Source organism: Malus domestica, chromosome 15 (genome assembly GCF_042453785.1).
Source record: "Malus domestica chromosome 15, GDT2T_hap1".
Taxonomy (NCBI): Eukaryota; Viridiplantae; Streptophyta; class Magnoliopsida; order Rosales; family Rosaceae; genus Malus; species Malus domestica.
In genome coordinates, this window is record NC_091675.1 from 52,841,107 (window position 1) to 52,903,941 (window position 62,835).

Here is a 62,835-nt window from a genome sequence, read left to right on the forward strand (position 1 = left end):
TCTTTGATGAATTGAGTTTTTAATCCGGTACTGCACCAAATACCCGATTAAATAGTCAATACGCTCAACTAAATAGTCAGTACTATTCGATGACAAATTATCTTATCCGACTGAAATAGTCAGTACAGTCCGATCTACCAAACGAGGCCTTATATTGGATATGATAAATAGTTACCGGATAGTACTGACTAAATTAGTCAGGTGTTTGGTGCAGTATCGGACTAATGACCATATTATTTATACTGTGTTTGGTACTGAACCAGATAAGAAAAGGGAAGAAAAAAAAATTGACAAATCTTTATTCGTTTGTTGAACTTTTCGAGCTGGGTTTATGGAACTCCTCAATCTAGGGGTAGATTCAAGCATGCAAAACTCGAATGTTTTTGTTGGGACTCTCCTAAGTTGAATATATTGAGATAATGCTTTGAAAGAATATATGCAAAGTTGCAGATACACACACACACACACACACAAAAAACCTTAGACAATCCCTCCAGCTTAAGGGCATTCATATGCAGATTATACAGTTTCCTTCAAATATATATGAATTAATCAACCTTCTTCTCTCTTATGAATGCTTATTCTACTTATCATTGATATATATAAGTTCAGGCATTCTCCTCATTATGTCCTCAAATGTGGATTGGTTGATTTTCAATTCAACTGATGCAAAAAGTACTATATATGCTTTGAGTTTATCAACGTAAAGATGTAAATAATACTACATACATCAAACAGGTACGATGTATGCACTACGAATCATACATTTATTAAGTAGATGATTTGTCCTAAAAGAATCACAACCTCAAACAACTAAAGTTTAGAGAACAAACTCTTGAGTATCAGAGTACTTGACTCATCTCACTCTCTACATAAAACATTAAAAAAACCAAATGCCAATTATTAAAATGGAAAACTGAAGTACCTGGCAAAGTTTTTCTTCTTATACAAACATTCAAGATGGTAAACAATATTTTGAACACCCACTCTAAATATGACAAATATTGGCAACCCTCAACCTTGTAACCTGAATCAAGCTGGTTTCAAATAAACCAATGGAAAACCAAAATATCAATGTTTAGGAGTAACCTTATTTGAAATACCATTAAAAAAAAGAGTATACTTTTAGGCAAATATTGTTCAAAAACCGAAATATAATTCATGATACCTGCCAAAAGGAAAATACCTCTCGATTACATTTCTTTCCTTCATAGACTTTCTCCTTGGTAAAGTCCTGAGATAAAACCAAAAAGGAAAATCAGTCCCAACTGATGCAATTTATCAATAAAAAATCATCGGAAAAACAAAACCCTACAGACACAAAGTGGATTTATTGAAGATCTTGAAATCCTACAGACACAAAGGTGAGAGAAAATCCTTCAGATAGTTGCTTTGTTTCAACATGACCATTACCTTATATGGCTGGAGACGATTGGTGGTAAGCTCACACAAAATTTGCAGATTAAACCACAACTACAAATGAAAAACAACGATATGGGATCACATTGATCATAAATTATTATCTGCAACTCAAAAAATTAACAGAGAGAAATTATTATCTGCAACTTAAAAGTAAAAAGAGAGATAGAAACTTGCTAGAAAAACGAAAACCCTCACCGAAGGGAAGACGATTGGTGGCAAAGGGGAGGTCCGATTCGCAATAGATGCAAAATTACAGATATATACACACACATAAAACCTTTGACAATCCCTCTAGCTTAAGGGACATTCATATGCAGATTATACAGTTTCCTTCAATTCATCTTAAAATGAACTAATATTAAACATGCAATACCTTAACATATCTCCTAAGAGTGAGAGAAGTTGTTTCCAGGTAACGGAGAAGGCCAATTCGTCGGCGATCGGCAGGAATTGGGTCGCTGGAAAATATGTCTGAAACCCTAACTATTGGTTACACGAAAACAATGACAAAATTGGTGAAAGCTTGACTAAGAAGAGTGAGAGGGATCAGTTGGTAGTGGTTCGGAGGAGTGTAGTGGTTGTTTTACAGTAGTCGTGGTTGGGAGGCGTGGTGAGTCGCGTGCGAAAAGAAAGAGGAAGGCAGGAGGAAGAAACGAAGAAACAAATATTGAGTAAATTGTGGCAATGGTCCCTCAATTTTAATCAAATTGGAGCAATGGTCCCTCAACTAAAAATCCATTACCATTGATCCCTCCACTTATCAAAATGTATAGTTATAGTCATTTTCATCAATTTCATCAAAATTTTGTCAAAATAGGTTATATTGGAATAACCATTTATATAATTAAGGTCCTTCAACTTATCAAAGTGTGTAATTATGGTCATTTTCGTCAATTACGTCAAAAATTTTGTCAAAACGAGTTATGTTGGAATGACCATTGCTACAATTGGGTTAAAGTTAAGGGACCATTTCTCCAGTTGAATTAAAGTTGAGGGACCAATGGTAATGCATTTTTAGGGACCAATGGTAATGCATTTTTAGTTGAAGGACCATAGCTGCACATTTTGATGAGTTGAGGGACCAATGGTAATGAATTTTTAGTTAAGGGACCATTGCTCCAATTGAGTTAAAGTTAAGAGACCATAGCTACAATTTACTCACAAATATTTGGTATATATAATGTAACATCCCACATCGCCCATGGGAGTGGATCATGTAAGCCTTATATGTATATTCTCATCTCTACCTAGCACGAGGCCTTTTGGGAGCTCATTGGCTTCGGGTTCCATCAGAACTCCGAAATTAAGCGAGTTCGAGCGAGAGCATTCCCAGGATGGGTGACCCACTAGGAAGTTCTCATATGAATTCCCAGAAACAAAACCATGAGGGCGTGGTCGGGGCCTAAAGCGGACAATATCGTGCTAAGGTGGAGTCGAGCCCGAGATGTGGTGGATGCCCGGGTCGAGATGTGACAATTTAAATGTAATACCTTGAAAATTTTAAATATATGAATATGTGAAAAGAATTGAGAATTTATATTAATTCATAAAATTTTAATTTTAAATTAAACGAGTTACGAGGTTTAAAGTTTGGACATTAATTATTTAAAATACGTAGACCTTTCGAGGTCAAAATTTATATTTTTGAATAGAGCTTGATCTTACGAATGCATAGGCGCAAACTGTTCGTGAAATGGAGTTATAACGAAGAAGTTATAAACGAATAAAGTCAAGGATGAAATGGTCATTTGACCATAATCTGGATCTCTCCAGATATGTCTGGTGAAGCCACGTGGAGAGCAGGGAGAGGGAGAAATGGGCACTGCCCAATCAGAAAAGTGGAAGGGAGGGAAAAGAGAGGGGGAGAGATGGAAGGGAGGGAACCGGGTTTCCTCAACCCGCGTGACCTAACCTGTTTTCCCCATTTCTTTGGTGATTTTCGTTGGTTTTCCGACGAATCATGTTCATTATATCTTGGAAAATCATCCTATAACCTTCCCTTTACCCAATCCACTCCAAAAATGGAGAGAAAAGGGTATGAAAACCGTGAAATTTGCACGATGGGTGCGAGGTGCGCCTGAGATCCTTGGCGGCGATCCGCCATTTTCTAAAGCCAACTCCGACCACCACCACTAGCAATGGACTCCTTGTGAACCCATGAACATGTCTCCAAGTCTTGGATGGGGCGGTGGAGCATCGGAGGACATAGATCAAGGTCACCCAAATTCTAGGGTTTCGAACGGGTTTTAGTGGAATTGAGGTGTTTTCCGGATGAATTGGACTTTGGCCCATGTATGAAAGTTGTTCCTCTCATTGAACTCTACCTGCCTGTAAAATTTGGGAATTTTTAAAAATGGTGAAATTTTCCGGCGAGTTGGGACGGCCGACCGCCACCCGCGGTGGTGCGTGCGGCGGCGCGTGGCCAATGGGCCAATGCTGCCTCTTTCATGAAAATTTTGATGTTTTGAATCCATAATTGATAGCCTTTTGATTCAATTCGATTGTGGAAGTTAAAATGGAATTAGGCCGATACCGGAATATTTTTGGGAATAAAAATGGAAGGGAATTGTGAACTATGAATGGCTTGATCCCTGTTTAGTGTACGTAAGCAGTCTAATGAGACGTTAGATGCAGCCATAAAATAAGTTAGATTAAATAACTCGAGAAATAATTTTTAGAATGGGAAGTGTTTTATAAAAGGAAATACTGACAAAGTGAGAATAAATTTGTACGTTTGGTGTTTAAATTTTTAATTATGAATCATGGTTGTAAACAAGACAAATAATTAAAGGATTACGATAGGTGGTAGTTAAATATTTGAGAGAAATCCTTGGTGGTGATTTTGTACTAAAGAAAGGAATTTAGTAAAAACATATTTGAGTTTTTACCTTATGGTTATTAAATTAAAGGTGGGTTTTGAGTTTAATGTAAGGATTAGTGAATTGAATATAGAATCAATAAATAATTAACGGTAGTCAACTAAACATGATTTTTAGGTTGGGCCTGTCACCAATAATATTCCCGAAAATAACAAATATTTCAGGGCAGGGCGTTACATATAAACAGTGGCAAACTTGAAATAACAGAAACTAAGGGAGGGTAAAACCGGAACAACATTGTGCTTATGAACAGTGTTTCAAGGCAAAATGGGTTTTAGTATATATTTAATTTGAATGGAGGAATTCCAAATCTATGGATTTTTTGATAAAATTAAAAGGTTAAATTGGTTGTTTCAACTATTACAATCATTATATGGGACTATTTGAACAAGTGAAGGAAGAAAACAAGTGAGTTTCAAATAATTCCTTGCATATTGTTATTTCAAATTCACCTAGAGGTCACAAATCAACTGATGTGATGCTACTATATATATATATATATATCCAATGTCAACAACGCATGTGATTTTTTTTATTCCTATGGCCAAAAGCATTCTTTCGACCACTTCGGCCAAAAGCATTCCTTCAGCCAATTCGGCCAAAAGAAAACGGATAGATACTCGTTGGCCCCCTTATTTTCTTATGCATCATCGGCTCAAACAGCCAGATGGATAAGAACATATAAAAACTGAAATCTAAAATACGGGAATAAAAATGGCCGATCCATGAGAAGGAGGAGGCCAACGATACTTTATCCCAAGTCAAGATCTTTTTATATCAAAGTTTTTAATCGGATTTTGCTCCAGGCCGAATAAAGAATCATCTCCAAATACTTTTGACTTGGCGAAATATTTTTATTTTTTGCCACCGAATGTGTTGAACAATTATTATGCCCCCCCCAGGCATAATTTCGGCTTTTAATTCAAATAACTTGGCCAAATGAGATTTCTCCATATCAGCTTTATCACCAATAATCATATCGATTGGCGTGGTTTTTTTGGCTAGGCCTATGTCTCGGCCTTGTTCATCATTGGAGCATTCATCTGACGAATCATTTTCTAAGTTGATTTGTGGTTCAGAAACTTGAAATTTTTCTTCTAGGCCTACCACAGTTTCAATCTCGACTTAAAAAACAGGTGGCCTAGGTTCTCCTTCTGCTGTTTCGGCAATTTCCTGAGGCTGAATTTTGATTGTGGCAGGAGCAAAAAATTGGCCCCCCCCCCCGGCCTTTGGACCTAACCATTTTTCAAATGGAATTGATCTGTAATAAAAAACGTAAGGGAAACTTTCTTCATCTAGCCAAGCATTAAATCGAGCCCTGTCTTCGTTTACCCATTGCTCTTGTAGGGTAACAGGAGCTTTTATTTTCAACATGTAGGTGAATGATTTTTTCCTGGTTCTCACGCCACAAAGAACTTTTACCGCTTCCCATGATTTTTTATCCTTCTCAAGGCATTTTCTATTCTCCTGAAGGCGTTTTGTACCCTCTTCACTATTTCTTTTCAATTGCGCAAGAAGCTCGTGCAATCAGCTAAATGGAGCCGGATTGGAATCTTGATCTATCATATGAACTTCCTCGTTTTAGCACTGGGTCCTACCAGGCGTGCCAAAATGTTGACCCTAAAAACTACCAAGCCTACGTGGCGCGCATGCCGAGTAACTAATAAGCTAACTATGTCCTTCGGTTATGTGCGGGGCGTGTCAACTCGACGGCTGAGCTCGGTCGGTAAGTAAAATATGTGGATGCGGTGTTGGGCACGTTGCTAACTTCTTGATCTTGCGACTACGGCCGAGGAAGGAACACATATCAGCTTTTGGGTTCTCGAGCCTGAAGACAAAGCTGCTAGTTCTGCGAAGTTCACGAATCGTCGGCGCCGAGCTCGGTCTCAGTTATATTAGTCGTGAAAATGTAACTACACCGAACCGGTACTAGATTATACAGACATAAATACTTGAAAGAGATAAATGTCTTGATGGTGAATGTAGTTCGGCCGTTGGCGTGCCGAACTCTAAAATGTACATGTGAGTATCCAATCATAAAACAACTCGGCGTTCAATGTGCCGAGCCTTGGTAAACTGTAACACCTCACCTCGCCAAAAAGGCTAATGAGATTACATCTGCCAATAAAGACCCGAAAGTCTTTCTCGACTGAGACTTGGATAGATAACCAGTCGACCTCGACGCAGTGCTGTTTATCTAAACTGAAGGTGTTTCGTGGTCAGCTGATTCTACGGCGATAGTGTTGTTTATCCAAACTAAAGGTATCACCGGTTGCCTTCACAGTGCTGTTTATCCAAACTGAAAATGTGTCGGCAGAAAAAGAAAATAAAAATCTCAAGGTTGTTTAGAGAGTTTGCGCATGGTAATTTGTGTGTTGAATTTGAGGGGGTCTTTCCGTTGTTTGTAGCCTTGTATTTATAGGGACGAGTATGCGCTGGTTGATAAGTTGGTAAAGACTACCATGTTATTAGAACTCTTCCATTAATTTGAGCCTCAGATAAGCCTTACTCCCCCCAAAACTCTGAACTTAGCCAAAAATACAACCAAATCCGATCCTTGTGTTTAGTCTTATCAGTTATCACATCGAATCCCCAAATAATCCGCATGCTTGTAGATGAACAAATAAATAGCCACCAATTATTATATATATATATAGTTAGCCCAGTCCACACGGCATGCAGACTATATGGCCTAATCCCATCATCAATTCTTATGGCCTTGTACTCAATCTGACAACACCATCATCATGCATTAAAAACCTAGTCTACCTAGGTTTCTCATCTCATCCTCACATCATCACCAAAAGCCATCACCTCCATTGTTGTGCATGCATTCAGATCAAATGAATTTCAAAATCATTTTAAGCCTCCAAGTGTTGTCAGACATCCCAAATCAATTCTAACTGTATTGCTTTATTTGAGATATGAATCGCATCCTATTTATCTGGTTTACAAAGATGTCAAGAAGATAATTATTACGATAAAATCCATAATATTGCCCTTTAGCAAAAATATCTCCATTTTTCCATCTGAAGGTTGAAAACCATGCCCACTCAACGACCTCAATTACTCAGGCCGATGGTGTAAAATCGGGTCCAAACAATTTCACATCATAAAGCATAACATTGTATCAAGGCATGCATGTGGACACAGATAAGTATTCCATTATATTTTGCAGGTGGTTTTGTACTGGTCATCGCATATATGTTCACAAGCAGTATATAAAGTCGACATTATGATGAGATCCCTGGTTGATCTCTGCGGCTCTGCCGACATCTTCTTCACAGCTTAGGGTATTGACAAGGATAAAATATAGTTGTTTTTCTTTATTTTTATACAAGCGCTAGTGTGGTGAAATTGAACTCAACAACAATGTTCACTTAGACTCCAAATCGAGTGATGCTACAACTATAGAGCAGATAAACGTAACACACTATGAAGATCCGGGGTGTGTCATCCAATGCATATGAAATATTTTTAACCAATTGAACTACAAATTTCTTCCAGTATTATTATTATATATTGTCAAAATTTTAGAAAGGCGAGCTTAATGGTTCAACACCAATATTGTTCCCAAGTTAACCATTTGTAGCCTAAGAGGTATAAGATTTTTTTCCTTAAGACCTCGGCGTATTTAGGATAAAACTATTGTATATAATTTGTAATATTTTGTCAAATCTCCAATGTGGGATTTCCGCGCTACCTCACATGGAACCATATCTCTTGTCGGCCACATGTGAAGAGAACTTCAACATTAGGAATGGAAAGACAAGCACGTGAATGTTGAATATAAGTCCCACATCGGAGAATTAACAATATATAAGTATATGAGTTCACTCCTAAAAATAGAGACGTCTTTGTGATAAAACTCAACAGCTAGTAATAGGTGATTAAGTTAGGATAATATTGGTGTGGTTAGGGGTGGCATGTGGCCCATTTCTCTAATTATTTGACAATGAATATTACGCACTCAAAACAAACCAATAATGGGATCCAAAAATAGTACAAACCCAATATTTGGGCCTAGAAAAATAGCTCTGATATCATATTAAAGTTTTAGAGAGATAAGTAGAATGACCCTACAACAATATTTACTCTAACTTAATCACATGTAGTCCAATAGATGTGAGATCTTATCCTAAAGGACTTTAATGTAAAATGGAACCATTTGTATATAAATCAGAATATGTTTTGTCAAAACTCCAATGCGTGATTTCCAACATATAGTCCGACTATTATACATCAAAGATTTCCACCATGTAACTAAGAAGAAAAATAATGCATCAGCTATTGATTGGAAGACGTACCACAAGTTAATACCATAATATACTAAAAATTTTAAGTACATATGCTAGAAAGTTAATGGATTCATTTAGGACAATATTATATAATTGATATTGTATTTCTAGATAGTAGGATTTTCTTATTGTACAAGAAATACTCATGTATATATTTTCTTCGTATCAATGAGAATTATTCATTCAAGCTTAAATAAATTTTCTATATGGTATATAGAGCAGGTTGCGAAATTCCAAGTTTATCTTCTTTTTTTTCTCTTTTGTCGTGTTCCCTTAACATGGAACCAAAGATGCAGATTTCAAATTGCAGCTATGGCTATCTATTCCGATCACAGCCACGACCTCATTTGGCAGCTCGGATTTGACTGACTATTTTTGTCGAATAGGATAAATAGTCACTAGATAGTACTGACTAAATTAGTCAGGTGTTTGGTGCAGTATCGAACTAATGACTGTATTATTTATACTCTGTTTGGTACTTAATCGGATAAGAAAAGGGAAGAAAAATAAATTGACAAATCTTTGCTTGTTTGTTGAACTTTTCTCATATTTATAACTATTCAAAACCACACAAATTTTCAAATTACAAAGAAAAGTAGTAAATTCCATACATCAAATTCAAAATATTTTCCAATAACATAAATTAGAAGGTTCACTAAACACAACTATAGTCGTTACGTTATATAGATTAATCCAACCATATATCCAAGTTCACAAAATATACAAATGCAAGTTGGTTTCAGTAAGAAACAAATTGTCCAAATAGCCAAAATATATGCATGCTGCTGCTTTGCTTTTAGTAAGAAGCAATTTGTCCAAGTCCCCAAAATATATACATGCTGCATCTTTTAACAAAAGATATGCATGACTTTTAACAAAATATATTGTTGTTGTTTTCCAAGTAACCAAAACATATATCACCTGCATATATGAATAGATAACTAAAGACCATGTGCAGGAAGACCTGTAAACGGGTCGGGTTTATCGGGTTTAGATCGAGTTCAATCCGACCCGTTAAGTTAACGGATCATCCGAAACCGACCCGTTAGCTTAACGGGGTCACCAGAACCCGACCCGTTAAGCTAACGGATCATCCGTTTCACCCGTTATCATCCGTTAACAATTATTATTATTATTATTTGCATAGAGTTTATTTTTTGTTGTTAAGACTTTATTGAAATTACTAAAACATCTTCAACTAACGGGTGCTAACGGGTCTAACGGGTTGACCTAAAGTGACCCGTTATTTAACGGGTTCACCCGCTAGCGACCCAACCTATTAAGCATCCATCCAAATACTAATATTAACGGGTCGGATCGGATCAGGTTAACGGGTCGGATCCAAAATGCCAAGTCAGTGCAGGTATCCATTTCACCCATTATATGACTCACAAAAGCTCATGTTTCAATAATGATAACTGTTTGGAGGAAAAAGACAAGGGATTTGTTCAAGGAAAAGGAGCAAATACCAGCACTGCATGAGGTAGGGGGTCCTTCTGCAAATCCTTGAGCTCCTTCAAGATGCGTTTAGATGCCATGACAACACCTACAAACACACACAACCTGCAAATCCTTGCGCTTCTTCAAGAATAAGAATAGAACGAGAGGGAATCCTACTCTAACTTTTTGTTCTGCAAATTTATTTGATGCCCAATCAAAAAATTCCATTCATACTAAGTAGGGTTGACTGTACGATGAGCCTTATCTCAAATACCCTAATACAAAATCAAATCTCAAAAATAAACAGATAAATTCCAACATATTCGTCATCCCTTGATTCTCACGTCGGTCGATTTTTATTTTGTTTCTACTCCATAGCACCAACAGAAGCAGAAATTCTGCTACCTCCCTACTGCCTTTTTCTCCGTTGCTGTGAGTGCCTTCTTCTCCTTCGCCGCTGCAGACTCCATAGCAGGAGGAGCAACTTCTTCGTCACGACCTGCAATCCGGTTCACTGTATCGGACCCCTCGGTGCCTTCAAATTTAGTCGCCATCGTATTTGGTTGATCGGGTTCAACGTTACTAAGAGAGAGAGAAGAGAAGGGATTGAGGAATTCGTGAGTGTTATTCTTCATTGCTTGTGTCTTTATTTATAGAGAAAGAAACTTGTTCTTCAAGGAATAAAACTTGTACGAGGAAACGTCTTTTTGATCTCATCAGATTTACACAACACTGCTAATGAAATTAGGGCAAGACAAGGAAAACCTACGCCAAATTAGATCCAATGCAATCAAATCCTTAACTAAATCAAATATCTAACAATACTTTTCTTTATATTTTTCATTACCACTAGCACAACTGATATTGTCCGAATTTAACGACCTATTACTAGGTATTATTTTTATCACAACAAGATCTCGATGATATTAGAGGTGAAAACTCTCATATTATAATTTATGTATTATTTTATAACACGTAAGGACCGATGTGGAATCCTAGATCGCTATGGCTTTGGAAATTTGTATTCATTAACTAATAATGCATGTATAACAACGGTATGTACGTCTTGAAAAGGAGCTTTAGATCATACTTTACAGGCACTCAGTAAATCAAAAGCTAGTACTAGAATAAATTGGTAGGTAATTGTTTAGTTAGGGCTAAGGTCAGCTGCCTAAACCCTAGCTCCTCTTTAGGATTTAGAGCAATTTATTTTCAAATAACTAAAATCGGTTTTAGCAATCACAGCATCGAGAGCGCTTGAAGTGCTTTATATGTTTCTTTCAGAAAACACTTCCAAGGATCGTAGAGTCCATGAATGAGTCAATTGTAGGTAGCTAGCATCACGCTCGGGGCTTCTGAAAATTTACATTCTCTTAGTAACTTGAATTTAAAACCAAAGAGCGATTCGTGAACCGTTTTCAGTTACCTTACTCTTTTCTCTTTCCATTTCTTGTACTCGTACGGTGTTTCAATACATTTTATGACGTGCTATACAATTGCTACAATGCTACATTTATCAAAGATAATGTGGTTCCACCCCTTAATTATCAAGGGCTGTACTATTCTATACGAAAACTAGTCGGTCTGACCTGTATGCGAAAAGACATGACAAGATTCTCAGTAATTGACACTAACCAAGAATGTTATGCATCTTCAAGGCCAGCAAATAGGGGTCTCTACGCCGGTCTACTGAGCTACGCCAGCTAAAGAAGTGTCATCTTTAACTATTTGGTCGACGGGATTTTCCATAGCCCATACCGCTGCATCTTTATATCCAAGCTCAAAGAGCCGGTCAAGAACATCATCCTCGGCTGGCTCAAGTGCCCAATTGAAAAGCTGAAATAGTTGGGAACAGATAGTCGTCATCTTATTCTTAAATGATGCGTTATCGTTCAAATGCAGAAGTACAAATTTACCTGTCGAGGGGTAGCCCTGTTATCAGGATTACAGTCCGGACTGATCCCGATTTCTCCAAAAAACCCTAATCGACTGGCTGGGAAAGCACAAACTCGTACCTGTAAAGATACCATTATCAGGAGCATACCAAAAAAGGTTTCATCTAGGAATTACAGCGATTATACAATACGGACACCCCGAATTATTATGAAAGGAAACAAACAATTATAAGGTCTCATCATTTAAGGATAGTACCGTCTCTGTTGCAGACGTTGGTGGCATGAATAATGTCAAGCCCCCATCAATGCAAAGCCGATTCCGGAACATCGTTGCTGGTCTTGGAGCAAGATATCTGTACTGCAGTACACTTTTAGTTCAAGCTTCATACATTAATCAACACAGCAGCAACTGGAAGACAAAAATGGTATACAATAATCACCCTGGAATAAAGGAAGAAGTAAAAACAGCATCAATGAGATCCTCCTTGGAGTCAAACTGATCCACCAATAAACCCCTCGGTCTCCATAGAAGCTGTGTTACTGCAACTGAGGCACAATATCAAAAATACCATAAATCTGGGGTTCTGTTGCAGTCACAAGAATAATACAAATTTATTTTAGACGAGCAAAAGAAAACAAATATGGTTAAACAGAAATAACCAAAGTGGTGAAACAAATCGTCCCTACATGTTACGCTATGAAACTCAGAAGTCATAAACATGATTGAGTTAGGATTATAGACAAACAAAGAATTCACACTATCTAAGCAGGAGATCCCAGGTATGGATTCCTAAAATTGCAACCTCTCAACGTTTGTTCAACTACACATGTTGGGCCCTATAAGAGGTTCACATGTGAGGACAGTGTTAGAATATAACAAACTTTGTCAGAATGAAATACAGTAATCCTAACAACTTGAGCTTTTAGGAATAGCGGTAAGTCAACAAACTTCGTCAGAATGAAATAAAGTAATTTTAGACATATTCACCGAGTGGGAAAATTAACTCAAAAACATGTCATATTTCATACCAAGCTCTGCCTTTAACAGGCCATTATGCCCAGGATACCTTTCTCAAACTCTTTAATCCCGAAATCACTACACAAACTCTGGGGCCACAAGTCAGCAATAGGTCTTTGGGAAGGGAAGGGTGGGGTGGTAAGACCGTGAAAGTGCAAGAAAAATAATTAGTTAACAAGGAGCTTTGTCTAGTTTCATGTTGAATATAATAATTAAATTTGGGTGCTCTTAGACACTACAAAAAAGTCATCGTGCACTCCTCCAATGTGTATCTTCTCTCCTATATATTTTTGTTTGGAGTGCCGTTAACAGCTCCCTTAAATTTTCTTTTGTAGATAATATTTTCATTTGTCACAGTTTTTGTTAAATTGTTAATGTTTGGATCTAGTGAGAGACAGCAGCCATTTGCATTTGTGATAAGCCCAATAGGCACAGGTCATTCACAGTTCAAACACCTCAAAAGTGGTTGGCCAATTAAATTTGAAAGAAACCCATACCTACTTCGGTTACTATGAAATCATCACAAAATTGATGGTACCAAATAGATTACAAGAAGCAATCCTACCCAATCATAAGCACCAATAAATAGTCACACATTTGACAGATCATGATATTAATAGGCATATCTAAATACCTATACCGAAAATTTGTAAACCCAACTCTACAAACTATATTTATTGCAGGTGGACCTAGACAAAGTTAACTAAACTCTAGAAAGAAAAAAATATAGAAGGATATTTCTCAACTATATAATATTCTTTTTTGTGTAGGGAGCGTAAAAACCCACTTACCTCGAACCCTCCCATTAGACTTGATATGAGCATCGTCAGGCAAAAACCTTTGAAGAACTTCTCGAAGAACAGCCTACACAAGTAAAAAGTGGATAAGTTAAGTGACACAGGAGAGGGAAAACTATAAAAGAGGAGAAAGAAACAGGATAATATTGAAATAAAAATTACAAAGAAGAAGAAAACGTGGTACTGGTGACCACATTACATAGGTTTATTCAGAGGAACTTCAAGACACAAAATCAGCAATACAAACGAATTGAGCTAATTAATAAACCATAAGGTAATCAAGGTAGTCAAATTTTTAATGAGACTCTATTGTATCAAAGAAGAATAGAAGAAATGAGAGAGCACACAGAAGAGACAGAAATGAGCGGCGTGGAGAGAAGAAGGGAAATATCAATATGCCAAAACTGAGATCCAGTTACAAGACCTATGCCCATAGGCAATCTAACAATGAAATTCTACCAGAATGAGGTAAAATAAAGCAATAACCCATAAATGTTTATAAATAAAAAATTCTAATATAAGTCTGTCATTAAGGCTAAGATTTGATGAGTAAAGGAAATCTCTGTGAAAGTCTTTGGGCTCTTTCTTAGACAAAGATTTTGGTTTACATCATATTTAAAAAAGCTGCACAAATGTGTAGCATCAATGTAAAACTAAAGTCCATCAAATATATACTTGATCAGATAAGAAAATTGATTGAAAGATTAACCTACGACAGACCACTACCTAAAATCAAATTCACAGCTTCAAGTGAATCCGAAACAAACCTCAAGTTAATGAATTGATATCAAAGTATATCATAAATTAAACCTTAAGTGAATTGCTAGTAGAAAATACAGTATTGGTTTACATGTATGCGACATATATGAGCATCACAACACCTTAAGGAACAAATTATACAAGATTACATGTTACATTACCGAGAAGGAACAATATCTTAATCTCAAATACCCTTACAAAGAATTTTAAGATATATTCTAGTATGCATATATTTCCTAACTCTAATGTGAGCAGATAATATGCATTCCACTTTCATATACAATTGTAGCTATTGGTGTATGGAGTAGCGTTCCAGTGTGCTGCATCAATGAATTTGGGCCACACATATAGTCCAGATTTGCAGTCTGAAAAACCAATATGACAGACTGTTTTGCAAGAGAAATTTCCTCTAGTGTACCAATCTCATGATCCTCATGGCACAGAATAGGAGTTCGACATTACAGTACAGAAGAAAAAACCATGAATGGTTGTAATTTGGTGCTTACCTACATTTTAAATTTTTACCCTAAAAACTGATCATGAAGTATCACAAGTTCAAAAGAGAAGCAAATGTACTAGTCATCGGATTGCAGTACAAGTAAATAGAGTATAAAAATATACCCCAAGTCGAAAAGCAGTCCCTCTGTTCCGGCAATCTTCAGCAAGTATTTTGGTTGCTTGTAAAGCCTCTTCCATGCTGGCTCCAGAGGCAACCACAGCACAGACAATTGCGCCCGCTGAGGAACCGGCTAATGGTGTAGTTTCCTGCACAAACAACACACATTCTACTTCTGAATACAGATCACAGACACAGAATAAAAGATAATGACTGTTCTTCTAAGATACCATCATACCAGTAACCCAAAATTTGAGATGAAAGTATTAATTTAAGCGTTCGTTTCTAATGCTTTACCGATACACAAATGCGCAAAATCGAAAACAAAGAACATAAATGTATTGAAGAAAATGAGGGAAAATTGATAAAGGACAGACCTTGATATAACCATTCTGAATAAGGAACTTAGCGGCGCCTAAATGATAAGGAAAAAGAAGTCCGGCGGCGGAGAAGCTAAAGCCGGGACTAGTAACGACGCGCCGCTCTTTCTCAGCCTCCACATCCTTGACGCGCTGCTCCCAAATAACCTCCGGCTGAATATCATCCTCTATTACCTTCCCAATTCTCTCTTCAAAGTACTTACCGGAACTCTCAAACATGGCGACCGACGAGGCCGCCGCCTTGCCTTCTGGGTCTCCATTCCGGCGCTTGATAATCCTAGAAGCCAAGCCCAGAAAGAGCTCCCCCGTGGCGACAGCAAAGGACTTCTTGGTAGGAGGAGGAGGAGGAGGAGGAGGAGGAGGCGCGGAAGAGGAGGAGGAAGACGATGAGTTTTGGTTGGTATCGGAGTTGGGGTTGGAGTGAGGGGAGACGGAGTGGGTTAGGAATAAGGGGCGGAGAGGAATGGGGTAGCGGTGGAGGAGATTAGGGTTAGGGTTAGGGTTAGGGGAGGAGAAGGGGAGGTGGAGGTGGTTGGGGTGGAGGAGAGAGGATAAGGAAGCCATGAGTGGTGGGGAAGAAGAACAAGAGGCTACCCTTGGTTTCCTGTTGAAAAGCAGCTGTAGCTTCATCTCTTTCACGTTTCTTTTTGTCTGGTAACAAATTTTAATTTTTCCATTTAAGAAAAATCAAAAGTCCCGTTCAATATCACGTAGCACTTAGTCGAAGGATAATTTAACTGTTAAATTTGATTTTCGCGAACAAATCTCTATTTTAAATTTTGATTACTTATTTTTAAATTACAAAGTGCTTCCGATACTTTAATTTTTCTAAAAGTGTTTTTGTTAAAATTGATTTTGATTCTAAAAATACTTTAGGAATGATCAGATATGTGATTATTGCAGTAAGCACTTAAAATATTTTTATCAAAATCCATTTGAATTCGCCTGATGCGTTTCAAGATATTTTCACAAAAAATATTTTTAATTATTTTAAAAACACTTTCAAACAAATTTTACTTTATATTAAGCCATACTACGTAAGAATGATAGCAATTGTAAAAGAAGATAAAAGCTAAGATATATTTTCACTCTTTTTCTTTTGTCTTTTGAACTATTTTTATACTGTTTTGTTGGTTTGTCATTTGGAAACACGTTGGTGTTGATACGTGGATTTTGCCGCCGCGGAGAGAGAGTCGGAGGAGAACAGAACCGGATTTGGATCCTCGCCGGATTCTCTCTGGAATCTTAGGGATCAATGCATACAAACTGTTAATAAAAAATCGTGTAGTCCCAATTAAATGTTTTTTATATTTTTAAAAGTAAAGTAGTGTCGTTTTACGTAAAAAATATAAAAAAGAAAAAAATTATGATTGTACGATTTTTTATCAACAGTCTGTGTGCGTTGATCCTAAGATCCCTATGAAGGGGATCCGGCGAGGATCCAATTCCAACAGAACCGCCTAAAGCATAACTCCAACTGATGTTTCTAGAAGTGTTATATTTTAAGCTTAAATGATTAATTAGTAAATTGATCACATTTTATCACACTAACAATTAGGAAACTTCTTAAAGTGACACTTCGACTCCATATAATTAAAAGAAAACTAATAAAAAGAATTTGAAAACCTTGAGTTTTAATGATAAGGACAAAATAAATGGTAAAGTGAACTGTATCATGATTAATTTTTTAGTGTAAAAATATGGTTTTTTGTTAAAGTGAACAATACCGAAACCTTTTCGTTAAAGTTCTTTATAATTAAAGGCCTCTCTATTTCAAAAGATGGAACTTATAAGTTATAAAATTATATTAGATTTTGTCACTCAGTACTACGATTTGGTGGTATCTTCCCCATCTAGGAGTGAAAGGTCTTAGGTTCAAATCTCGTGGATGGTGAATTCGATATCAAATTAGGCTGCTCATTATGTGACTTAGCCAAACTCCCATTTCCTTAATGTAAAAATATCGATGTAGTAAAAAAAATATTATATTAGATTTTATATGTGGATGTAGTAGTGCAAGTTATAATATAACACAAATAGAGTCAATTTTAACTTTTTAACTGTAAATTTATACCCAAAATCAAATGACTATGCATATAAATCACCACGGCATGGCTTAATGTTTGGGAACGAATTCCAGACCGGTATTCTACACAACACACATTGTGTTCGATTCTTGACGCTATATGAATACACGATGGTGGCGAGAGAAATAATGAAATGCTTTTGTGAGCCTTTCTGACCCTCGATATGGTGTACTGTCATGGTGAAGCCATCATCTGATCCACTTTTTTTTGGAAAATGAGTTTGCATATAGCACCAAAGTCATAATTGACCTCATTTTTCAACGTATTAGAGAAGAATTACGCTTAATTAGAGCCAAATATAACTTTTGACTCCTAATTAAATGATATGTTTACATATAGTGTGACAATTCAAAAAATTAAACAACTATTCTTTAAGATATTACTAGCCTACAAACATGTAGGAGACCCTTTCGTGTAAAAATGAACAATACCAAAAACTTTCATTAAAATTCTCTTTTAATAACTCCGCTACGCGCGACGTATTGATTTCAATCACAAGAGTTAAGCGTGACTTAATTTATTCGTCCACATACTACTGCTCTGCATGCACAAAGCTGAAATATTTTTGTGTGCGCGTATACACAATGCTGGCGATATTTTTCAAGTATGTGGCATTTGTTGAACGAAAAACACAAAGTAGGTCGTCTCCATGTGGTTGGGCGACTGGGTGCATGTGGTTGGGCCACTGGTCCATTGGTAGTTATTCACTTACTATATTCATATATTGGTCTTTTACTTTGTATTTTGTTTTGATACAAACGATATTTTTCATTAATTTTATCTACAGGCATATTTGTTAATTTGCTTCCTAAATTTGTATGGAATTGTCAACTCTTCCTCTAAACTTTAATTTTAGCCGATTACCCTTTGAACTTTTTAAATTAGCCAATTTTCCCCTTGAACTTTAATTTTAGACAATTTCCCCTTTAACTTTTATAACTTGCTAGTTTCCCTTGCTTTAGATTTTAAAATTTTACATCCAATTTTCTTCTTGATCAAAGAAACAACACATGGCAACTATATGACGGCAAAAATGATGAAAAATTGAATGAAAGTTTTTAAAATCTAAAGCCAAGGGGGGATTGGCTATTTATAAAAGTTCGGGGGTAATTAGTTCAGGAGGAAAATTGGCAGCTGCATACAAATTTAGGTGGTAAATCGACAAATACCTCCTTATTTAAATTATGAGAAGAAGGACTCGAATTTAGGTGCAGAGTGCTAGGTTAACTCGAATAAATGCCTGATTTAAATAGAAATGCTCTAAATGCTGTTCGCGTCAGGAATTTCCGTCGAGAATGGTTCCTGCCGACGAGCACACAGCTCCCCGGGAGGTTGGCGCCGGTTGAGGGCAGCTGTCGGGCTTCTATTTCATTATCGGGCTTGGTCGGGCAAGTCTCGTCGGGCAAGTCTTGGTCGGGCAAAACTCGTCGGGCAAGGCTGAAAGAGAAGGACAAAGTTAATTTGAAAGGTGCCTTTGTGGGGCCTTAGTTGTAGGCCTTGAGGCTCACAATCAAGATTAACTTTGAGGTGCTCAGGCGTGCCACTGCCATCTTTAGTATGGCAGATGTAGAATGGATGTCGCGTTTTCGTTGCAAATATGCATATACCCGAGCAACCGTGTTAGATGTGACAGGTGCCTTTGTGGGGCCTTAGATATAGGCCTTGAGGCTTCCTATCAAACTAAACCAGTGTTCGAACGCATCATATTTGGTCTCGTGATTGCAGGAGCCTTGTAACTATTATACTTCTGATTACCCGAGTCTGAGAGGTAGGACGAACCCAAATAAGTGCCTTTATGGGGCCTTAGGTGTAGGCCTTGAGGCTTCCCATTAGAGTTCGTTCTAATACTCAAACATTCTAGATCGCAGGACGGAATGAATCCAAATAGGTGCCTTCGTGGGGCCTTAGGTGTAGGCCTTAAGGCTTCCCATCAGAATCCATTCCATGCTTAAACGTTCTATGATAATCATAATATAATAGAAACAAAACAAAGAGGTAGGTCGATTACTTGCGCTCCAAGTAACTTCGAACTTCTCGTTTATCAAGGACTGTCGTGGATGGGTTAAGTCCACATAAAGTTCTTTTTTATGCCTTGAGGCCAAGGACTTTTAACTGACCAGATTTACACGCCCGAGGGCTTAGGACTTTGGATCTGGTTTGAACACTGAAGATATATTCAAATCGGATCCAAGTACTGAGAAAGCTTTTTAATAGCTATCTTGCTAGAAATAACTTGCATATAACTGGAAGTATACAACATATTACTAGGATTTAAAGCATGAAAAGACAAAAACAAAACAAAGAAGGTCGGGCAAGGTTAAACCTTATTGGTTAAGGCTGATCGTCTTGCAGGTTCCTATCTTTGTAGTTTTGTCAAAGGTCTGAAAGCTTAGAAAGAGAGGGAGGTAGAGAGGTACAAAAAGTGAATTGATACTACACCAAGTTTGGACAGGGTAGTAGAGCTATTACAAAGGTTTGAAGGAAAGGTTATTCCGCGAGGGATGAAGGCTTGTCCCGAGAAGGATAAAGGCTTGGGCTGACTACAGCTTCGTTTTGAAAGCAAATCTGGCTTTGAGCAGAGTTTTTGCTTGCATTTGTTTGTTTGATTAAGTGTCCTTATTACTGGCTTCTCTTTCTCCTTTTATAGACAACTCGGTTTGGCCTCTTGTAGCAGCAGCCTTGCCCGAATGCGGTTTGAGGGTGATGACTCATCAGCTATTTTACATGTGATGCCACCATAAAGTACTTTATGGGCTGTGTAGCTGGTCAGTCTATACCACTTGGTCCTTGGGTAGGTAAGCAAGTGGCCTTCATGAACTGTATCAAGTCAAAAAATGCCATTTTTTGCTTTTCTAGGTTTCGGCCGGGCCCTGATCAACTATTCCTTCAGGCCTCCTTTTGGGCCAGCTCCTTTCTTGAGCCCAAAGTCAAGTTTTAATCCAAACAGTGCCCCCTTCAATTAATGTTAAGGTTGGAATCCCAGGCGCCATCATTGATTGAATATCCGCATGCATGTATCTCAACCTTTTGGAACTTGTGCTTTCTGTACGCCTTGCTCTTCTCACGACCTTTGAACTGTCCTCTGGGCCCTATAAATTCTAGCTCGGGACCTCTCCTGTCAAGCCATCAAATCCCCTTCGGCTTTCACTTCCCTCCTCTTTGAGCGTTCTTGTCTCCTTTTAGAAACTGAGAAATGGGTTCCTCAGGATTTGAATGGAGTTTCCTAAAACTCCCTTTTCGTGAGAAAAAAAGGGTTCACCCAATGACTGCTATCTCCAACACCCTTGGTCAACCACCCCACTATCTCCAACACCCCTGGTCAGGCGGTTTCCTCTCGACGGTTTGTTTTCCCGCAAGTTGCGGTGATAAATCAGGCTTCACCATCACATATGGTGACAGTCCTGTCGGAGGGTCCTCTACCAGGCACATGTTGGCCGCACAACCCGATCACCCGATTGGGTTCCATTCATGAAGACATCGGGAAACCAGCTGAAGGCATCACCATATTCAGAGAGAATCAAATGTAATACGTAGGAATTGAATCCTTTGTTAATTTCACCAATTTGTCGACATGAAAGAAATATTATTTCAGCAATTTCTGTCTTCTGTCTTCTTTGAATGGTTGATGAACAAAGCACTGCATATGAAACTCCCGAAACCCGCTTTACTTTGCCCCATCTTCAATGTAACAATCCCTAACATCCCATAATGTAGGACAATATTTTTTTAAGAATTTAACATTAATGGGATGTTTCTGCCCATTTCCTTCGAGGTCCGCTAGGTAGTATCCTCCTTTATTCAAAACTTGACTAACAATGAAATGACCCTCCCATGTCGGGCTCCACTTTCCAAAGCCCCGAAGCTGAGCTCCTAGCGGGAGGACTGTTTTCCATACTAAATCTCCCTCTTTGAAAGACTTTATCTTCACCTTCTTGTTATAAGTTCGGGCAACAGCTTTCTTTCCTTCTTGAATCTGGTTCAAGGCTTCAATTCGGACTACATCCAGGTCTTCAATTCCTTGACACATGGCTTTGATGTATTCTTCACTATGTAGCCCAAATTGGTTTTGAATTCTTACAGAACTAACGTTAATCTCCATGGGGAGCACTGCATCTTGCCCGAACGTCAAAGCATAAGGAGTTGTCCCCGTTTCTGCCTTCTTGGAAGTTATGTATGCCCATAACGTATTCCCCAGCCTCTCATGCCATTTTTCTGGACTATCTATCACCATTCTTTTGATAATGTTGACCAGGATCTTGTTGCTAGCCTCTGCCTGACCATTTGATTAAGGATAGTACGGACTGGACTGGATCATTTTTATTTTGTACTTGCTTGCAAACTCCTCAACTTCTTTTGAAATAAAAGATGACCCACGATCCGTTACTATAGTTTCAGGCACCCCATATCTATGCAGAATCTTGGACTCGATAAAATTCTTGACTACGGCTGAAGTTATGGATTTTACTGCCGATGCTTCCACCCACTTGGTGAAGTAATCCGTTGCTACAATTATAAAAGTATGCCCTTTACTAGAAGCTGGATAGATTTGCCCGATGAAGTCCATCGCCCACCCTCTGAACGGCCAAGGCTTGACCACTGGATTCAAAGGTACTGAAAGCACGTGTTGGAGAGGTCCGTGCCGCTGACATTCTTCACAACCTCGGGCATAAGACTTGCAATCTTTTTCCATATCGGGCCAGAAATAACCGTACCTTCTAAGCAACCATCTTACTTTGTCCATGCTTGATGTGCTCCACATATTCCCTCATGTACTTCGGCCATCACTCTCATGGATTCCTCTTGGCCTAAGCATTTTAATAGTAATCCATCTGGGGTCTTCCTTAGCAGGTTCTTCGCCCATAAAACATATTTGGTTGCTTGCTGTCTACTTTTCTTACTTGTAGGCGAAGAAGGATCCTTCAAATGATGAATGATAGGTGACCTCCAATCTTCCATCTCGGTCTCTAGAACCATCACGTCCAAACTGAATCCCCTTTCTAAGATAGAAGGAAGGTTTCTTCTTTGGATCTCAACATCTACCCCATATTTTCTCTCCTGTATTGGCACTCCTGAGGCTAGTTGTGCCATCTCGTTGGCCGCTAAGTTAGATCCCCTGGGAATATGATTGACTGATATCTCGGACTCCTAGAAACTCAATAATTGCGTTGCTGTCATGTAATACCCCGCCATAGTGATATGTCTGCACTTGAACTCACCATTCAGCTGGTTTATTACTAACTCTGAATCACCAAAGATCTCTACTTCTGCTGCCCCCAAATCCATCAGGATTTCCAGACCAATAATCAGGGCCTCATATTCTGCCCGATTATTAGTATTTTCTTGGTAATCTAGAAGAAATGAGTAATAATGATAAACCCCCTGAGGATTTACAATCACAATCCCAGCCCCTGCAGCCCTCTGAGTGTGGAATCCATCGAAATACAGCTTCCAAGGAGTGATCCAGAGACCCGTTACTCTTCTTATCTCTTGTTGGACCCAATCTTCTTTGCCTGAAACATCTTCTCTTGGTGGGATCCAAACGCTAGTAACCTCCAAGCTCCCCGGGACATTGATTACCTCACTTTGAGATTCTTGATGCTCAGTCAGGAAGTCAGCAATTGCCTGGCCTTTGACTGCCCTTTGGGGTACATATTGAAAACTGAATTCTGATAGTGCTAGAATCCACTTCCCAATTCTTCCTGTTAGCATTGGCTTTGACAACATGTACTTGATCACATTTGTTTTGGCGATGATGTGCACGTGACAGGGCAACATATAATGCCTTAGCTTACTGGCAGTAAAATATAGAGCCAAACATAATCTCTCTACTGGAGAATATCTTGTCTCTACCTTGGTCAGAATTCTGATGAGGTAATATATGGCCTGCTCTTTCCCGCCTTCATTATTTTGGGCTAACAAACTCCCGATTGATCTTTCCGAAGCAGAAATATATAGCTTTAAAGGCTTTCCCCTTTGAGGTGGCACCAGCACTGGTGGCGAAGTTAAATAGGCCTTGATGCTGTCAAAGGCCTGTTGGTGGGGCGGCCCCCACTCGAAATTCTCTTTATCTTTCAATCTTAGTAGAGGAGTCAGCGGCTGGATCTTGCCCGTTAAATTGGCAATGAATCTCCTCAAAAAGTTGATTTTGCCTAGGAGCCTTTGGAGTTGTACTTTATTAGTGGGTGAAGGTGACTCCATTATTGCCCGAGATTTGTTCTTGTCCACTTCCACACCTCTCTGATGCACCAGGAATCCCAAGAAGTTGCCCGCTCTCACTCCAAATGCGCACTTCTTTGGATTCATCTTCAATTTGTGGACCCTCATTCTTGTCAATGTTTGCTTGAGGTCTACTAGATGCTGCTATTCTGTTTTAGATTTTACCACGATGTCATCGATATATACTTCCATGCTCTAGCCAATTAGATCGTGAAAAATGGCATTCATTGCCCTTTGATAGGTTGCGTCAGCATTCTTGAGCTCGAATGGCATGACCAGATATTCATATGCCCCCACGTGACCGGGACACCTAAAAGCTGTTTTATGAATATCTTCTGGAGCCATCTTTATCTGATTATATCCGGCATTTCCATCCATAAAAGATAAAACTTTATGTTTTGCCACTGCATCTATGGATAAATCAGCCATGGGCATGGGATACTCATCTTTTGGCGTATCACTATTAATATTTCTGTAGTCAACACAACATCGTACTGCTTTTGTTATAGCTTTTAAAACGGGTACAATGTTGGCCAGCCACTCCACATATTTGGCTGGTCTGATAAAGCCAGCTTTTACCAGCCTTTCGATCTCTTCTTTGACCTTTTCTTCTATCTCCTTCGACATCCTTCGTGGTGCTTGCTTAATAGGTTTATATCCCTCCTTGATGGGCATTCTATGTTCTACCAAGGTTGGATCTAACCCTGGCATCTCGGTATAATGCCAAGCAAAACAATCTTTGAATTCTTGCAAAAGACAAATAATCTTTGCCCGATCATCAACCCCTAATAAACCACTGATCTGTATTGGTCTCGGATCCTCCTCTGTGCCTAGATCAATAAATTCCAGAGGATCCTGGACTTTTGGTGGTGGCTTATCCGGTTCTGCACACAAAAATTCGACCAACTCCGGGCTCTCGGGCAGGTCGTCTGGCTCGTCTAGATCATATATGCATTCAGCCATTTGAATGGCCCTATCCAATTCTTCTTTGCAAGATTCCTCCTTGCTTCCATGCTGGTTAGTTGAAGCTTCTTCCTGCCATTCCTGCTCTTCATTATCTAAGAGCTCCATTTCTTGACTGCCATGACCTGATCTTTCTTCTTTTGTTCAGTCATTGATGGTGTAGGGGGTTTGGGATGATACAGGGTATATCCCACTCCTCTTTAGTAAGGAGCATTCCTTGTTCCAAAAGCTTTTGGGCCGTCACCTTGGTAGGGCGGCCGTTCTTATCAGCTCCTGAACATTTCAAGATTCCTACGTTGGGGTTGTAGAAACTTGCTTCTGCAACATTGGCTGTGGGGAGGAACGGCCGTGATTCGGCCTCTACTATCTCCCAAAAGCCTGGTCCTTTTGTATCTGCCTCGTGATAAACAGCTACTTATTGATGAAGAGTGGAGGGTATGGCTAAACTTTGGTGGATCCAATCTCTTCCGAGTAAGGCCCCATAAGTGAAGGTGCAGTCCACTACAAAGAATGCCAGCATTATCTGTTTGGATCCCAAATCCACTTCTAATGGCAGTATCCCATGAGTCTTGGTGATAGCGCCTGAGAAGCTAGAGACCGTGAGGTCTGTGGGAATAAGATCCTCCGTGCCTCTCCCCATTTTCCTCATCTGCTTGGCTGGTAACACATTAACAGCTGCTCCTCCATCAATTAGAATTCTTTTAAAGGGCACACCCTTCAAGTGAGCTGTAACATATATGGGCTTTAGATGGTTGGCCAACGAGATGCTTGGGCGGCTAAATACCATCTCATCTGTATAAATCCTTAAATAACCACCTTTGGATGCTTCTGAGGGTTCAGTTTTGCCCGAGTCTTCCTCTTCAACTACCTCCACATTGACATGTGCCATCATGGGCTCAGTGGTCAAGTAATCACCCTCCATAGTAGCGGGCTGATCAGGCTTGGCACCAAACGTGGCGGATAATACGTGTGCCATGTTAATATGGAAATTACTAGGCTTGAGCAAATCTTCCTTCTTGCTCCCAATCTGGTCCATGAATTCATCCAACCAGGCCATCGCATCGGCGGGAAGTAGTGGTTCTGGTGTCCTTTCCTGTTGCTGTTGATTCATACCCGCATACAGTGTTTGTTTTGGAACTTCACCAAAAGGATCCACCAATGGCAGAGAATGTGGTCTCCTTTCAGATGGAACGGTTCCAACGCAAATAGGCTCCGGCTTCCACCTAGGGGTTGGCACCATAATCAGATCTTCTTGAGCTCTCCTCAAGATTCTGTACTTTCCAGGGTGTTGGCTCTGCGACACATGATTCCCTTCGCCCTCTGTTTTGCTGTTGGCATTTTCCACCTCTTTCTTACTTCGCCAACAGAACTGACTACTACCTTCAGATGCTGTTTTCTCCAACTTTTGGTTTTTTGAGGCTTCGGATGTGGTGAGGGTCTTCAGGGAATTCATGTAGGCTTTGTGCTGCCTTTGAACCCTCCTGACCATGGAGGCTCCCATCGGTTTGGTAGGCTGTCCGTTCTTTCCGACTACATACCATTTTCGCCCGAGGTGTGCAGGATTCCCTTTTCTAACAGGATTAGTTATCCCATCAGTCCTCTTGATTTCCCTCCCCATCTGGCCATTTTGAGGATGATCTGCACCCCTCCGTGTTTTGGCCTCCATATCTTCTGCCTCTTCAGAAGCTTCATGGTTTCGAAACACTTCTGACAAAGCCTTGGGTTGGGAATCACCTCCTAATCGTTGAAAAACGCTTCGGGAAGTGTCCTTCTTTGTTGCCTGCTTAATCTTTTCGCGGGCTTCTCTTCTTATATCTTCTTCCTTTCTCCTGATCAGTTCGTGATCAATGAGGATTCCAGCTGGGGGAATTTCGAGCTCACATTCGCACTGGCACTTACTACACATAACCATCCCCTTGATTATGGTCGCTTTTGGATATTCGGGCGATTTGATTATCCCCTCTGTAGGTCTTTTAGCCAGTCTTTCTTCCTCTTCTTCTCTTGTAATCTTTCCTTTTCCTTTCTCCGCCCATGTCATATTGATCATATTTATAGGGGCCTCTGAGAAGGGAAGTGCAGGGTTGGCCACTACCATCTCTTCGGGAGGAACCAAGTCTATATCACTTCTAGAGCCTGTAGAGGCTTTCTCCAATCTTTGCAGCATTTGAAACAATGTGGTTTGCAAATCTTCTGGCATTTTTGTCATTTATCTTCTAACCAGCATGGAGGTCCCACTAGGCGTACCAAAACTATGTTTGTGTCAGGAATTTTCATCGGGGATGGTTCCTGCCGACAAGCACACAGCTCCCCGGGAGGTTGGCGCCGGTTGAGGGCAGCTGTCGGGCTTCTATTTCATTATCGGGCTTGGTCGAGCAAGTCTCGTCGGGCAAGTCTTGGTCGGGCAAGACTCGTCGGGCAAGGCTGAAAGAGAAGGACAGAGTTAATTTGAAAGGTGCCTTTGTGGGGCCTTAGTTGTAGGCCTTGAGGCTCACAATCAAGATTAACTTTGAGGTGCTCAGGCGTGCCATTGCCATCTTTAGTATGGCAGATGTAGAATGGATGTCACGTTTTCGTTGCAAATATGCATATACCCGAGCAACCGTGTTAGATGTGGCAGGTGCCTTTGTGGGGCCTTAGGTATAGGCCTTGAGGCTTCCTATCAAACTAAACCAGTGTTCGAACACATCATATTTGGTCTCGTGATTGCAGGAGCCTTGTAACTATTATACTTCTGATTACCTGAGTCTGAGAGGTAGGACGAACCTAAATAAGTGCCTTTGTGGGGCCTTAGGTGTAGGCCTTGAGGCTTCCCATTAGAGTTCGTTCTAATACTCAAACATTCTAGATCGCAGGACGAAATGAATCCAAATAGGTGCCTTCGTGGGGCCTTAGGTGTAAGCCTTGAGGCTTCCCATCAGAATCCATTCCATGCTTAAACGTTATATGATAATCATAATATAATAGAAACAAAACAAAGAGGTAGGTCGATTACTTGCGCTCCAAGTAACTTCGAACTTCTCGTTTATCAAGGACTGTCGTGGATGGGTTAAGTCCACATAAAGTTCTTTTTTATGCCTTGAGGCCAAGGACTTTTAATTGACCAGATTTACACGCCCGAGGGCTTAGGACTTTGGATCTGGTTTAAACACTGAAGATATATTCAAATCGGATCCAAGTACTGAGAAAGCTTTTTAATAGCTATCTTGCTAGAAATAACTTGCATATAACTGGAAGTATACAACATATTACTAGGCTTTAAAGCATGAAAAGACAAAAACAAAACAAAGAAGGTCGGGCAAGGTTAAACCTTATTGGTTAAGGCTGATCGTCTTGCAGGTTCCTATCTTTGTAGTTTTGTCAAAGGTCTGAAAGCTTAGAAAGAGAGGGAGGTAGAGAGGTACAAAAAGTGAATCGATACTACACCAAGTTTGGACAGGGTAGCAGAGCTATTACAAAGGTTTGAAAGAAAGGTTATCCCGCGAGGGATGAAGGCTTGTCCCGAAAGGGATGAAGGCTTGGGCTGACTACAGCTTCGTTTTGAAAGCAAATCTAGCTTTGAGCAGAGTTTGTGCTTGCATTTGTTTGTTTGATTGAGTGTCCTTATTACTGGCTTCTCTTTCTCCTTTTATAGACAACTCGGTTTGGCCTCTTGTAGCAGCAGCCTTGCCCGAATGCGGTTTGAGGGTGATGACTCATCAGCTATTTTACATGTGATGCCACCATAAAGTACTTTATGGGCTGTGTAGCTGGTCAGTCTATACCACTTGGTCCTTGGATAGGTAAGCAAGTGGCCTTCATGAACTGTATCAAGTCAGAAAAGGCCCTTTTCTGCTTTTCTAGGTTTCGGCCGAGCCCTGATCAACTATTCCTCCAGGCCTCCTTTTGGGCCAGCTCCTTTCTTAAGCCCAAAGTCAAGTTTTAATCTAAACAAATGCAATACTCCAATTTTTTTTTTACAAGCAATAGAATATCTATATTAAACTATAGAGAGGAGGATTTGAAGACGGGACCTTGGATGCAAGAACGAATGCTCTTAACCAACTGAGTTACAAGTCATTTGCGCACTACTTTAAAATTGAGTTAGTGCTCTTCCCGAGGAGCATGTAACCTTTTTTGTAAACTAGGTCGTTAATTGTTATGGTATTAGTTTAGGAACTTAATTTGGGTCAGGTTAGCACCTTACTCGTTAACCTTCCCCACTCACCAAGTGCCACATGAACTTAAAAATAAGTTTTTAATGCCTTAAAAACTCATAAATAGAAATAATATGATTTACTTCTTTGGCTCTTTTTTTTTTTTATTTTTTGGTGAGAATTTGGGTTGAATTGTTACAATTTTTATGTCTTTAAAGTAATTATTCCACATTAAAATTCTTTGTTCAAACATGGGTTTTGAAATGCTATATGATTCAAAGTTTGCTCTTGTTAAGGAAGGGCTTTGCTGGTTGTTGCCCACAAATTCTCTTCTCGAGACCAAACCATCTGCACTCAAAAGGATGTGTGGCTTTTATGTGACCCCAATAAGTGATTCACACATTTATTATTCTAACTTTTCTTAATTTTGTTGTCATAAATTTAATGTGCCAAACACTTATTAAGGTCATAAAGAGGTCACGCCTATGTTGGGTATAGAAGATTTGATCTCTTCTCTTTAGGCCAAAGCGCACACGCGTTGCTAATATACTTGAGTTGATTCTAAAGTTAATATCTTTATCTAGGGTTGTTTTACACAACTATTTCTAGGGCTGGAAAAAAATCCCAAAAATCCCAAACCAAACCGAAAAAATCCCGATCCCAAACCAAAATTCCCGAAATTTTCGGTATGGGATTCGGTTTTGCATCTCCATATTTTCGGTATTCCCATACCGAACCGAAAATAAATATTATATATATATAATATTTTTTAATTATAAGAAAATTATTTCAACCGTTCATTGTTTTGAATTTAATCTGTATCGTTCATTTGTTTTTAGGTCGGATCTCCCATTTCACTTCCGTTCCATTGATTCGATCGAACTTGAAGCGCAGCAGCCTTCCTCACCGAGCCCTCATCTCATCTCTCTGTGTCGAATTTCGGCCAGCCACCGGCCCACCACCACACCATACTATCTCCTCTGACTCTCCAGCCTTCCTTCACCACGCAGCCACCGCCACGCCACCGCTCTCTCTCTCTCGCGATCTCTCTCTCTCGGGCGATTTTCTCTCACATCACAGAACTCTCGATCCAGCACCAGCACCGAATAGTGCAGCTACAGGTAATGCTACCCATTCTTTTTGTTACTTGACCACTAAGAAATTTTATGAGAATCGGATTTCCATATTTTTGTTTTGGCTATAGAATCTTAGATACATGGTCTTGCTTTAATGTTTGATGGCAAATCAAGTTTTGTAATTTTGTTTTCTTTGCAGTTCTATATTTATTTTTTGGGCTGAGGTTATTTTACATTGCTTGGAGATCATCAGATTCTAAATCTTCCCAGAAGAAAGAAATTGAAGAAGTAAGTTTATTATATGTTTTCACTTTTTAGCCTTTATTTGATTTGTATTTATTTATGATCTCTAGATAGATGAATGGTAAACTAACAATGCTTGGTGCCTGTACTACCCAGTTTATGGATCATAATAATCAACTTTAGTTCGGATAAAGCAATATTTAAATTTTTTGAAGACTTGCTTTGATGCTTTTGAATGAACATGTGAATGATGGAGGTCTTCAAAAACCTCCGAAAACAACCTCATCTGTATAGTGATAAAGATTGCAAAACAACTTTACCTCAATTGTGCAACTGATAAAGTAAGATGATGAAATTGAGTTAACTGGTGTCATATGTTTAAAACTTTCCAGGCTCATTGGTTTTCCCTTGAGTTAGCCATGAAAGTACTAGGCATTTACGAGAAGTGGGAATAATCTCAGAATTCAGAGTTGTTCTGAATTGACTGCCTGCATTATTCCTGATGTCTGATCACTTTTTATATCCTTTTGTCTTCATCGCGTTTATGAGCTTACAACATGAATTTTGTCCCTTTGCCAGTCTATTTTGTTATTTTTGCTGTCTAAATTTGTTTCCATGGTGTTGTAACTTGTAACTAAAAGGTTCAGATACTACAAAAGTGCGATTTCTTATTATCGATGTGATCAAGATTTAAGTTGTTCTGTGTGTCAATTAGGTACTTTCCACTGGACTTGGTAGGATTGTGCCAAACTTGATATCAAGGAAGCATACGAATAGTGCAGCTACATGTAAAGCTACCAATTCTTTTTGTTACTTGACCACTAAGAAATTTTATGAGAATCGGATTTCCATATTTTTGTTTTGGCTATAGAATCTTAGATACATGGTCTTGCTTTAATGTTTGTGGTTCTGTTTTTGCTTCTCATACCATATGACTCTTTAATTGTAAACTACTGGATGGCTACATATGTGTACATGTGAAATGTATAATTTCACAACAGTAAACATAAAAGAAAGTAAGCAAGGAAGTGTTAGACTATGATGAACTGTCATTCTGTAGGATTTATTATAGACACCATGAGTAGAATCATAGATCAGATTATTGAGGTATCACATTTTATGATGTACTCAAGGTCAGGGAGACCATGCTATAAACTAGGACTAGACAACATAATATGTCAAATTTTAGTCCAAAAGCCCAAAACCATTTCGGGATTCCCGATTTGTCCCGAAATCCCGAAACTATTTTAGGATTCCCGAAAATTAGGATTCCCGAAAATTTGGTTTGGGATCGGTATTGAAATTGGGATTCCCGAAAATTTCGGTTTGGGAATCGGGACAAGGGTTTCGGTATGGGATCCCATACCGAACCACCCCTAACTATTTCCCTTTCCTTTTGATTGAGATTTTCATGTCCCTTACTTCAAGCAAATTACGCAAAGGATATTAACATGTTGCAGCACAATCCTTCGTATCTTTCAAACATAATTTCTCATACAATTTTCAATCCCACAACAACGCGCGGGCACAAATTCCTAGTTTGATTCGAAAATAAGAATCCCTCTAAAGTCTTTACATGTAACCGAACAAACGATACTCGAAGTTGTAATTTTTCTTCGATAGTCCAGACTACTTAGTAGTACGTAACAATCAGGATTGAATTAAAACTATTTTTCTCAGCTTACCTTCAGAATTATGCTGCTGATCAGGGGAATATAAATATTGAATTCAAAGAAAGAATCCCTCTCAAGTCTTACCAAATAATTGCACAAACGGTACGCTTAACTTGTAAGCTTAGAGAGTACAGTAGAATAAATAGGTGATACAAAATTTACAGTAGGCTGGCAAGAGTACAAAGCTCTACTTGAAAGAATTGAAGAAGCTGACTGTGTCGTTGAGTGCCCGGATCAAGTCATCGACATCCTCTACGGTGTTGTAAAAGTGAAGACTTGCACGTGCACTCGCGCTGACTCCCAACTGCCGATGAAGGGGTTGGGCGCAATGGTGACCTGATCGGATAGCCACTCCGTGCTGGCATTACATAAGTTAGCATCAGCTATTTTGTTGAAGCTCACTTGTATTACAAAGTACGGGAAGCTAAGCATCATACCTGTTGGTCAAGAAACGTTGCCAGATCTGTAGGGTGTATATTCTCAACGTTGAAAGAACATAGGGCAGCCCGGAAGATGTGTTCTGAAGGGGCTGGACCATAAATGCGAATATTGGGGACAGATTGAAGGCTCTCGTATAGATATTTACCAAGAAACATCTGTGAAAATTGTAAACAAGAGCGGTTTAGTAATTAAGCACTAAATAATTGTCATACGTCAAGCATCGACCTTTCAGTCTCTAAAGAAGCTCACTGGTTCTTTTCTTCTTAAGGTATATTTAAGGTCTCTATAGACTTTTCAACTGAAAATCACTCCAACTACACACTCATACAAGTACAGAAAATGGTAAAAATGACACTTATTATCGAAACTGGTGGATACTACACTACTTCATAATTTATATAACGACGAAAGAAATGTAGCATAAAAGTTATATATGTCAAAGTTCGAGAAGAAAACAGACGAGAAACATGGCAATTACAATGATGTTACTGATATTTACATAAAGGAAAAATCTAATGTTCAGAATTGGCATTCAAGTCATTAAAAGAAGCATTTAGATTTCAAGAGGGAACCAACCAAAAAGAAAATAAAGTTGCATTTTTTACCATAATAAGGTTCGACTAGAGATCCTAGTCTAATTTATTATTATTTGTCTTAGTTACTTCTATTTCTGCTCACTTTTACTTCTTTTTTTTTCGTTAACCTTTGTTTGGAAGAAGCTTTCATCTGTTGTTTAAGCCACTTGGTGGTCCCTGCATTTCTTACTTCTGGGAACCTTTCTTTTCGCACCTTTTTAAAGATAAATCTTTTTGCTCTTTTCTACTGGGAGATGTTTCAGCATACAGAGAACCCCTTTGTATGCCAACACCAGCTTGAATTGTCCAATTGTGTAATTAGCTCAAGCCTTAAGTTGATTGCAATTTTCTGATCAGCTTAATTCTTGTATGATTAGCATAGTGCAAGGCCTAACTCCAGAGCAGATTTATGTCTTAGGGTCCTATATATAATAGCCATGTCTTTGCAATACAAATATTTTCCACTCTCTCTCTAATGTGTACTTACAACCTAAAACAAAACAAAAGCCCACGCAACAGAAAAGTCTAAACCAGTTGAATAGAACAGGAAATTCAAAAGGCCGAAGAATCCAACTTACCTCATAATCATGTATCCTTTGCATACCAAGTCCTGACAAATAATCAATAGCTGCTCCTAACCCAATTGCTTCCCCGATTGCTGGTGTTCCAGCCTCAAACCTAGTTCGGTTAATGAGGGACAATTACAAAAAGACATCAGAAAGCAGCCCACTATTGTATAACTCATGTGGATAAGGACCAATATGTTTCATGGAAAAAACTACAAGGAAAAACTGAAATTCCATTATGGTCGAAACAGGATAAGGGCATATTACCGTAAAACAAGGCCAAGTGTAGAGTGCAGCTAGAATAATTGTATGCACTTGCATATAACCAAATAATTGAAGATCACTTTTATTGAATAAAACATAAGACCTACTTTACTACTTCGGTACAAATTCCACAAGCATCTTCTGTCATATATAGGTAATTCCTAGTTTCCTACATTTTCTATAGGTATTAAAAGGGCTATCAAATTGAGATATATTTTGAAAATGAATTCATGAGATATATATATATTTTTTTTTTTGAGAAGAAACAATTTTATTAAAGAATAGTGAAATACACAGAAGTGGATAAGAAGTCCACCAACAAATTAGAAAGGAAAATCCCAATAGGATTTGGCTATAGCAGCCAATTCTAGACCTAGCTCACTTAACTGCTGCTAACAAATCCCACAGTATTTGAGATAAAGAGCAATTATTAAACTCTTTAGTAACTGAAGCCCAAAAAGATGCCCAATATTTTACTCTCCCCCAAAGTACTTCTGCCCCCGCTCCAGTATAGTCTTCAAAAATCCTTTTGTTGCGTTCCAGCCATATATTCCAAAAAATTGCCGATACCAGGCAATCCCACAAAGCTTTGGATTTTTTCCCTTTTCCAAGTGCCTTAAAATTGGTGCTTAGTAGCTCAAAACACCCTTTAGGAATGACCCAACTTACTTTAGGAATTCATGAGATATATCAGTGCTAATAAGACCAAATTGTAGCATTCTACTTGTTATTTACAGTCTTGATATTCTTGCGACCAGGATTTGGTGTATTCAAATTCAACTATCAAGATAACAACTTAAACAGGAGACAGTTATTTACAGTCTTGATATATTTTGAAAATGAATTCATGAGATATATCAGTGCTAATAATAACCAAATTGTAGCATTCTACTTGTTATTTACAGTCTTGATATTCTTGCGACCATGATTTGGCGTATTCAAATTCAACTATCAAGATAACACCTTAAACAGGAGACAGTTTGGACAATAACATCAACATGGTATACAAAGCTGCTCTCATCACTGCATTTAATTTAGGGGTGTGATATCCCCACACCCCTTTTTACTTCTCACACACCCTTCTAATTTTCGGCCGTCAGATCGGATGAAATGAAGAAGATCAACGGACATAAATTAAGTGTGAGAAGTAAAAAGGGGTGTGTGGATAGCACACCTCCACACACCCCTTAATTTAAACAAAAAGCTTTTCAATATGTAGGTGAATTCACCAACCTAGATGGAGGTTCTTGGTAAGTGGAATGATCATAAAATACATCAGAGATCATTTCCCCACCACCTAGAAAAAGAAGTAAAATAATATAGTGAGAATACACATAAGCCATTGCCCTCGTAGATATAGTTATACAAACCAAACATAACATTCAGAAGACAACCTTTAAATAAGAAAATTACCTAAAAATGGAGGCATGGCAGACAAGATATCACTCTTTCCATATAGGAATCCGACGCCTGTAGGCCCACACATCTGAGGCATGTTTAATATTTACTTTATACACTTGCCCATAAGGGTAGATTTCAGCACATAAGCAAGTATCCTAACCTTGTGAGAAGAAGCAACAAGAAAGTCGGCGTTCAGATTCTGGACATCAACCACCATATGTGGAACACTCTGACAAGCATCTACAAGCACTTTTGCCCCAACATCATGAGCACAAAGCACAATATCTTTGATAGGAAGAACAGAACCTGCATGAGAAAAATTATGAATGCATCAATATGGTCCCGCAATTTGTTATCTGCTTTCTCTGAGACAAAATCCATAATCTATTCTAATACAAAGAGTTTACTCAAATAATAATTTGATGCATTTGAAACATCATTAGAAAGAAAGAAAAAAAAAATTGTTTATTTGAGTATATGAAACTTTTTAGTCTCCAGCAGATAAGATACAACGTACAACAGTGGCCTGTGTAAAGTTGATATAACTAAAGCACAAGTGTCATGACTAAAGTTGGTATACCCAAAGCAAGAGCAGGCAGGAATCAAACGTACATGAACGTCTCATGAGTCATCTAGTATGGACTACAAATCTCTACTATTTCTAGAGATTGTGGAACATAAGCTATGGACCCTAGAACAAACAGGTTGAAAAGCAAACCATAGAATCAGCAACTTCTTCTCCGCTATGGACACCTACTGTATTAATTAGTAGAGAAGCACATCCCACCTATCTAAGAACCACCCAAGAGAAACTTTACTTTGCAATGTGTTGGGGCTGTGTGGCTCCATACAAGCCAAGTATGTGTATCCCATATTGGAGAACTATTATAATAATCTAAAAGTTAAAACGAGGTGGTCCACTACAAATAGCACTGAGGCATTTTAAGATACAATGCAAACCTGGATATATCCATTGACCAAACCTCACCAGACGTACTGGACCTAGGTGGTAAAGTGACGTGGATAGGAGTTAGTAGTAGGCCCATGATGGTCTGTTGCACAAAACAATGCTTATCCAGTTTAGATGTTCGGGTCAAAACCAAAGCAACAATACATCTATAACCGTTAGACACCAGATTTCGAGCATATAAATATGACGAGAGGTTGGTGACATCACCAGTAAACACCTACTGATATGCGTTCAGAACTGAGTAACCCAATCAGACATTAGTGACAGTGCCAGTACAAATGAATAACACTAGAATAACAGGATGGGTTTTTCTGGAATACATAATTACTGAACATGGAACACATAAACTCTTTCTTTATCAGTTGAATCGGAATAGCTTCAGTAATCAATTGGACCACAACAGCTTTACTAATTAATACAAGAATTCTAACGCTCATGTCATTAAGAAAGATATTGCATGCAATCTTTGCTTTCCAGTTTAGCTTCACTATACAAAACAACTATGGGCATAATATACAAAGAAGGAAAGAAAACAACTGATGAGAAACATACCAAGCACGTTTGAGACATGATGAACAACTACGAGCTTTGTCTTCCTTGAAAGCATATCTTTTAACTTGTCCACATCAGGGACTTCATGCTCATTTAATTCCACATATTTCAAGACTGCACCAGTCTTTTGAGCTACAAATTGCCAAGGAACGATTGCACTATGATGTTCAGCAACTGTAAGTATGATCTGAAAAGAGATTTTATTAAGCACGAGCTCATAAACAATACGAGATCAATGGTACTTGCACTTAAGAGTCCATTCACAAACAATCTACAGAATAATGTGGTGAATAGATCATGAAAAGCTATTTGATACAAGTATTCGTACAAGATGATATAATGGAGCTAAGTAGAGATGTTAATTCCCAAACTCGAATATAAAATAAGAAAACCATCACCAAAGAACATGTAACTATAGAAATAAAATAAATAATAATAATAATAGAAAAGAATAATAGCGCCACAATGGTGTATTCCTTTATGAACTTGTTGTAAAGTAATTTACAAAAATAAAATAAAGGACACAATGGAAATAATACACTGAAATTCTATCTACCTCATCATTTGGTTTTATGTTTTGGAGCCCCCATGAGTAAGCAACCAGATTGATAGCTTCGGTAGCATTCCTAGTAAAAACAATTTCTCGGGAGTCTGATGCATTGATAAAGTTGGAAACTTTCTTTCTCGCTAGCTCATATTCTTCTGTTGCCTTTGCACTAAGTTGACAACATGAAGAAACCGTAAGCTATAGAAGGCAAGATGAACCTAACTCCAACTTAAATATTTAATAGTGAGTTAGTTAATATACAAATCAAAATCTAAAACTTATTCAAACTAATTAGTTATTTATGTATTCTGTACCTTAAGTAATGGATCCCACGATGCACATTTGAATTGTGGCATTCATAGTAAGTTTGCAAAGCTTTTAACACTGCAGTAGGCTTCTGGGAAGTTGCACCATTGTCCAAGTAAACAAGCCTAGATCCATTTACTTCCTGTCATGCCCATTTGGTAAGTACCAATAAGTAACACATTATATATCAACATCTCTATATTTGTGGAGACAAACCTGATGGAGGATGGGAAAATCAGGTCGGGTCAAGTGACCGAGCGAAATGGATGTGGGCGGAGCGGAAGGGGTCTCTGAGTGGCCTTCTTTGAGAGTTGAAGCAGCTACGGAAAAGGGTCGCGAGTTCACAATGGCACGGCGAACAGGGCTTCGTAGGATTGGGAATGAATAGTATGGCAGTTTTACAGTCACTCCTTCCAAAGTCAACATCATTTCTTGTTTGCTTTTGGTCCTTACGCTTCCTTCAGTTTTCGCTCTCTCCCTCTGCCTCTAAGTCTCTCGCTCTGAAGATACACTGGTATGAATCTTGAATTTTTATAAGACCATACCGAACCAATGACACAAAAAGAATAAGACAGAACAGACCTATGAGGTCCTCCCCGGGGAATAGGAATTTCAGACCTCCATTCCTTTTCTAATACTTTCCCATCTTTTACAGCAAGACTCCAATGGTCCACTTCAGGTGTATACCGTGGTAAACCAAGTCTGATTCCAATTGGTGTAGAACAATCACACTCCAATATGGACACGCCTAATACTGAAGATTAATCCAAGTCCAAAGTTCTACTCCTAGTTCTAGTCTAGTTCTGATTGTATATTATGTTTTCTGTTTTCAAATGATCATTGTTATAACTTTTTTAAGAACGACAAGACTACGCTTGAACCAAATGAAATCAAACATATATCAAATGATATGTAAAAAATCCACTGAACACTGAAACCCCATCACAAAATCTGACTCGAAGAAATGAGAGCACTCTGGTTTAACATATCTACCAGACAGACAACTCATATAATACCTCACCATTTGCTTTGCAGTTTGCAGTAAACCCCTTCACAATTCAATTAAGTCAAAATCCGAAACTTTGTTTTAACAAACTAAAAGAATAGTAAATTAGTGTGTTTTTACTATTCTTAAAATCTTAATCCACATACGAAGAATTGTAGTAACAATCGCAGCTGAACTGGATTTTGCAGTGGTACACCAATACTCTAAATATTTCACTCAAAAAATGCACATTGCACACAAAAACAACCAAAAATTTCAAATCTTGAACTGACCCAGATGGCCAAATGCGAAATATAAATAACCCCTTTTTCGCCCACAGAATTTGAAATATTAATGCTCAGTGCCTCGCTCCTTATTGAGTTGAGATTACAAACTATATCCTACTGTCTTTCATGGTATCAAGAGCCAGCGTCTAACGACAAAGGTTCAAATTTTAAATTTTTTCTTTTCTTTCTACAGCTATGGCGTCTTTTGTATAAGTTTGTCGACAGAAAATGCAAATTAATAATTGAAAATGTGTAAGGCCACTATTTGTCCAATCAGAACCAATTTGAACAGAAAATTAAACACAGAGAAGTGAGAGTGTGAGACTAACCTTTTGCTGTCGAGACTCGGAACGGCAAGAAGTAGACGGCGAGATGATAGACTGACGGCGAGGTGTGAGAGACTGAGAGTAAGAAGGGTCGCGGGTCGCCGCTGGGAATGAGAGACAGAGAGTTTGAGAGAGTGATTGAAGACCGAGAGAGAGAGAGAGAGAGAGAGAGAGAGAGAGAGAGGAGGCTCAGGCAGCGCGAACTGGGAAAATGGGAGAGAGGAATACGCGTAGGGTTATTATTACTTCACTTGTGGATATGTATGCCGAATGAGAATTAGGAGTTTAAATGAATTTCGTCTTCCTCACAGAATTACTAGCTTAAGGGTAGAACGATGCCGTTTCTAGAATAGGATTATTAATTAATAAAATAATTACACAACGACGTGGTTTTGAAGAACTTCGGTTTGGTTCAGTTTCCGAACCTCAAAAACCAAAACTGACCTAATCAAATTCGATTCGGTTCGGTTTAAAAGATTCGGTTCGTTTTTTTTTTTCTGTTCAGATTTTTCGACTTTAGTTCGGTTTTCAATCCTATTTTTTTTTTTTTTCAGTTTTTCCAACCCACTCCTAAATGAAACTAAATCATTTGGTTTTTGTTTGGTTTGGATTTTGGTTTGTGCCTCACTTGTAGGCCCGTAGAAAAATTGAGATTAATACAAGTATTCAACATTCATACAAACTCAACAATTCAAAATCTTAACCGTTACATCCAATCAGAAGCAAATGAACAAAGAAGATTCTAGCCAAAAGAATGAAAACCTGTTAAATGGTGGATGATTTCTTGATGGTTGAATATGACCAAGAGGCGAACATAAACAAATGAAGCATCTAATGCACCCGCATTTTCTCACCAGTCTTTGCAAACTAAATGCTTTATGTCATTAATACAATTCAATTGAATAAGTTAAGTGTGTCATGCTAAAATTAAAGTTCAAACATAGTTCAACGTCAAAATGACTTATTGAATCGTTTAACCCTTTTTCCGATCCCTTTTCTTTTGAACACTTACTCTTCGAAAATTTAGGACATCTTTGGGCTTGAGAATGTGATTCTTGGCATGACCCTGGACCTTGCAAAGTGAAACCGATGGATCAGAAGCTACCAAACCTTGTGAACTCTAAAAGCTTGAGATTGCTTTGAAGCTTCTTGTTGTGGTTGTAGATTAAGACTAAGAGAGGCGATATGCTTGAATTCCAATTGGACCTATTTTAGAAAAGTGAAATGTTTCTAATAATAGCTCACAAAATTGAATTTAGATTGAATTTACCCTAATTAAGGTATAAATTCCGGCCAAGGCCAAACTTGATAAACAAGAATAATAATCAAGGAAGATTTTACAACTCTTGTATATTAACGATTAGAACATCCAAGTCTGACATAGTGTGCCCATCATACACTTAAGTTCGAATCCCTTTGTTCGTTATAGTATTTGTGCATGCCATACACGCAAGTTTGAATCCCACTCTTCGTAGGTTAGAGTCATTTAAAACATCACTTTGTCTACGCACTAAACTCCTTTAGGCTTTAGGCTCAATGGTGATTCAATTGTGTTTTGTTATAGATGCTACATCAGAGAGGGACCCTATAGGTTGGATCAACCATCTTCAATATGAACAAGTTCCCTCTATCGCCTCTTGATATTCTGTCATGCAAAAAGAAAGGAAAACAAATAACTCACTAGAAGCACACCATGAAACTTTAGAAAAAAATATGCTAGTAATATAAAGATTTTTGAGGAAAAAAAAACTTAAACACAACCCGGGAAGCTAAAGTAATGGTATTCCAAACCAATCACGTGATGTCATGCGTGAGAAAGCTAAAACACATGACGGAGGCGATAGATAGGCTTAGAGTACCGCCATTTTGACCTCTCGGTTGAATGAGAGTCTCTCCTTTAGAGAGAGAGAGAGAGGAGCATAAAACTAGAGAAAGATTTAGTCATTCAAAAGTTAAGCTTAATGAAGTTAATTTTTTTTCGAAACGAAAAACTATGAGAGCAATTTTAGAAGAAAACTGTTACTGGTACTCGAAAATCGACATCAGGAAATACTATGACACAAGAGTTTCCACATTTGATGCCACAAAAACCAAGTCCCTCTGCATTTTGCAGGCTTTGCATGCTACAAACCCTTGCAAAAGATTAAGTTCGTAGGACACTCACCGTAACTCCTCATCCAAGTATGTAATTTCTAACTGACCGCGGCCGCTTCCAGGATTTTTTATAGGTATCTGTGAGAACATTGGAAAACAATGGCGGGAATAAATACGTATATGCACGCATAAGGTCTGTTTCTTCTACCTGACAACAGTGTACGATTCCTGCAGCAAGGTGCGATGGTCTCTAATCGCATAGAGTGCACACCGGAATCAATACGATTAAGGGCGTGAGGATATAGTGAATATCATATCATGTATCCTCTACTTACCAGACTAGCAATCCGGAAGAAATCAAATTTAACTGCCACCCTTCTGGAGTTTAAAGGGACTAAATTGGCTGTAACCTGCACGCTTACAAGAAAACAGCTTGGTCAATGAGCCTTTCGAGTTTCGACATTTTTGACAATACAAAAGTACATGAGATGTAATATCACACACTGCAATTATGTCCACCATATATGTGCAGAAAGCGATTGAATCTGATACACCAAACAGTTTCCATCGACTCTTACTGATTTCGTAAGTGGACCTGATGGTGCAAGAGTCATATCAACAAACCTTTGATCAAATTTTTTCTGTTATTTGAACCGAAGCTTGCTTGCATCAGACAAAACTCTACTGTAATCTTGCCTAGGAAATTAGCTAAGTTGTAATCTAGAATCTCCGGTCGCATCTGGAACGAATGAATAGACTCCCTTATACATCAGACCAAACTCTAGATGCTATCTGACATGTACGGACTCCCTTAAACAATTGAAAGGAATGAGTTTTCTAAGATTATGTATAAACTCTCTTGTTTCTTATTTGCGACGAAGATGAAAACTAAAAACCAAAGAGTTACAACTCAACTCCCAAATTCTGACACCAATGGATATTTGAACAACTAACATCCTATTACACAAGTACCACAAATCATGTTTAATACGTCCTCAGTAGACGATTTTCGACACCACATAAACACTAGGTATACTTGTTTGACATTAATAAAAAACTTTTTAGCAGAATTCAGTGAATACTAATACACTTGAGCATTGATCAACCTACTGGCCGCGTTCTGCGCCCTTAGAATCCACATTAGCAAGCATCAAATGGCTAGGCAAATAAGTTAATTAAGAAAGAGATTGAAAAGGCAAACAATAGGAAGTAACACCTGGTTAAAGAAGGGCCAAGTTTCGATATTCTGAGCCCTTAGTGTATCTGCATTGATTGCCTGATAGATCTTTCCATTTGGTCGTAAGAACTTCGGCCTCTGAAATTAAGAACATATGATGAAGAGAATGAAGAGGAGATGTAAGAACGAAAATAACGAACCGCAGAGTACAAATAAATCACCCATAGCATGCTTTAGATACTTACCTGTGTTTGCAGAACTGACTGAGATGTTGTATATATGAGCTCCCATTTTCCATTTAACAGACTAGACTTGAGAGGTTCTTTTATTTCGTTGAGTGCCTCAAGCTTACGTGCAATCTGAATAAATACATCAATCGTTACCAATCCGAGGCATCATATATGATACAATGAAACTACTGAATTCTCTGGTTTTGGTCACATAATGTTAATGGACACGGATGAATCTGTTCTATTGCAGCGATATTCTAATCAAAGTTAAACTACGGGGTTGGGGATTCAAACTGCAGGTGCAGAGTGGGAGCACACTGTCGTAGTCAACTTAGCTACGCACACGTCTGCAAGACTGCAACACTACTGAAAATTTCAAATAGTACCCCACCTCTTCTACGCGTTCTTGGTCCTGCAGGGTAGCTTCGGCACCCCTATCAAGAGGAGCTATTGTGTTGTAAAGCTCTTCCTTGAGGCTGTTGATGTCTTCACCTTTCGTAGGAAATCCTGAAAGGAAGGAAACTCCGGTCCTCCATTTCAAAGAATCAAGAATAATTTTGCCCAGCAAGTTGTTGTGGCTTGGTATTATGCAGGAACTGGTAGGGTTTGGTTTCGGTGAGAAAGAAGCAATGAGTGAAGGTGAAGAATCAAAGGGGTATTTGAACGAGAATCCATGAGTTTTCAGTGGAGTGGCATGACTGAGTGAAGAGAGAGCCATTGAATCATTGATGGTAATGCTTCTTTCTGCTGATATTTATTTTTCTTCTTCTTTTTCTTTGAATATAAGAAGTATCCCACCGCACATTGTTGACATACTAATCCTCCTTGGCATTCAATATGCAACCCCGCTACTGCATGAGGTGGTAGCGTACTTTTGGCCTCTGGATCAAATGGTACGTCAAAGCAGAGTTGGTGACCCTAGAATTATATATGTGGGAGTTCGAACTTAGGTTGAGGGCTCCAACTCTTTTTTGTTTTTGTTTTGTTTTGTTTTGTTTTGTTAAAGTAGGTATTTTTACTTTTCAGTTTTTGGATAAGGAGAAATCTGATGGCCAGGAATATTATCATGTGGCTCAGAAAATGTGAGGCCAAACTATATGTTGTATCTTTGAACCAGCCTTCAGTGCAGGAAGGGACTAAGGAGCAAAGTAAAGGATAAGATTTGGCTCCTTTTAATAACGACGTAACATCGTTTCACCGTGTAAATATGGCCCCCTTCTCTCACCTCAGAACATGGGAAGAGGAGAACAAATAAATCAAACTTTGCACAATGTCTATATATGCTTTTCGTTGCAATTTGAATTTGTACAAATCGTTTGAAGTCGTTTATGTTTTTCATTACAACCTTGACGGATGCAAGCGCTGCTTCACTTCCGATAAAAGGTGATCCTTTGAAAGTACTCAAATGTATAGTCATAACTCTTAACTATGCATTTTACATGATATTTCGACAAAAAAATAACATGGAAAGGTCGGGAAATGCCTAGCTTGCAGGAAGTGATCGATGCATCAGTAACATGTACAATATTTTATACAAACACGTATACGACGAGCACTTGGAGGCTTGGAGCAGAACCAAGTCTTGGCAAAACTTGTACGCTTTAGTCCATTGTCATGAACAAGAAAGGGTGATGGCCAGATGAGTTACTAATTCTGCAATGTGATTGTGTACATCAGACAGGAACTCGGTAAGATGGATCAACCATTTTCAAGATGAACAAGTTTCCTTTGTCGCCCCTTGAGACACTGCCAATATATAAGAAAAATGATTGTCATGACTTTCCATTCAATTGCGATACAACCTCGGTAATAATTGAAGATTAGCTAAGCATCTAATATTCATATTAGCCTATGGACATAGTACAAGTGAGAAATGGAGAAAGGCTCTTGCAAAAGATTCAACGAGTGGTAATCGTTGAGTTTATCCAACCTCACAAATTCACTTTTTTCCAAAAGAGATCATATTCAAATATTTATGCTTTCCGTGTCACAACTCTCAAGATAACAGATCTCATTTCAGGGTTCATAAGACTGCTAGATTTCACAAGTGGGTTTATCCAACCTTGCAAGTTTATATATTTTTCTACGATCCAAGGCAGTTACGAGGAGGATGTATATCTCAACTATTGCATGCATTCTTGTATACTCAACACAAATGCTTTATTTCTTTCAGCCGAGAGAAAAATTTTCGAAGCACAGTTCGACTCTAATATTCAGACCTAAAAGTAAGGATCCCATGTAGTCAATTTCAATTCTTCATCCAATAAATTACAGTACATACACTCACCGAAGCTCTTCATCCAAATATGTAATTTCCAGTTCACCACGAGCTCTATCAGGCGCCTTAATAGGTATCTGTATATCATTATTATATGAACAATCTAATGTTAGGTGAAGTACACAATTAGAAATTCAAAAGCATAACACTTGCTAAGGGAAACTAAATCAATACTGCGTCATTGTTTTGCCTGGCCTTTCCAAGAGGCCAATAACGTCAAGAACACTTACCAAACCTGCAATTTTGAAGTAATCGAATTTGACAGCAACTTTTCTTGCATTCAAAGGTGTCAAATCTGCTGTTACCTACAGAGGATTGATGTGAATTTGATGTGGAATAGTCAGTGCAGTAAGGTCCACTTTTAACAAAGTACTGGCTGTTTCGTAAATTATTCATCAGAAATCTATACGGATTTTATTGTCATATAACAAAAAACCTTCAAACCTTTCATTACATATCACCATTTCTTTTATATGTATACTGCTGTGTTTCCTCTTAAAATTTGAATTTCTTTATCTATAGAACATAGTTTGAACGATCACTTTGCACCCTTGTAGTTATAAAAAAAAAAATCACTTTGGTTCCTAAAGTTTCAATTAATCAAATTTACACTGCACCATGTCAACCCTCAGTTTAATTTCTACATCAAGTCAGATGGACGAAAAGTTAAATTTTATGGCCATATTGCAACCATAACCCAACTTATGGGTAGAAAAAGGAACAAAAAATAAGTCCTACCTAAAACACGCAGTACTGCACGATCCCTCATGTAGAAATATACCCAAATTTTGCTGCATCCCCTGTTTTTAGCTAAAATTACATGCGTTGTAGGCCAAGATGTATTTTTCATTATTTTTGAAGTAAATGGAAGGGTCATCGTTGCAACAATGTGTAAATGGCAGGGTTGAAGTTGATCAAATTAAAACATTAAGAACAAAAGTAAATTTCACTCAAAATACAGGGGTGCAAAGTGTAATTTACCACTTTTTTTTTCTAATTAGAGCCTACTTGACAAGGTAAGTCATAGCTACTGGAAGATTAATGTGTTCAAAAGAACCTAAAGCAACAAGCAGAATTCCACCCCACTAAATGATTAACGGGTTACAATGTTCTTCCAGAATTTTAGTACAAAGAAAGTTTACAAATGGAGGTTAAGCGAATCAATGAGGAAATGAATTCTACAGTACCTGATTAAAAGTTGGCCATGATTCCATATTTTGAGCCCGAAGTGTGTCAGCATTGATGGCTTGGTAGTTTACCTTTGATCTCAAAATTTTGGGCCTCTGTCATGATAATATATATATGTCAGGCAAGTGAAACATCTAGGAGTTATAGAAAATTTAAGTTCAAATTTTTTCACAACTGGCAAAATCAAAGAAAAAATAGAGATCTATCAAGAGAAAAGATGGAGCAAAGTACACACATACACACACACACACAAACAAAGGGCAAGGGACATCACTGATTAGAAGCACATGAACGCTAAACAAAGGTTTATATTAAGATCAATCACTACAGGTCGCAGTTTTAACTTTTAAACAAAATGTACTGAATCTGCTTAGTTTGGAATTTTCTCATTTATTAGGGGAAGGGAAACTCTGAGTCACATTTAGAAATACATGAATGGTAATCAAAATGAAGGTGTTTCCTTAAAGTACGTAGGTATAGTCCTAAGTGACGCACATATTTTTCATACCAAGGTTCCATTTTTGACATAGCCTGTCATTACTCAGGGAGCAAGAAGTACACAAAACTAATATCCAAAACATCAAGAATCCACTGAAGCTACAACATCAATTTTATACAATTTCATTTGCTTAGAGTCTCTCGACAGACTTCTAATCTTCGAACGACATAAATATCAATGGAAGTGGAAATCTCAATCGATTTACCTGAGTTTGCAGAATAGACTTTGAAGTAGTGTATATAAGCTCCCATTTTCCATTGAGTAAATCAGATTTGAGTGGTTCCTTTGTTGGGTTAACTGCTTCAAGTTTGCGTGCAATCTATTTAGAAACGCATTCCACGGAACAAAAATAGAAAAGTGCACACGGATATCAGAAACTAATGTCACACATCCTCTACTGAGATAAATCATGAGATGATAGAAATAAACACAGCCTAAATGAACATGCTAATACAGGCTTTTCGACATTCTTTTTAAAACGATTAAGCTACTACAAAGAAATTATGCAATAATTATTAGTTGCCTCCGAGGCCCCGATGATTCCACTTAATTTCATTTAGAATGTACACAAAAGCATAAAATATGGCAATATGAACTGTTTCCTGGCTGGTATTTTAAGTGTTTCTTCATCTCCAATGAAATTGTTAGAACCCCCATTTGTCCCACATCGGACAGAGGGAGAAAAGAAGAGTACTTCAAATGGAATTACCCCACTCTAACTAACACCGACACAGAGGTCTTTTGTGATAAAACCCACACCTGAGGATTGTGCAGGTGGTAAAATGGGGACATAATCGGTGTTGTTGGAGTGGGCTCTCAGCCCATCGACCTGAAAAATTCTTCAAAAATTATTCCAACAGTTTCTTCTTTTGTATATAATTTTCAGACCCAAATGCCCAATCAACGATTTAAGGAGAATTCCCATCATATATTTTAGCCTCAAAGAACAATTAATACAAGGAAAAGCCAGAATCCAGATAGCAAATGAAAGCTAAAAGCACAAAAGGGAACGCAAAGGGCAACCTGATCAACAGTTTGCTGGTCCTCCGGAGTGGCATCAGCGCCTCGATCGAGCGGAGCAATGGCGTCAAGAAGCTCGTCCTTGATAGGCTGAGTGTCTTTGCGTTTGTTCAAAAATGCAGGAAAGAATGAAACTTTGGCTCTCCATTTCTGAGAACTTGAACTGCAGCTGGAGAGTGTGTGAATGGTGGTGGTGGTGGGTTTCCCCGGAAAATGACAGGGGACTAGTTTAGGGGTCGATGGCGAGGCGGCGGAGGAGGAGGAGGATTGGGTGGTTGTGAGAAGCGTAGGTGACCAAGAACAAGATAAGGCCATGCTGCTCTCTGCTCTGCCATTGTGTCTCTGTTCAGAAGTTTTTAAAGGTTTGCAAGAGGGTAAATCCGGAAAAACAATCTATATGTCACCTCTAATTTTGTGACACGTGGAAATTTATTTGACACTATTTAACCCCGAATTTAACTCCGTTAAGTGTATTATAAAAATAATTACTCGTAAAAATGTTTCGGAAATTGGCAAATCTCCCATAATTAAAGATGTAAGTTGGAGCACTTTTTGGGCCAAGTTTAAACTTGTTGGGCCTTCTGGTACATCTTAACTTAATACCGTTTCATGATTTAAACCGTCTATTTTCTAAATTACTTTATAAAAATTATTTATATAAAGGGAATCAACTAAACTTAAAATCATTTAGTCATCTAATTACTATTCAATAAATATATAAATTATACTTGATACTCAACCACTTAACTTTTGAGTTGTCGCTCTACGAGGCAAATTAGACGGGTTTAAATTACGCCACGTCATCAGTTAACAAAGCACTTGACAGAAAAGCTAAAGGAAGTATAAAAGCGACAAAAATATCATTTCCTTTTATTTTTTCTGACGTCAAAGAGAAATGCGACTCGCCTAATCCATTTCATCATTATATAAAATAAAATAAAAATAAAATTTAGGTGTAAAAGTAAGATAAAGAAAGATAAGTGTAGTAAAGTAAGATTTCAACGAATCTCCGAATAATAAAGTGAAATCAATGGTTGGTACGGAACTGAGACGAAAAAAATATTATAAGCACGAAAAGCTGAAAATGGATAAACCTGAGGAAGTAAAATGTGAGTAAATTGCAAATGTCATGTCGGAAGCTTGGACAAAAGAAGGTTGGAGCAATCTGCTCATCCAGCAGCCATACATGATACATCACATGTATCACATGGAGTGATTAGTCTGCTGAACCGACCACATGGAGGGATTAGCCTCTCACTTTCCGCCTTTCTCTCCGTCTGCCGACTCTGCCCCACTCGTCCAGTAAGGTTTTCTCACACGCTCCACAGCAAGCAAGTTCCTGCTTACTTTCAGACCTCGAGTCCCGAAGATTTTGAGAGAAAGGGAAGAAGATGCTGTCGAAAATCTCAGTTACCCAGTTCAAAACATCACCTGCTGCACCCAACCCTGGATTTTCATGGCGTGGGAATCGTCCTGTGCTTGGATATTGCGGCAGGAGTTCTTCAGAGCGTAACAAGTTGCGGTTCAAGATTGTGGCGCAGTCTCCGGGGGATGGGTGGAAGATCAACGACGTTGATGCAAGTGAGTATGCTTGTTTATTATTTGTTTCCATTAATTTTCTTGATTTTTCATGTTTCATTGATTGAGTTAAATTGTGGGATTCACTTGGTTTTGTGATAGTTATGTATAAACCACAGATTAAACCAAATCCATGTGTCTCTTGGTTTACTAATAATATCATACAGTGCAATTTTATGTCCCAAAGTTTTGGCCTAAATGGTTATCGAACGGTCCTAAATGTTTGTTTCAATTGTGATTGAACTCGAATTCGTTGAAAAGCTTTCCACTTTATGGAATAAGAAAGAAAGAAAGAAAGAAATACCATTGGCTTGTTCATAATTCATAACTATCTTATTTATTCAATTAGAATGCTGAAAAGAATGATTGAACTGGAAGATACGGATCATAAGAGTTTCCACGCAATGCCAAATACTATTTCTCTGCCGTTGTCCCTTGCTGATAATCGAAGGAAAGGCCTCATGAACCTTTTGGTTTCGTAAAGTATATAGCTTTTATCATTTTTCTGTTTTGCGAAATATAATAGAGAAAGAAAATATAATAAGCCTCTTGAATGATAATTTTTTTTTCTAATTTTGATTATTTTAAGGGTGTATAAAAGAGAAAAGTACAAACAATTACTACGTATAGAATGCGGAAAGTGAAAGCATAAGGAAAACGATGCACAGTTACTATTTATCATTGTCGGCTAGGCTGAATGTACTACTGCTTGTCTATGCTCATCATAAGCTCTACGTTAAACACTTTTTGAAAAAAAAAAGGTCTCTTTAATCTTGTTTTGAGTTTTGGCTGTCTAAAACTATTGTATCTTGACAGATGCAGTGCAAGAAAAGTTGAATTCATGGCTAGTAAAGACGCAAAGCTTTATAAATGAAGTGGCATCTCCATTGACAAGAACTGGCCAGACTAAAAAGCCTGTCACTAGAGATGCTTTAGAGACACAAGATATGGAGGACATATTTATGGCAGAACAGACTATTAATAGCAGAACACCAAATGGAATTCTCTCTTTAGCTGCTGTTGTATCTATAGAGCAATTTAGCAGGTGAATTTGTTGGTTCTAATTTCTTTCTCAGTTAAAATATTTGGCTTGAAGTTTTTACATCTGTCTCCATTGCGACATGGTTCTTCATTTGAAATATGAAATTTTGCCTGTCAGATGAACTGCTTTAATATTACCTGTAGTATTTTCTTTTTACAGTATGAAAAACTTTTTATTCCAAGAAGGGTAGGGATTTTTTAAAAGGAAGAAGAAATATCCTAATGCAATGCATCAGCGATCCATCTTACTGCATTAAACTGGCCTGCGATTTTTATATATGGCAGAGACAGTTTTGCTTTCAATTTCCTGTCCGTTAACTCTAATATGGTTTATTCACATGTTGCCCTGAATGGGGAATGTTATACATGGCTACACTATGCAAAAGCTTCCTTGGTTTTATAGGCTTCTCAGACTGACAGAAGAATTATCATTTAACTCTTTGAAGTTAAGATATGCAGGATGAATGGATTGACGGGGAAGAAAATGCAGAATATATTTAAAGCACTTGTCTCTGAGTCTACATATAATGATGCCCGCAATTTGGTGGAATACTGCTGCTTCAGGTTTCTGTCAAGGGATAATTCTGATATTCATCCTTCCCTCAAGGTTAGTAGTACTTACTGCAAGTGGAACTCATTTCTCATGTCATATTTGTGCTCGAGAATAAGAATTGGTTTATCCATATGTTACTTTCTCGAATATCCCAAATAAGATGTGGATTTTCCTATTTTGAAGCAACTTTGAGAAACTTCTCTATGCAAACCTTTTCATTGTCTCTAGTCTAGTTTCTAATTCTTTCTCGCATGGTGAAGGGAAAGATTGGTGTCCTTTGTTAGAGCGGTTCTGTCTAGAAGTGCATATAATTCACTGACATGTTAAAAGTTTTACAATTTTTGTTTTGAAAAAGTGTGTTCTTGTGACTAATGTTATAATTTACGTGGATATTACTTGTAATCATTTGTTTTATTCTTGTCCTCTTGTTTCAACTGTTTAGCAATTTTGTAAGTGTTACTCTTCCTGTCTAAGGGAAGGACCCCAATGGTACTATTGATTTTGTATAGGAAATGTGCTAATAGTAGCCATCTTTTGTGTATTTAATTAATTAATTAATTTTGTGTGTCTTGAAGAGGTCGCACTTGGTGCGATGGCAAGTGCCTTCGCCCATGAGCGGTAGGTCTCGGGTTCGAGACTTGGGAGCAGCCTCTCCATAAATGGGAGTAAGGCTAGCCGACATTCACCTCTCCCAGACCCTGCGTAAAGCGGGAGCCTTGTGCACTGGGTACGACCTTTTTGTGTGTCTTGAACCTAGAAACCTGATGATGTCATTAACATTTCGGAATTTTTCAATTTGGTGATTTGTAGTTGAAGCTAATTTTATTTTCTTTATTGTTCGGGAAAATTTGAATTTTGAGATTAATTAATATGTATATGGTTCTTGTTTCTGGACAATGTTGGTGCATCCACAGGAACCTCCATTCCAAAGACTCATATTTATAACTATGCTTGCATGGGAGAACCCTTATCGGAAAGATCTTGCTAATGGTTCGGAGAAAGCTTCTTTTCAGGTTCATTCTTCAAATATCTATTTATTTATTTAAACCATAGTTTAGAACATAGTGAATTTTTTTTCTTGATATGTTTAACAAATAAATACTTAAATTATACTTTGGCTTAAAACTGCAATTTTGATTATGACTATCATGAGTTAGAAGGAAATAGCGGGTGTGGGCCACTTTTGGCCTGGATGATATGACTGATACCATGCTCTATGAGATAATTAGGTTTATAAAAATTGTCACCTCCAAGAACATGCTAGAGAATTACTTTAATAAGGCTAAATGGTTAAACCTACGTAGTTCTAGCCTGTGTACATTCTTACATTGTATTGTTGATAGTGGTCGGTTAAAGTAGATTTATTTATCTGGTGAACAGAGAAAGCTTGTTAGAGAAGAGGCTTTTGTTCGTATGGCTCCTGCTATTTCTGGTGTGGCTGATAGGTCAACTGTGCATAATCTATTTAAGGCTCTTGCCGGTGATGAACAGGGCATCTCTCTGAGCACGTGGTTGACTTATGTTGATGAACTTCTCAAGTGAGTTTCATATTTGTGTTATTTTACTAACTCTATATGATTGAATTAAGTCTTCTAATAAGCATGATAAGTAGAGAAATTGGATTAAGATTCTGTAATTATAATCATTCAAAAATCCTTTCAGTGCTTTTATGGAAGTGAGTTTATTTTCTTTTCTTATTACAAAATGTCTTAAACAAAAGTACCTAACTTCAATTTTTTTCTATTCCTTTGATGATATTGATAGGAGGAGTTGAAAGTTGTTTATTGCTTTACTGATTTGTACTATAGGCTTTAGAATAGTTTCCAACTCATGGTAGAGGCCTCCCCATCCCTAACAATGTATAGAATGCACCTCGATTGGCACGAGAATTGTGTCTTCCAGTCACTCTAGCCCTGTCGGTGGAGAAGATTCTCCAGTAGTCTCCTTGGAACCTTAAGTCCTAGGGAGCTGCCTAATGGTTTGGTCACGGAAATCAGGGATACAACTGGAGCCCTTTTCCATGGTCACAACTATGGCTCAATCAAGATATCCTTCATCATGTTTTTTCAATTTTTTCAGTTTTCGGCTTTTAATTTCCATACATTGTGCACGGATGTCTCAGGTATTACATTTTCATAATATGTTAATGTACATGCCTGCTAAATTTGCAAATTAATTCTCCTTGTTCTTGGAAGCTCAAGTTGAAAAAATCTTATTTATGTAGGATTCACGAAGGAAGAAAATCATACCAGACTCGACCAAGTTCCAACCTTTCTGAGGAGAGAATTTTATGCATTGGTACCAGCAGGAAGCGGCCTGTCCTAAAATGGGAGAATAATATGGCATGGCCAGGAACAGTTACGTTAACTGATAAAGCAATTTATTTTGAGGTAATTAATCTGTTTATGAGTTTTATACTTTTACGTTGACTTTTAACATCGAATTGTTGAATTGGAAATTGAGGGATAGCTTCATGTCCTTTCCATTTAAGTCCATTAGGTTATTGGTAAATGTAAACTGTATAAGCACTATGGCACTTCAACAAAAAAGAAGAAAACACTATGGCACACACTTGGAACCAATTTTTCATGGTTTATTTTTGAACTATGTATTGAATTCTCATTCTTAATTTTGATTTACAAAGAATGCAAACATCAAAATTCAGAGATCTCAATCCCTGAGTGGAAATGCTTCAGCTTTTTGCGCTGGTATTCCTTTTCTTTTCTTCGTGCTTTTTACACTTTGATGCCTAAATTTTGATGGTATGAGCTGTAGAGATTTTTCTTTTAGCCAGTGTAGAGTTAGTAAATTAGCAGTTGTCTGATACTTGTAACAGGTAGAAAATTCATGTTGTGATTTTTCGTCGAGCGAAAACCAATATAGCTAGTACCGTAGGGTATTGCTTTTAGATACTTTATGATATAGTTTTGCTTTTAGACTTTATGATATAGTTGAATTTGCAATTGAACTAAATGTTTCTGTTTCTGTTTTCTTCTTTCTAAACTTTTTATTGAGTTGTGGCATTGCTAGTCTCAAATCATTCTTATTTTTCACTTTATATTGCAGGCAGTTGGCCTTGTTGGGCAAAAGGATTCTATAAGATTGGATCTTACGAAACAAGAATTACAAGTTAAGAAAGCAAAAGTTGGACCTTTTGGTTCGGTTCTCTTCGACTCTGCAGTCTCTGTATCATATGGTCCCAAGTGAGTAAGCTTCTTGACAGTCGTCTACTTAATAAAATCTTTGGTGTCATTCAGTTTAAATCTCCTAAGTTTGAATTTATGATAGACCGGTTCAGGATCTATTAATCATGTTAGTGATAAGTGTACAGGCCATCTCTAATTTCTGTACAGAATAGAGAATACAGATTCTTTTTTGTTCATTCGGTGTTTCTTAAAAAGCTCATTTCTTTGATAAAACTATACAGATCAGAAACATGGGTGCTTGAATTTGTTGACTTAGGTGGAGAAATGAGGCGAGACGTGTGGCATGCGTTTATTAGTGAAATTAATGCTGTACACAAGTTTATCCATAATTATGGACCGGAGGAAGATGATGAAGCCAAGTTTCATGTTTATGGCGCTCACAAAGGGAAGGAAAGAGCTATGACCAGTGCCATTAATAGTATAGCTAGACTACAGGCTCTTCAATTTATGAGGAAGTTACTTGATGATCCCACCAAACTTGTTCAGTTTACATATTTACAATATGTACCCTTTGGTGATGTAGTTTCTCAGACTCTAGCAGTTAATTATTGGGGTGGACCACTGATAACAAAGTATTTAGAGGCAGACAACCCACTAGCTCAAGGAACGAGTGCTTCCAATGAAATGATTGAAAGCAGCAGCAATCATGTGTTTGACATAGATGGCAGTGTTTACTTGCACAAATGGAAGAGATCTCCATGTTGGGCTTCAAGTTCTTCAGTTAGCTTTTGGAAGAATACTTCAACAAGACTGGGGCTAGTATTGAGTAAGAATCTTGTCGTTGCGGATGTGGCTCTTGTTGAAAGGGCAACAAGAACTTGCAAACAAAAATGGCAGGAAGCTGAAACAACTCAAGCCACAATTGATGCTGCAACCCTTAAGGGAATACCCAGTAACATTGATCTATTTAAGGTTGGTTATAAATTGCTTATCCATGACGGCAACCTCTACTTTCCATAACTTTCTTCACTGCACAATGAACATCATTATGTTCACGTCGTAAGATAATTGACATTGAGAAGCTGTAACATGGTTATGTCTTATTTTTTAAGCATACTGTAACAACAAAATAAACAGTGCCGGTGCTTTCATTTTGCCTTTGCAGGAACTTCTGCTTCCTCTGGCCATGACTGCAACAAACTTTGAAAAACTTAGGCGCTGGGAGGAGCCCCACTTGACAATTTCTTTTCTTTCCCTTGCGTATACAGTCATTTTCAGGTAGGTTCATTTCTGGTAGAGTTTTGTTGAGAGTATATCCCACATAGGGAATGTAAATCCTTGTATTGCAAATTGCAATATATGATGTCTTGGGCCTTTCAACTCATTGCACATTGGTTTTGGGTTGGATACTCTAGTTTCTTTTCCATGGTAACGGATCAGACATTCCGCGTTAAAACCAACAGACATAAGCAGGGGGGTGTGTTGAGAATACGTCTTACATTGGGATTGTAAGGCTTGAATTGTGATGTGTAACGTGTTGGGCCTCTCCACCTATTGCCATTTGGTTTTCTGTTGGATGCTCTAATTTGTTCAGTTATTGTCTAAGTTACCCCTAAAAAGTTGAGATGACTAATAACTGTGGTTGCATTGCTCATTAAAGAGATACTGGTCTTATATTATTTATGTGAACATTGACGGGGAGATGACTAATGACTATGGTATCATGTAGTATGTATTATCATCTAAATTCACCTTTTAGGTGAAGATGTGATTAAATCCGTAAATCTAATTTAAGTACCCATTTTATCTTTCTTTCTTCACTCTAACCTACTATCAGAGTACTCAATTCAACTGGTTATTTCATATGCATGTGGTACCCCTTAAATTTCCACACTGTGATCTTACCATGAGCTAATCTGCTGAGGTACTTTGCCAGGAATTTGCTGTCATATGTATTCCCAACAGCATTGATTATTTTGGCAACTGTCATGCTGACGTTGAAGGGGCTAAAGGAGCAAGGCCGCCTTGGACGATCATTTGGAAAAATTACTATCCGTGATCAGCCTCCTTCAAATACCATTGAAAAAATTATAGCTGTAAAAGACGCTATGCATGATGTGGAAAGTTATTTACAGAATCTGAACGTCATGCTTCTGAAAATACATACAATTTTCCTTTCGGGTCAGCCTCAGGTATGCATTAATAGTTTAAATTCTTGTAATTTTGAAAAAAAGTGGTTTTATCATGGATTAGTTTGCAGGTAATCATATTGATATCAATTTTTATCAGATAACGACTGAGGTTGCTCTGGTGTTGTTATCTTCTGCAACCATTCTCCTCATTTTCCCCCTCAAATTTGTTCTTGCCTTTTTTATCTTCGATCTGTTCACACGAGAGCTTGAGTTCAGGAGGGAAATGGTTAAAAGGTTTATGAAATTCTTGAAGGAGCGTTGGGACACAGTGCCTGCAGCCCCTGTAGTTGTATTACCTTTTGGAAGTGATGAGTCCGTACCAAAACCTAATGGAAAGGAAAGCAAGGATCCAGACGAGTCAGAAAGAAGCCTTGGCAGCAGCAGTTCTGTATAGATTCTCTTAGGCATATATGCGGTAGTTTCACAAATTAAATCTTATACTCACTTCTGGAGAAAAAACAAGACCAAAGTTTTCTCATTATATTTGTACAGAAAACAGAAACCATTTAGTGTCAATGTTATTCTTATTCACTCAGTTGGATTTTTTGATTCGAGTAGTTAAGGGATCTGGCTAAATGAATGCAAGCCTGGGTGCAAGAGAGAGAGAGAGAGAGAGAGAGAGAGAGAGAGACGCATGAATGAAGTACACAGGAGGGGATTTATATTGTTTGCTCCAGTACAGACAGATATAAGAGAACTATCAGATTCTTCAGACTTCCTGGTTATGTCCCTCTTGGAAACGAGGCCAGCCGGTTTAGATCTCATCCAGGTGAAACCTGTACAAGGTATTTTCTTTTTCAGTGCTTACATTTCCAATTTGGCAAGTTATGTTTTGCCTTATGCGTAGAGATGTGCACCATGCATTTTCCTTATGCCATGATTTCTTAACAGGCTACACGTCGTATTGTGGTTGCTAGGTCAATTTGATTGTTATGTAGTTTGTCATTGGAAACAAATCCGTTGGATTTCAGTGTATTTGTCTATGAAGAGTTTGGCATCTTTGATTTGGAAACAAATATGTCGGGTTTGAGTTTCTCACATGTTACGCGGAACACTTGTTCTGGGCATATGCTGGAACTGGAATTAAACCATCTGAATTTTGCTTTGAAATCTGATTTTTCATTGATCTTTCAATTATTTTGCTTTTCAAGTGCAGTAACTGCCGTTCAAGTAGGTGCATCTTTTTGTTATGTGCTCGTTGTGTAGATAGATTTTTGTATCGATTTCGTGCGATATATCTGTTTCCTGTGTAGTGTCCAATTTGCGTACAGACACCAATTGGTGTTGAACATGTTGCATGAGCTTCGACAGGCATGACTACTCCGTTTTCCCTCCGAAGGGCAGTTTTGCCTCTGGCTTCCATTACAACCAGCAGTGCTGCAATTGCCTTTCCCATTAGTAGGTTTAACTATGATAGGTAAATTAAAAGGCCATCCACCAGGTTATCATCATAGTACTGAAACCCCTCCTCCCCAACGGTAAACTCGGCAACTGAGGCAGGTGGGCTGCCGGGGGCCGGTGCAGTTGATGGTGGTTCCGCAGTTCCCTGTTGGCATGCGCCGTTACCGTTATTGGGAAAATTAAGCCAGTTCAGGCCCATATTCGACCTTTGCAGACTCGCCTTCTTTCAATTCACTGTGTTATGTGTGATCCCATCTTCAAGCTCTTTGCACTTGCATCTCCTAACCAAAAAAATGGGGAACAAGTTTTGGAAGTCTCTAACCAAAGTGAAAATTAATCAAAAATTCAATGTACAAGTTAATATTGAAATCTTAGCTGCAAAGCCAATTAGTACAGTTCACTCACTAAGAAATAAATAATGCAACGAAAAAATCAGCAACACGTTCGGAAGCTCCTTGCCTCTAACAGTTATATTCTGCAAGAATTAACCCTTACACCGCCGAATGATGTCACATGAAAAATTCGGTAAGCTATGAAGCTCATGTGAGTAAAGCACGAGACCATAAATCATAAGTGCATCCACCACAACACAAGACTAAACATGGAAAAATTAACATATCAAGAACCACTTAGTCTAGTATGTAATAGATTTAACCAACATATTTAATAATCACATTTGAAGGCGAGTTTTGACGCAACGGAAAGGTTGTTCTTTTCTGACTGAAAAGTCATGGGTTCGATTTGTGGAAGCCACCTCTTTGCAAACCAAAATAAAGTTACGTACGATATACATTCTCCCCTCCCCCCTGTCCGGCGACCCTAGCAAAGCAGAAAGCCTTATCACGTTGAATAAATAGACATGAGAATGCACCTGAGACTCCTTATCAATAAACGCCACACAGGTCAAACTCAAAATGGTGCGTATGCGTGAGCTCATACACGCACTTGCATACAAGATGGCAACAAACTAGTGCATAAGGCCATCTCCAACCAGAAGGGTTAAATATAGTCTTGTCTAGAATTATAACCCTGCAAAAAATTATTTTTAATGACTCCAGCCGAAGGGGCTAAACATAGCCTCCTAAATAATTTATTAGTTTTAAGCTTATACTTTAAATTTATTGGTTAATTTAGTTAAATTACCGTTAATGTTTTCAAACATTGTGATTATTGCAACTAAGAAGTTGGGCCCCAAGAAAGGGCTAAGGGAGGCTACATTTGGCTAGCATGATGCCTTTTTGGCCAAATTATAGTCTGGTGGGCTCCATAAAATTATAGCCTAATCATTGGTTGAAGATGAGTTTTTGGCCAAATCAGATTATTTTTTAGCTTTTGGACCTTTAGCCATCTCCATTAGAGATGACCTAACTATTGTGTGGCATTTCACCCCAGAGACTATCCTTGTTTCATGCTTGCTTGCCATCCATCGGATCATGCACTCCCATAGGATAAGGGGACTCCAAGAATTCTAACCTGAGCCCACACAATGCAACATAGTTAATCAATTATCACAATTGTTATGTTTCAACTCCATAACTCATATTACATCCACACACTTATTTTTACTTCCCACATCTCCTTGTTAATATTTGTACTTTGATCTTCTTTAATTCATTCAATCTGATGGCGGAAAATTGAAAAGGGCGTGGGGGAAGTACAAGTTAGTGACCAGGGTTTGACATTCATCATCCATACCCTAACAATGTGATTAAAAGTAATGTGATTGAGAAAGATCGAATTACATTTATCATTCACCATTTTTACCATCATTAACGTCACCACGACCACAACCTACCATCATTATAGCTGCAACGACCAACATCTACTAACACAACATCACCATCACAATAGACAACTCCACCCACCACTATCTTTTGCCTCGCCACCATCACTCATCATCATCATCACTGTCACCGTTGCCACCCTACCTACCATCCTCACTATCGTTGCTGCTACCACCACTACCACCTACCATCATCACCGCCACAAGCTCTACCCACCATCAACATTGACGCCGCCGCCACCATTCATTATCATCACTCCCATCACCACCCACAATTGACATTGACATTGTGCCACCACTCACCATCATCCTCGTCGTTGCTGCGCACCATCGCCCACCATCCACCGCTGTTGTTGCTGCCACCACACCTACCATCATCATTATCACCGCCGCCACCACCACCTTCACCCACCATCGTCACCGCCACTACCAACCACATCACCTGCGCCACCTTCATCACCATCATCGCCGTCGCGGCCGCGGCCACCAACCACCAACCACCAACCACATCTTCGTCGCCGCCACTAGAACATTTATCGACTATTATATCTCACTTATATATTTATGACTATGGATATATACATTTCATGAATTCTATTGTTCTTTTAGGCTAGCCAAACAAAAAGATTCACAATTTTAGAAAATAAAATTTACAATTTCAAATTGCATCATTTGGGAGTCGTTGGTAATCTTACATTTCCTCATTCAAACACAGTGAAAATGAAAAGGGTGAAATGAGAAATCAACATCATATATACGTACATACATACCTACATACATATACATACATATATATTGTTGATGCACAAAACCGGAAGGTCTTGGAACAACGTAAATCCGACCGTGAATCATGCAAACGCCCAATAACACAAAGATGTATCGTGGTTCACCCCAATGTTTGGGCTACGTTCACATTGATGTTGATTGTATTTCTCTTCTCTGTATGAATGTATGGATTACAAGTGTGAGGGGGAGTCCCCCAGAGAAAGAGAGAGTTTGAGAGAGTTTCTATGTGAACTTTGTGGCTTGTCTGTTTTGGGGGTATCCCCTGGTCTCTTTGAGGAAGAGTCTCCTTTGTGAGGGGGGAGGAGTCCCCTTTTATAGAATAAGGGGCTCCTCATTTTACATAATTATGGGCTGGGTAATGAGGCCCAAATGTTGAGGCCCAATGTGTCAAAGTCTGAGGCCCAATATGTGTGGTACCAACAGTAGTCCTCCAAGCCTTCAGTCAAGAGAGTCTTTTGGCTGGAGACTTCAAATCCAATCCATGTACGGGCTGAAGTGGCTAGATGTCTTGAACCAATACTCAACCCAAGGTAATGCTCAACATAAAGCAATACTCGGCTAGAGGTATCACATGTTACGAGACTGCTCGGCTGGAGGCGATGCTCGTTGCGAGGCTGCTCAGCTAGAGGCTATGCTCGCGGCGAGGCATTTGCTCGGCTAGAGGCGATGCTCATTGAGAGGCGGCTCGGCTAGAGGCTATGCTCGCTACCAGGCGGCTCGGCTCGTGGTATTCCTCATTGCAAGTATCTACTTTATGTCGACATGTACTCAGTATGAGTTGATTCTCGACATGACTCGGGTCCGCATATTGGGTCTATGTGTCGGATCCGCGGATCGGGTCTGCAAGTCGGGTCTTTGAGTTAGGGCCATACGTAGGGTCATCGAGTTGGGGCTATCTGTAGGGTCATCGTGTTGGGTCCAGGCACATAGGTTTCCCAATAAGCGAATGTCCAAGCAAGTGGGTGTCCGGTCAGACAAGAGATCACCATGAGCATGTGGCTCATCAGTCTATAAGTTGGTAGACTTCTTTAATTAGCAACAATGTTGATTAGTGGATCTAGTTGCTCAATAATTCCTGACAATAAATGACAATATAAGTACGATCGTATAATGAATAAATCAAATTGACAAAGTTTGTCAAGGCAAAATATTGTACTATGTGCTTTCTGTGAATAAATGATTTATTCAATTGTGTGGTAAATCACATGTTGTATAAATCAATAACGTGGTAGTAATCATGTGATATCAGAAATAATAATTATATTATTTAATCATAAGTCATCATGACATAAAAATAATAAAATTATTATTTTATAATTAGTCATCATGACACAAATAAAATAATAAGATATTAAATAAACAATGATATTGAGAAAACATAATGATGTTTGTTGAAAAGGAAAAGTAAAGCTTTCTTGATTTTTTTTTCTTTTGTCAGATGGCAGACGGATAATAATAGGATTAATAATAAAATTATTATAATAAAACTTATCTTTTTATACGTAGTGGGCATCTTGCTTTCCACTTCCCCCTCAGCTTTTCTCATCTCCAGACATCCTTTTTTAGAAGTGGAATCTTATCTTGTTCTGTGCTTGCCACTTCTGTATGCTGGTATACCAACTCCACTGCTCTGGGACACGTTATAGATCTCACCCTTGATAGCCATGAGCAGAGGCTTTGTACTGCTTTAATTCTTCTTCGGTGATCTTGCCGAGCTGGACAGGAGGCGGCAGAGGCTGCATCTCCTCCTCCGAGCTCCTGGCCCGCTGGTGGTTGTCGAACGAGAGAGGGAGAGTGGGATGAGAGAGGAGAAAAGGCTCGTCCAAGTTGTTGAAGACGTTGATGATGAGATTGTCATTGGTGACGGAGTGGATGTCTGGCCCCGGGAACTGTCCATTTATCAGTATTCCCTTTTACAGGACACCGAGAGGGTAAATGTCGCCGTAAGTGACATTCCATTCGAAGAATCTGTAGGGATCTTCAGTGACAACTATGGAGAAGAGAGCGGCGAGACATAGCAGTGCCGAAATCGCACCTCCCACTCCGTTTACCCGCATTTTAGTTATGCGTACGGTAGCCTAATTAGCTCCGATTAAGCTAACAACTGACTGAGAAATTTTGAAGCCGTTGGGACGGGTTGAAATTGGAGCAATAAGAGAGAATCAGAGCTGCGGATGGTGACTTCAGTGTGGGTCAGTGAGAGGAGAGAGGCGGAAGGAATGTGACTGTGTTTCCATCGATGCCGCCGTGACCGGGAGCTGAAGCGGAATACATGGGTTTTGCAGTGACTGTGCAGATGTTTGGTTCTTGGGTTTCTGCAGATTCACAGTGGATATTATGGTGAGGTTTCACGGTGGTGAGATGAAAAAATGAAAGTGAACCGACACAGCTTTTCGTGTCGTTTCCCATAGACGGCGCCAAATGTTGATGCACAAAACCAGAAGGTCTTGGAACAACGTAAATCCAACCGTGAATCATGCAAACGCCCAAGAACACAAAGATGTATCGTGGTTCACCCCAACGTTTGGGCTACGTCCACACTGATGTTGATTGTATTTCTCTTCTCTGTATGAATGTATGGATTACAAGTGTGAGGGGGAGTCCCCCCAGAGAAAGAGAGATTTTGAGAGAGTTTCTCTGTGAGCTTTGTGGCTTGTCTGTTTTGGGGGTATCCCTTGGTCTATTTGAGGAAGAGTTTCCTTTGTGAGGAGTCCCCTTTTATAAAATAAGGGGCTCCTCCTTTTACATAATTAT

The 62,835-nt window shown here is 38.5% G+C and overlaps 4 protein-coding genes and 1 long non-coding RNA gene across 11 annotated transcripts; 2 read left to right on the forward strand and 3 right to left on the reverse strand.

Annotated features, from left to right (window-relative positions):
• Nucleotides 1–11,443: 11,443 nt before the first annotated feature.
• Nucleotides 11,444–16,188, reverse strand: LOC103402361 (uncharacterized). Its single transcript, XM_008341106.4, has 7 exons — nt 15,502–16,188; nt 15,130–15,273; nt 13,744–13,816; nt 12,375–12,480; nt 12,191–12,287; nt 11,956–12,054; nt 11,444–11,875 (listed from the first exon to the last, which is right to left on the reverse strand). Exons 1-7 carry the CDS (start codon nt 16,132–16,134, stop codon nt 11,726–11,728), a joined length of 1,302 nt encoding a protein of 433 aa, XP_008339328.2. The 5' UTR covers nt 16,135–16,188; the 3' UTR covers nt 11,444–11,725.
• A 13,557-nt stretch (nt 16,189–29,745) lies between these two features.
• Nucleotides 29,746–31,075, forward strand: LOC103418326 (uncharacterized). Of its 2 annotated transcripts, none has more exons than XR_011576169.1 (3): nt 29,746–30,024; nt 30,179–30,267; nt 30,615–31,075. It is a non-coding gene; the product is annotated as an uncharacterized lncRNA (long non-coding RNA). The 2 variants fall into 2 exon arrangements; XR_011576168.1 differs by having other exon boundaries at nt 30,938–31,075.
• An 846-nt stretch (nt 31,076–31,921) lies between these two features.
• LOC103402362 (cysteine desulfurase 1, chloroplastic) lies at nt 31,922–39,431 on the reverse strand. 4 transcript variants are annotated; one of them, XM_017323276.3, is made up of 12 exons: nt 39,119–39,374; nt 38,100–38,219; nt 37,734–38,017; nt 37,526–37,659; nt 37,221–37,380; nt 36,665–36,851; nt 35,303–35,448; nt 35,155–35,227; nt 34,975–35,038; nt 33,490–33,589; nt 32,333–32,491; nt 31,922–32,253 (listed from the first exon to the last, which is right to left on the reverse strand). In XM_017323276.3, exons 3-12 carry the CDS (start codon nt 37,944–37,946, stop codon nt 32,083–32,085), a joined length of 1,407 nt encoding a protein of 468 aa, XP_017178765.2. In that variant the 5' UTR covers nt 37,947–38,017; nt 38,100–38,219; nt 39,119–39,374; the 3' UTR covers nt 31,922–32,082. The 4 variants fall into 4 exon arrangements, with proteins under 4 accessions (XP_017178765.2, XP_008339330.2, XP_008339329.2 ...); XM_008341108.4 differs by lacking the exon at nt 38,100–38,219 and having other exon boundaries at nt 39,119–39,431; XM_008341107.4 differs by lacking the exon at nt 38,100–38,219 and having other exon boundaries at nt 37,734–38,028; nt 39,119–39,383.
• Nucleotides 39,432–40,437: 1,006 nt separating this feature from the next.
• LOC103402366 (uncharacterized) lies at nt 40,438–47,944 on the reverse strand. The gene is made up of 12 exons (XM_070813055.1): nt 47,605–47,944; nt 46,787–46,900; nt 46,082–46,177; nt 45,125–45,199; nt 44,904–44,971; nt 44,292–44,362; nt 43,008–43,369; nt 42,632–42,745; nt 42,426–42,524; nt 41,545–41,619; nt 41,280–41,347; nt 40,438–40,760 (listed from the first exon to the last, which is right to left on the reverse strand). The coding sequence occupies exons 1-12, from the start codon at nt 47,914–47,916 to the stop codon at nt 40,688–40,690; spliced, it is 1,527 nt and encodes a 508-aa protein (XP_070669156.1). The 5' UTR covers nt 47,917–47,944; the 3' UTR covers nt 40,438–40,687.
• Nucleotides 47,945–48,691: 747 nt separating this feature from the next.
• Nucleotides 48,692–56,646, forward strand: LOC103402372 (uncharacterized). 3 transcript variants are annotated; one of them, XM_070813809.1, is made up of 11 exons: nt 48,692–49,182; nt 49,996–50,224; nt 50,680–50,827; nt 51,688–51,786; nt 52,154–52,311; nt 52,998–53,163; nt 53,840–53,976; nt 54,201–54,891; nt 55,085–55,197; nt 55,856–56,111; nt 56,209–56,646. In XM_070813809.1, the coding sequence occupies exons 1-11, from the start codon at nt 48,993–48,995 to the stop codon at nt 56,503–56,505; spliced, it is 2,484 nt and encodes an 827-aa protein (XP_070669910.1). In that variant the 5' UTR covers nt 48,692–48,992; the 3' UTR covers nt 56,506–56,646. The 3 variants fall into 3 exon arrangements, with proteins under 3 accessions (XP_070669910.1, XP_070669911.1, XP_070669912.1); XM_070813810.1 differs by having other exon boundaries at nt 48,698–49,182; nt 50,667–50,827; XM_070813811.1 differs by having other exon boundaries at nt 48,722–49,182; nt 50,672–50,827.
• The last annotated feature ends 6,189 nt before the right edge of the window (nt 56,647–62,835 follow it).

Coding starts and splice junctions, on each gene's coding strand:
- LOC103402362 (XM_008341108.4), bottom strand. CDS start 37,946: ATGATGTTGACTTTGGAAGGAGTGACTGTAAAACTGCCATACTATTCA. Junction 37,660..37,733: donor ATTTTCCCATCCTCCATCAG/GTTTGTCTCCAC, acceptor TGGGCATGACAG/GAAGTAAATGGATCTAGGCT. Junction 36,852..37,220: donor ACATAAAACCAAATGATGAG/GTAGATAGAATT, acceptor ATCTCTTTTCAG/ATCATACTTACAGTTGCTGA.
- LOC103402372 (XM_070813809.1), top strand. CDS start 48,993: ATGCTGTCGAAAATCTCAGTTACCCAGTTCAAAACATCACCTGCTGCA. Junction 50,828..51,687: donor ATATTCATCCTTCCCTCAAG/GTTAGTAGTACT, acceptor GTGCATCCACAG/GAACCTCCATTCCAAAGACT. Junction 54,892..55,084: donor GTAACATTGATCTATTTAAG/GTTGGTTATAAA, acceptor TTGCCTTTGCAG/GAACTTCTGCTTCCTCTGGC.
- LOC103402366 (XM_070813055.1), bottom strand. CDS start 47,916: ATGGCCTTATCTTGTTCTTGGTCACCTACGCTTCTCACAACCACCCAA. Junction 45,200..46,081: donor CATGGCCAACTTTTAATCAG/GTACTGTAGAAT, acceptor AATCCTCTGTAG/GTAACAGCAGATTTGACACC. Junction 44,972..45,124: donor ACTTCAAAATTGCAGGTTTG/GTAAGTGTTCTT, acceptor AATGATATACAG/ATACCTATTAAGGCGCCTGA.
- LOC103402361 (XM_008341106.4), bottom strand. CDS start 16,134: ATGAAGCTACAGCTGCTTTTCAACAGGAAACCAAGGGTAGCCTCTTGT. Junction 12,055..12,190: donor CAACGTCTGCAACAGAGACG/GTACTATCCTTA, acceptor GTATCTTTACAG/GTACGAGTTTGTGCTTTCCC. Junction 11,876..11,955: donor ACAGGGCTACCCCTCGACAG/GTAAATTTGTAC, acceptor CAACTATTTCAG/CTTTTCAATTGGGCACTTGA.